Raw genomic sequence first — 72,089 nt, 5'->3', positions numbered from 1 at the left:
TGTATCTCCACCAAGATACTTACTTGGCATGAAGCATCCCAGTACCAGTGTCAACAGGCTGGTGGGAATGGCCAGTTTTCATTGCCAATAAACTAGAGGGAGGATTACAAAATGACATTTGCCAGCACCACCATCCACATGGTAGAACATGCTCCCCAAAAAGGCTGCCACCAGTGTCCTTGTCCCCAGGGTGAGTTCCAGCTGCCTCCTGCCTCTTTGGGAGGATATCCAAGATCAGCAGCTGGGTCTGACCCAGGCTTCTTTCAAATTACTACCTCTTTCCTGTATTCCAGAGAATGTGAGATTCTATGTGAGCCCTTTAAGAGTGGCATCTCTATTTCCCACAGTCCTCTGGTTCTTCCAAAAGCAAGACCCACTGGTCTCAAAGCCTCGTCTGGGGAGTTCAGTGTGGGTCTTGGACCCCTAACTTGTTGGGGAGAACCTCTACAATTGTAATTATTCTCCCATTTCTGGGTCACCCATATGGAGGTATAGATGCTGTCTATACTGTATCTCCACCCTTCCTACCCATCTTGTTGTGTCTCCTTCTTTATATCTTTCATTGTAGGAGTTCTTTTCTGTTAGTCTTCTGGTCTTTCTCATCAATATTTGATCTGTAAATAGTTGTAACTTTGGTGTGCTCATGGAAGGAGGTGAGTTCAGGGTCTTCCTACTCTGCCATCTTAGCAACCAACCAAAGATTTCTTTTCATTTAGTGCTGTGACTGTTCTTTTTGGTCCAATGTGGGAACAATTTCACTATAACAGTTCTCTTAAAATATTAGTTAATTTTTCACTAATGTTATTGGGATTAACTCTATTATGTCAAGGTCACAATAAAAAATCTGTTTAGAATAAATGCTTTACCTTGGGTTTCCTGTGAAGCTGCTATAGAAAAAGCTGTCATTAAGATTTATAGAAATTCAACTATAGAGAAAATCTGCAAGACATAACATTAAACTCTTTAGAAGGCCTTTGTTTATACAGCAGTTTCTATATTCCAGTTCAACCATGCATTTGTTTTTTGTTTTGAGGCCCTTTTTTAAGTTGAGAATTCTTTGTCATTTGGAGAGGTGGAAAACTTATTTTGAATCTAGCAAAGCTTAACTCCTTTACACTTAATAGGTTATTTTAAAATTCTCTCTCAACTTGCATTTTTCACATGTAGCAAGAAGTCATTTGGCACTCTTAATATTTTTCCTGAAAACCCCTTCAGCATGATCATCCAGTTTATTAAGTGTAGTTCCTATTTTTCATGTTACCAAATACAAAGTTTAGTTCATCACTACATGATGAGTCCACTTTCATCCCACTTAAAATAATATTCTCCTTGTTTTTCTTTAGACTCTAACTAAAAAATTCCTTCAGTCCCTTTGTGTTGGCTTTAGTACTTTCTCAAGATTTTTTTTTTAAGTTTAAACAACAGTTTCCTCTAAGAGGCTCTTATAGCTTCTGTCCACCATTCAATCCAATAGCCAATGACAGGTATTTTAGTCTTCTTTCAGCATCATCTCACTTCTGCTACAAAATATATTATTATAAACAAACTACCAAAAGTTGGTGAATTAAAACGGTACTTTTTATTTTGCTCACAAATATGAAATTTGTGCAGGGCTCAGAAAGGATGACTCATCCTTTTTCCACACATCAGATGAGACAACAGAATTGGGGTGCACATACCGTAACTAAAGTTCCCACATGCTGCAACTAAGACCCAGTGCAGCCTAAATAAATAAATAAATAAATAAATAAATAAATAAATAAATAAATATTAAAATGTTTAAAAAATATATATCTTGGGGGGCTTCCCTGGTGGCGCAGTGGTTGAGAATCCGCCTGCCAATGCAGGGGACACGGGTTTGAGCCCTGGTCTGGGAAGGTCCCACATGCCGTGGAACAACTGGGCCCATGAGCCACGACTACTGAGCCTGCGTGTCTGGAGCTTGTGCTCCGCAACAAGAGAGGCCGTGACAGTGAGAGGCCCACGCACCACGATGAAGAGTGGCCCCCACTCCCCACAACTAGAGAAAGCCCTTGCACAGAAATGAAGACCCAACACAGCCAAAAATAAATAACAACAACAACAAAAATATATCTTGGGGATAGAAAAAAATTGAATAACTTCCTTTTGATGTTTTTTTTTTTCTTACTGAAGTACATAGGGAGATAATGTCCTAAGAGCTAGGACAAATATTGAGGTAGGGAGTATGAAGAGAATTCAGGGATTTTAAAGGGCTGATGTGATGAATAGAGAGATCAAGAAATACATAGAAGGTGGAGGGACAGTTTTACTGGGCCAGTGAATGCAGGGAGGTGCATTATCTAATGGTCTTAATGGACATAGCTGTAAAACTTGATGTAGGAGCTTATGACAATTATAATAGCACCAAAAATAATTTAAAATACTAAGAATAAACTTAACAAAGAACTGAAAACTTATACTCTAAAAACTAAAAAACATTTTGAAAGAAATTAGAGAATATCTTCAATAAATGGAAAAACATGCCACATTAATGGATTACAAGACCTAATATTGTTAAGATATCAGTGTTCCCCAAATGGATCTATTTTTCAATTCATCCCCTATCAGAATCCAAGATGGCTTCTTTGTAAAACTTGACAATTCTAAAATTCAGACAGAGCGCAAGGGACCCAGAATGTTCTAAAATTGACTGTGAGGATAATTATACATATTTGTGAATATACTGAAAGTCAATGAATTGCAATCTTTAAATGAGTTAAGTCTCTGTAATATGAATATATCTCAATCAATGTGTTAGTAAAAAAAAATTGCAACATATACAACCAACAAAATATTAGAACAAAGAATAAGAATGTAGTACTAAAAATCATGAAAAAATAACTAATCATTTAACTAAAACTGGACAAAAGATATGAAGAGAAAAACCACAGAATTATCTCAAATGTCTAAGTATATGAAAAAATACCTTACCATAAGTAAATTGTCAGCTCTATTTTTTAATATAAAATATGGAATAATCAACATTTCTCTATTTGCACTACCTTATTTTTTAAGAACTAAAGTAAAAATTCTTACTGGAAAGAGACCTCTGTATATGTAGCTGCTGTGCTGCTGAATACCATAATTTAGGGAGGGGGAGATCAAGATTGCAGAGTAAAAGAATGGGAGGTCACCCTCCCAATGCAAACACGTCAGAAATACTTCTACATGAGGAAAAGTTCTCATGGAAAGCTAACTGGAAACTAGTAGAAGGACTCCTATAAGAACAAGACTATGAGAAAGATACACAGATAATCAGCTAGGACAGGAAGAAAAGTAATGAGTCAGGAGCTGTGCTCCTGGGAGAGGATTAAGAGAAAAGTGAGATCACAAAGGTGGACACTTGCCCTTGGGAGTGAGCAGGTCAAGCCACAGACTGGGCATCTCAGTTCTGGGGTCTTACACATAGGAGACAAAACCCCATGGCTGCTCGGAGAACTGCTGGGACAGATACAAAGGCTGGAGAAGCCTAGACTCCACTCATCAGAAGTGCATGGGTGCTGGCTTTCTCCCAGACAGGGAAGAGAGAGGTCTGCCTTAGTGGCTGCTGAATTACCACACTCCCCAGTCCAAGCTGAGAGAATGTCCCAGTCCTGCTCACTCCACACTTCCCAGCACTAGATTTGGGGCAGCCACAACAGGAGAAAAGATTCAACTGTGGGCCAACAGCAGAAGGTGGTGGTGGGGTTGGTGGTGGTGAGATGAATTGGGAGATTGGGATTGACATATATACACTAATATGTATAAAATAGATAATAAGAACCTGCTGTATAAAAAATAAATTAAATAAAATTCAAAAAAAATAAATAAAAAATAAAAGACCATGGGTTCAAAAAAAAAATTCAACTGTGGGTTGCATATGAGTGGAGCATCAAGCACAAAGAATTATGTGTCCAAGAATGAATCAAGGAGAAACAGACAATTTTGAAAGCTCAATCACTAGAAGTGAAATTGAATCTGTAATAAAGAAAAACTTCAGAACTCAAGAGTCTAAGACAGGAAAGCATTGCATGGGAATTCTACCAATCACATAAAGAAGAATTAATACCTATTCTTCTCAAACTATTCCAGAAAATTGAAGAAATGGAAAACTCCCAAATTCAGTATGTGTAGACACCATTACTCTGATACGAAATCCAGACAAAGACTTACAATAAAAGAATATTACAGGCCAATATATATGATGAATATACATGTAAAAATCCTACATACAATATAAGTAAAATAAATCCAACAAAATCTAAAAAGGATCTTACACATAATCAAGTTAGAATTATTGCATGTTCACAAGGGTGGTTCAACATTTGCAAATCAAGCGAAGTAATATACTGCATTAACAAAAGAAAGAATAAAAATCACATGATCATGTCAATAGATGCAGAAAAAGCACTGGATATAATTCAACATCCATTCATAATAAAAATTCTCATCAAATGGGTATAGAGGGAACATATCTCAACATGATGAAGATCATTTACAACAAACCAACTGCCATAATAATACTCAACAGTGGAAAGCTGAAAACCTTCCTGCTAAATTCAGAAACAAGACAAGGATCCCACTTTCACTGCTTCTATATTGTAGGATTTCATAGCCACAGCAATCAGACAAGAAAAAGAAATAAAATGTATTCAAATTGGAAGGGAGGAGATAAAACTGTCACTACTTTCAGACAACATGAAACTCTATATAGAGAACCCTAAAGTATCCACCCAAAAACTATTAGAAGTAATAAATGAATTAGGCAAGGTTGCAGAATACAAGATTAATATACAGAAATCTGTTACTTATCTATTCACTAATAAGGAAATATCAGAAACAAAAAAATTTTTTAAAATCTCATTTAAAATCATGTCAGGGACTTCCCTGGTGGCGCAGTGGTTAAGAATCCGCCTGCCAGTGCAGGGGGCACAGGTTTGATCTCTGGTCTTGGAAAATCCCACATGCCATGGAACAACTAAGTCCGTGCACCACAACTACTGAGCCTGTGCTCTAGAGCCCATGAGCCACAACTACTGAGCCCACGCACTGCAAATACTGAAGTCTGTGCACTCTAGGACCTGTGTGCCACAACTACTGAGCATACATGCTGCAACTACTGAAGCCCATAAACCTAAACCCCATGCACCACAACAAGAGAAGCCACCACAATGAGAAAGCCAGCACACCACAATGAAAAGTAGCCTCCACTTGTCACAACTAGAGAAAGCCCATGCAGAGCAACAAAGACCCAATGCAGCCAAAAAAAAAAAAGTTAAAAAAAATTTTTTTTAAAAACCACACCAAATTAATTAATTAATTAATTAATTAATTAATTAATTAATTAATTTAAAAAATACCTAGAAATAAAGTTAAGAAATGAGGTAAAATATCAAGACTCTGAAAACTATGAAACATGGGTAAAAGAAATTGAAAATGATTGAAGGTAATGGAAAGATATCCCATGCTGTTGGATTGGAAAAATTAATATTGCTAAAATGGCCATACTACACAAACAAACTACAGATTTACTGCAATCCTTATCAAAATACCCATGACATTTTTCACAGAACAGGAACAACTAATCCTAAAATTTATATGGAACAACAAAAGAACCAAAGTACAAAAGCGACCTCAAGAAAAAATGAACAAAGCTGGAAGTATAACTCTCCCAGATTTCAGACTATAATAAAAAGCTACAGTAATCAAAGCAGCATGATATTAGTACAAAGACATATAAATTAATGGAATAAAATAGAAAACCTCAAAATAAACCCAAGCATCTATGGTCAATAAATCTACAACAAAGGAGGCAAGGATATACAATGGAGAAAGGACAGCTTCTTCAATAAGTGGTACTAGGAAAACTGGACAGCTACATGAAACGAATGAAATTAGAACACTCCCTAACTCCATATACAAAAATAAACTCAAAATGGATTAAGACCTAAATGTAAAGCCAGACACGATAAAACTCTTAGAGGAAAACATAGGCAGAACACTCTATGACATAAATAACAGCAAGATCCTTTTTGACTCACCTCCTAGAGAAATGGAAATAAAAATAAACAAATGGGACCTAATGAAACTTAAAAGCTTTTGCAAAGCAAAGGAAACCATAAAAAAGATGAAAAGACAAACCTCAGAATGGGAGAAAATATTTGCAAATGAAGCAACTGACAAAGGATTAATTTCCAAAATATACAAGCAGCTCATGCATCTCAATATGAAAAAATCAAATAACCCAAACCAAAATGGGCAGAAGACCTAAAGAGACATTTGTCCAAAGAAGAGATACAGATTGCCAACAAACACATGAAAGGATGCTCAACATCACTAATCATTAGAGAAATGCAAAACAAAACTACAATGCGGTATATCCTCACACTGGTCAGAGTGGCCATCATCAAAATATCTATAAACAATAAATGCTGGAGAAGGTGTGGAGAAAAAGGGAATCCTCTTGCACTATGGGTGGGAATGTAAATTGATACAACCACTACGGAGATCACTATGGAGATTCCTTAGAAAACTAAAAATAAACTACCATATGGCTCAGCAATCCCACTACTGGACATATACCCTGAGAAAACCATAACTCAGAAAGAGTCATGTACCACAATATTCATTTCTGTACTATTTACAATAGCCAGGACATGGAAGCAACCTAAGAGTCCATAGACAGATGAATGGATAAAGAAGATATGGCACATATGTTCAATGGAATATTACTCAGCCATAAAAAGAAATGAAATGGAATTACTTGTAGTGAGGAGGATGGACATAGAATCTGTCATACAGAATGAAGTAAGTCAGAAAGAGAAAAACAAATACCGTATGCTAACACATATATATGGAATGTAAAAAAGAAAATGATTCTGAAGGACCTAGGGACAGGACAGGAATAACGACACAAATGTATAGAATGGACTTAAGGATACAGGGTGGGGGAAAGGTAAGCTGGGACAAAGTGCGAGAGTGGCATTGACATATACACACTTTCAAATGTAAAATAGATAGCTAATGGGAAGCAGATGTATAGCACAGGGAGATCAGCTCAGTGCTTTGTGACCACCTAGAGGGTAGGCTAGGGAGGGTGGGAGGGAGATGTAAGAGGGAATGGACATGGAGATACAAGTATACGTACAGCCGATCACTTTGTTATACAGCAGAAACTAACACAATAATGTAAACAATTATACTCCAATAAAGATGTTAAAAAAAAGAATGAATATATGTATATGTATAACTGAATCACTCTTCTGTACACCTGAAACTAACACAACATTGTAATCAACTATACTCCAATAAAATTAAAATATTAAAAAAAAAAAGAAATTATGGCCCATTCAAAGGAAAGCAATGAATTAATAGAAACTCTCCCTGAGGAAGAAGAGGCATTGGACTTATTAGATAAATACATTGATGCAAATGCCCAAAATATGCTCAAAGAGCTAACAGAAACCATGGAAAAAGAACAAAAGAAAACCATCTTAACCTTATAAAGCAATTATACTCCAATAAAGATGTAGAAAAAAATAAAAGAAAACCAGAAAAACTATATATAAACTAAATAAGAATATCAAAAAATATATAGAAATTATAAAAAATAAAATAAAAAGAAAGTCTGGAGTTGAAGAGTACAATCACTGAATGAAAAAATCACTAACTCAGTTTAACATAAAATTTTAGTAGTCAGGAAAAAGAATTAGTAAATTTAAAGATAGGAAAATTGAACTTACCAATCTGGGGAGTAAGAAGAAAAAGAATGAGGAAAAGTGAGCAAAGCCTAAGGGACCTGTGGGCCACCCTCAAGAGGACCAATATATGCATCGTGGAATTTCAGAAAGGGAAAAGAGAAAAACTAGAGGAAAGAATATTTGAAGAAATAAAGGCGGAAACTTTTCCAAATTTGATGAAAGAAACAAATCTTCACTTCTGACAAGCCCAGCGAATTCCAAATAAAATAAATTTTAAAAGATCCACACCAAGACACAGTACAGTTGACCCTTGAACAATGTGGGGGCTAGGGGTGCAGAACCTCTGCCCAAAAATCTGCATATAACTTATTGTTGGCCCATTGTATACACAATCCTCCATATCTACAGTTTTGCATCCACAGATTCAACCAACCACGAATTGTGTGTTACTGTAGTATTTACTATTGAAAAAAACCCAAAACACATATAACTGGACCCGTGAAGTTCAAATCTCTGTTGTTCAAGGTTCAAGTTGCCAAAAGCTAATTTAAAAGAATTTTAAAAACAGCAAGAGAGAAGCAATTCACCTATAAGGAATTTTCAAAACGATTAACAACTGGTTTATCATCAGAAACTATGAAGGCCCAAAGGCAGTGGGATGACATATTTAAAATGCTGAAAGAGGGGAACCTTCAAAATGGTGGGGAGTAAGACAAGGAGATCACCTTCCTCCCCACAAATACATCAAAAATACATCTACATGTGGAACAACTCCTACAGAACACCTACTGAATGCTGGCAGAAGACCTCAGACTTCCCCCAAAGCAAGGAAATCCCCATGTACAAGGGTAGGTCAAAAGAAAAACAGAGACAAAAGAATAGGGACAGGACCTGCACCACTGGGAGGGTGCTGTGAAGGAGGAAAAGCTTCCACATACTAGGAAGCCCCTTCACTGGCAGAGTCGGGGGGTGGATGGGGGGGGAAGCTTTGGAGCCACGGAGGAGAGCACAGCAACAGGGGTGCAGAGGGCAAAGCAGAGAGATTCCCACACAGAGGATTGGTGCTGACCAGAACTCACCAGCCTGAGAGGCTTGTCTGCTCCCCCAGCGGGGCAGGTGAGGGCTGGGAGCTGAGGCTCGGGCTTTGAAGGAAAGATCCCAGGGAGAAGACTGGGGTTGGCTGTGTGTACATGGCCTGAAAGGGGCTAGTGTGCCACAGCTAGCTGGGAGGGACTCCAGGAAAAAGTCTGGACCTTCCTAAGAGGCAAGTGACCCATTGTCTTGGGGTATGTGAGGAGAGGGGATTCCTTCCCTGTCTGTCCACAAAAGGCAGAACACCACTGAAATGAGCTCCAGAGATGGGCACGAGCTGCAGCGATCAGCTCGGACCCCAGAGACGGGCATGAAATGCTAATGCTGCTGCTGCAGCCACCAAGAATCCTGTGTGCAAGCAAAGGTCACTCTCCACACCCACCTGGGAGCCTGTGTAACACACCACTGCCAGGGTCCCATGATCCAGGGACAAGTTCCCTGGGAGAATACATGTTGCACCTCAGGCTGTTGCAATGTCTTGACGGCCTCTGCCACTGTAGGCCTGCCCCGCATTCCAATTATAACTACCATATCCCTCCTTCCCCCAAGGCTGAGTGAGCCAGAGCCCCCTAATCAGCCGCTGCTTTAACTCCGTCCTGTCTGGGCAGGAACAGATGCCTGAAGGTTACCTACGTGCAGAATTGGGGCCAAAACCAAAGCTGAACCCCAGGAGCTTTGCAAACAAAGAAGAGAAAGGGAAATTTCTCCATGCAGCCTCAGAAGCAGCAGATTAAATCCCCACAATCAACTTAATGTACCTTGCATCTGTGGAATACCTTAATAGACAATGAATGAACCCAAAATTGAGGCAGTGGACTTTGAGAACAACTGTAGAATTTGGGTTTGCTGTCTGCAACTGACTTGTTTCTGATTTTTATGTTTATCTTAGTATAGTTTTTAGCACTTGTTATCATTGGTGGATTTGTTTATTGGTTTGGTTGCTCTCTTTTTTTTAATTATTACTTTAAAATTTTTTTATTTTAATAATTTTATATTTTATTTATTATTATTTTTCCTTTCTATTTTTCTCCCTTTTCTTCTGAGCCATGTGGCTGACACAGTCTTGGTGCTCCAGCCGGCTCTCAGGCCTGCACCTCTGATGTGGGAGAGCAGAGTTCAGGACATTAGACCACCAGAGAACTCCCGGCCCCCACGTAATGTCAACCGGCGAGAGCTCTCCCAGAGATATCCGTCTCAATGCTAAGACCCAGCTCCACCCAATGGCCAGCAAGCTCCAGTGTTGGATGCCCCATGCCAAACAACTAGCAAGACAGGAACACAACTCCACCAAGTAGAAGAGAGGGTGCCTAATATCATACTAAGTTCACAGACATCCCAAAACACACCACCGGACGCAGCCCTGCCTACCAGAAAGGTAAGATCCAGCCCGACCCACCAGAACACAGACACCGGTCCCCTCCACCAGAAAGCCTAAACAAGCCACTGAACCAACTCTACTCACTGGGGGCAAACAGCAAAAACAACAGGAACTACAAACCTGCAGCCTGAGAAAAGGAGACCCCCCCAAAAAGTAAGTTAAGCAAAATGAGAAGACAGAGAATATGCAGCAGATTAAGGAGCAAGGTAAAAACCCACCAGACCAAACAAATGAAGAGGAAATATGCAGTCTACCTGAAAAAGAATTCAAAGTAATGATAGTAAAGATGACCCAAAACCTTGGAAATAGAATGTAGAGAATACAAGAAACCTTAACAAGGACCGGAAAGAACTAAAGAGCAAACAATCAATGATGAACAACACAAGAAATGAAATCTAAAATTATCTAGAAGGATTCAATAGCAGAATAACGGAGACAGAAGAATGGACAAGCAACCTGGAAGATAAAATATTGGAAATAACTACCACAGAGCAGAATAAAGAAAAAAGAATGAAAAGAATTGAGGACAGTCTCAGAGAGACTTCTGGGAAAAGACCTACAATAACAAATCCAAAACAATTAAGAAAATGGTAAAAGGAACACACAAATCGATAATTACCTTAAATGTAAATGGGTTAAATGCTCCAACCAAAAGACATAGACTGGCTGAATGGATACAAAACAAGACCTGTATATATGCTGTGTACAAGAGACCCACTTCAGACCTTGGGACAAATACAGACTGAAAGTGAGGGGATGGAAAATGATATTCCATGCAAACGGAAATCAAAAGAAAGCTGGAGTAGCAATTCTCATATCAGATAAAATAGACTTTAAAATAAAGACTATTACAAGAGACAAAAAAGGACACTACATAATGATCAAGGGCTCAATCCAAGAAGAAGATAAAACAATTGTAAATATTTATGCAACCAACACAGGATCACCTCAATACATAAGGCAAAGGCTAAAAGCTGTAAAAGGGGAAATTGACAGTAACACAATAATAGTAGGGGACTTTAACACCCCACTTTCACCAATGGAGAGATCATCCAAAATGAAAATTATTAAGGAACACAAGCTTTAAATGACACACTAAAAGAGATGGACTTAATTGATATTTATAGGACAGTCCATTCAAAAACAACAGAATACACTTTCTTCTCAAGTGCTCATGGAACATTCTACAGGATAGATCATACCTTGGGACACAAGTCAACCCTTGGTTAATTTAAGAAAATTGAAATCATATCAAGTATGTTTTCCGACCACAACGCTATGAGACAAGATATCAATTACAGGAAAGAAACTGTGAAAAATACAAACACATAGAGGCTAAACAATACGTTACTAATTAACGAAGAGATCACAGAAGAAATAAAAGAAGAAATCATAAAATACTTAGAAACAAATGACAATGAAAACACGACCACCGAAAACCTATGGGTTGCAGCAAAAGCAGTTCTAAGAGGGAAGTTCAGAGCAACTAAATACTACCTCAAGAAAAAGAAAAATCTCAAATAAACAATCTAACCTTACACCTAAAGCAACTAAAGAAGAACAAAATAACCCAAAGTTAGCAGAAGGAAAGAAATCTTAAAGATCATATCAGAAATAAATGAAAGAGAAATGAAGGAAACAAGAGCAAAGATCAATAAAACTAAAAGCGGGCTCTTTGAGAAGATAAACAAAAATTATAAACCACTAGCCAGACTCATTAAGAAAAAAAGGGAGAAGACTCAAATCAACAGAATTAGAAATGAAAAAGGAGAAGAAACAACTGACCCTGCAGAAATACAAAGCATCATGAGAGATTACTACAAGCAACTATATGCTATAAAAATAGACAACCTGGAATAAATGGACATATTCTTAGAAAAGCACAGCCTTCCGAGACTGAACCAGGAAGAAATAGAAAATATGAAGAGACCAATCACAAGCACTGAAATTGAAACTGTGATTAAAAATCTTCCAACAAACAAAAGCCCAGGACCAGGTGGTTTCCCAGGCGAATTCTATCATACATTTTCAGAAGAGCTAACACCTATCCTTCTCAAACTCTTCCAAAATATAGCAGAGGGAGGAACACTCCCAAACTCATTCTATGAGGCCACCATCACCCTGATACCAAAACCAGACAAAGTTGTCACAATGAAAGAAAACTACAGACCAATATCACTGATGAACTTAGATGCAAAAATCCTCAACAAAAGACTAGCAAACAGAATCCAACAGCACATTTAAAGGATCACACACCATGATCAAGTGGGGTTTATCCCAGGCATGCAAGGATTCTTCAATATATACAAATCAATCAATGTAATACACCATATTAACAAATTGAAGGATAAAAACCATATGATAATCTCAGTAGATGCAGAAAAAGCTTTCGACAAAATTCAGCACCCATTTATGATAAAAACTCTCCAGAAAGTAGGCACAGAGGGAACTTACCTCAACATAATAAAGGCCATATATGACAAAACCACAGCCAACATCGTTTCCAGTGGTGAAAAACTGAAAGCATTTCCACTAAGATAAGGAACAAGACAAGGATATCCACTCTCACCACTCTTATTCAACATAGTTTTGGAAGTCCTAGCCACAGTAATCAGAGAAGAAAGAGAAATAAAAGGAGTACAAATTGGAAAATAAGTAAAACTGTCACTGTTTGCTGATGACATGATACTATACATAGAAAATCCTAAAGATGCCAACAGAAAACTACTAGAACTAATCAATGAATTTGGTAAGGTTGCAGGATACAAAATTAATGCCTAGAAATCTCTGGCATTCTTATACACCAACAAGAAAAAGTCAGAAAGAGAAATTAAGGAAACACTCCCATTTACCATTGCAACAAAAGAAATAAAATAACTAGGAATAAACCTGCCTAAGGAGGTGAAAGATTTGTACTCAGAAAACTATAAAACACTGATGAAAGAAATCAAAGATCACATAAACAGATGGAGAAATATAGCATGTTCTTGGATTTGTAGAATCAATATTGTGAAAATGACTATACTACCCAGAGCAATCTACAGATTCAGTGCAATCCCTATCAACTTATGAATGACATTCTTCACAGAATTAGAACAAAAATTTTACAATTCATATGGAAACACAAAAGACTCCGAATAGCCAAAGCAATCTTGAGAAAGAAAAACGGAGTTGGAGGAATCAGGCTCCCCAACTTCAAACTATACCACAAAGCTACAGTAATCAAGACAGTATGGTACTGACACAAAAACAGAAATATAGATCAATGGTACAGGTTAGAATGCCCAGAGATAAACCCACACACATATGGGCACCTAATTTATGACAAAGGAGGCAAGAACATACAATGGAGAAAAGACAGCCTCTTCAATAAGTGGTGCTGGGAAAACTGGACAGCTACATTTAAAAGAATGAACTTAGAACATTTCCTAACACCATACGCAAAAATAAACACCGAATGGATTAAAGACTTAAATGTAAGACCAGACACTATAATACTCTTAGAGGAAAACATAGGAAAAACACTCTTTGACATAAACCACAGCAAGATCTTTTTTGACCCACCTCCGAGTAAAAACAAAAATAAACATAAAAACAAAAATAAAAATAAATGGCACTTAATTAAATTTAAAAGGTTTTGCACAGCAAAGGAAACCATAAACAAGAAAGACAACCCTAAGAATGGGAGAAAATATTTGCAAACGAAACAACAAATAAAGGATTTATCTCCAAAATATATAAACAGCTTATGGAGCTCAATATCAAAAAAACGAACAATCCAGTTAAAAAAAGGCCAGAACACCTAAATAGATATTTCACCAAGGAAGACATACAGATGGCCAAGAGGCACATGAAAAGATGCTCAACATCACTAATTATTAGAGGAATGCAGATCAAAACTACAATGAGGTATCACCTCACACCGGTCAGAATGGCCATTTTCAAAAATTCTAGAAACAATAAATGCTGGAAAGGGTGTGGAGAAAAGGGAACCCTCTTGCACTGTTGGTGGGAATGTAAATTGATACAGTCACTATGGAGAACATATGGAGGTTCCTTAAAAAACTAAAAATAGAAAAAAAAAAAAAAAAACAACTAAAAATAGAACTACCATACAACCCAGCAATCCCACTACTGGGCATGTACCCTGAGAAAACCATAATTCAAAAAGAGTCATGTACCACAATGTTCATTGCAGCTCTATTTACAATAGCCAGGACATGGAAGCAACCTAAGTGTCCATCGACAGATGAATGGATAAAGAAGATGTGGCACACATGTACAATGGAATATCACTCAGCCATAAAAAGAAATGAAATGGAATTTTTTGTAGTGAGGTGGATGGACCTAGAATCTGTCATACAGAGTGAAGTAAGTCAGAAAGCGAAAAACAAATACCGTATGCTAACACATATATATGGAATCAAAAAAAAAAAAAGGTACTGATGAACGTAGTTGCAGGGCAGGAATAAAGAGGTAGACATAGAAAACGGACTTGAGGACAAGGGGTGGGAGGGAGAAGCTGGAGCGATGTGAGAGTAGCATCGACATATATACACTACCGAATGTAAAATAGTTGGCTGGTGAGAAGCAGCAGCATAGCACAGGGAGATCAGCTCAGTGCTTTGCAATGACCTAGAGGGGTGGGATAGGGAGAAGAGGAGGGAAGCTCAAGAGGGAGGGGATATGGGGACATTTATATGCATATGGCTGATTCGCTTTGCTGTGCAACAGAAACTAACACTGTATTGTGAAGCAATCATACTCCAATAAGGATCTATTTTTTTTAAAAAAAGGTACATGTATGTACCTTTTCCCTATGACCCAGCAATTCACTTCTACAGAAATAAAAACATATGTCCACAAAAAGAAAAAAAAAAAAAGCCAATAGCACTTTAAATATAAAAGGAAATGTGACAGTGGGGCTGAACAAAAGGCCACATTCTTTTAAAAAAGGAAACTCCTATTATTCTACTTTCCACTTAAAAGCAACTTGACTCAAGTGTGCAGAGATGCAATAGTTTCTGGTTGTACTTTTTCTGATAGAACAGTACAGCAGTGGTCAGTGAACCACAGAAAGCACCCTGACCAGGTTGATAAGGAAGAGAGGTTCTTTCTCCCTGGCATTCGGGTTACATACTTTTTAGGACTATTTGGGCACTTGGAACCTTCAGGGAAGGTGAGCATCTAGAAATATAAATGTTAAAAAAGAAACAAGATGGTTGCCATTAGATTTTGTAGGATAAAAAGCTGTTCCATAAGCCCCTGCCAGCTCTATGGGTCAAAAGTCCAACATTGCATCAAGACATGGTCAGTGGCCAATAAACACTTGTTGAATGAGTAAAAGTAAGAACAAATGAATAAAAACTCTGCAGCAACAAAATAAGTTTAGATTTGGTTAAAATATGAATAACCTTAGCAGAATTGGGAACCATTAATTACCCCAAGCTCAGTGCTCCTGGACAAGATGCTTTCCTTTTGGAGTCTCAATTTCAACTTCTGCAAAATAGGATACTAGTATTCAGCTCACTTCATTTTGCTTTGATTGAGATTATAAATTCTGGAAGCACAGCAATCTTGTCTCTGTGATCTCCACATTCAGCTGGTAGCAACAAATGTTTGACACATGCACAGTTGCCTAAAGAAAAAATGAAGTAATCAAGTAATGAGATATTAGATATAGATCATATTTTGTAACTTTTATATTATTCAGAGATAGGCTATTGGTTGGAAAACAATCAAACACCTGATGAATTTTGTTGAGAAATAGCCCAAAGCCATTGTTTTCACTGAAATAACTGGTTGATTCATTCTAAAATGTCAGTTTAATAGACCTGTGTAGACATAACCACCAAACAGCCACATTATGGGGGTCCATGCATGTTAATATGACCTAAATTCCCACATATCCATCTAGGACTGATGAATTACACATAGCACATGCTGGCTGCATGATAGACAAGAAAACTCATAGTCTCCACCAAGACCCAGACCTGGGTTCACACCCCAGATCTGCCATCTGCTGGGCAGATGACCTTGAGCACTAAGCTAGTTAACCTTCTGAATTTGTATTTCTTCATGTGTAAAATAACAATCTATTTCCTACTTCATAAACTTACTAAGAGGATAATAATAATAATAAAAAATAATGTGTTGTGTCTAATACGAAATGGGAGATAAGAATAGTTTGCTTCCCATTCTGATTGCTTTCACAACTAAGGAATAAGAACCCATTAGAACAATAGGACCAAAAAAAAGAGTTATAACTAAAAGCAACTTCAGGAGATATTTGGGAGAAAGAAAGGAAGGAAGGAAGGAAGGAAGGAAGGAAGGAAGGAAGGAAGGAAGGAAGGAAAGGAAGGAGGGAGGGAGGCAAGGAAGGAAGGAAGGAAGGGAGGAAGGAGGGGGAGGGAGGGAGGATGGGAGGGAGGAAAGAGGGGAAGACGCTTCTCCACATCTCTAATTGCTGACTAGGGAGCAGTTTCCCTCAGACACAGAGACGATCTGTGTTGATCTAACCAACAATTCCCAAGTCTGCCCCACTGTGTTTATAAGGGTTTGAAACAATAGTGCGGGCGGCCTGGAGCCCCTGAAGACACTGCATTATGGCTAAGGAAGTAATTGTGTGTTTTTTTCAGAGAAGCCCCAACTTGTCCAGAAACCAGGAACTTTATCTCAGACCGTGACACTTGCTCTTATTTAGAATTCTTTTCAATATAGATTGTGTCTTCTTTCTGAAGCTACTTAACTGCCTGCATATAAAATCCCTAGGAAATACTTAGGAGCCAACAAGGAGAGAATTACAGCTTTCAGTTTTGGAAAACATCCTGTCCAACAGCAGAGCCTCAGGTATTCACACAGGTAAGGAATCTGCTCCCCTATTTGTAAAGAATCCCAAAGGATGGAGAGCCACAATCTGCCTCAATCAGCTATTTCAGAAATAAACAGCTTTCTCTGCCAGGACATCCTTCCTGTAATCCATCTCATTCTATATTCATTAATCAGGGGGACTTCGTTAAAGTGCTGGTGGGAGAGGAGAACTCAGAACTGTGGTTAGTCACCCTCCACCTTCTTTTCTCCTGTCTGTAAGAAGTTTCTTTAGATGTTTCCACCTAGGTTTTTTAAAAATCCTTTTTTTAAACTTGAATTATAGTTGATTTACAATATTGTGTTATTTTCAGGTGTACAGCAAAGTGGTTCCGTTATGGAACATTCTCTAAGATAGATCCATCCAGGTTTTATTGGAGCAGAGTTTGTAAATCACTTGGTTCGAGGTTAAAGTCAGTCTATTAGCTGGCCTTTCTAAAAGTAATTCCTTGAATTTAGGCTGGCATTTGGTGACGAGTCACACATGAATTTTGGAGCTGTGAGATTTCAGAGAGCAGTCAGAAGGTTGTCAAAACAAAATGACGTGGTGCCACAAGTAGTGGCTTTGGGTCAGACTGGGTTTGAACCCCCCACTCTGGCATCGGCCATCCTCTGAATCTTGGCTTTCTACTCTGTAAAACACAGATAACAATGCCTATGCACAACACATGCATTTAGCACACTGAGCACAATCCCGGCACACAGTAAACTGGTAGGTGGAAATATTAAAACCATGGGTGTCTAGAGACCGCAGTGCTGAGAAATCCCAACATCATGTTAAACTGTGGAACAAAGAGATGCTTACCTCTCCCCTCACCACCGCTATCCTCTGACCTGTCTCAACACCTGTTTCAACAGGTGACCAAACTGCTCATTGTCTCCCTGACGCTGAGTTCAGCTTTTGGCCACAATTACAGAACATTAAACAAAGCAGAGCTGTGGAAATTTTGTCCATAAATCAGGCTAATAGCAAGAGGTCATATAGTGGCAGTTTCTTCCTCATTCAGCCTGAGCCACATCTGTGATAGCCTGATTCCATCCTTGTGTTATAAAGTAAAAACACCTACCAGTGTTTCTGGGTATATCTAACGACCTCAAATACTCATCAGTGAAATTGGCAGTTTGTGCCAACCTGCCCATTGCTTAGGAAACACCTGACCATGTCTGTTTGGATCCTATAAAACTCAGGCTGAGGTTGTTTTGTGGCTCGAAATAGGTGTGAATTTTCACAACTTCAAAAGCATCTCCTTTAGTCAACTGGATGAGCTTTGGTCTATCCCTTTACTTCTGTCATGAGTGGTGGTCTTGTTCATTCACTTAACCACTCAACAGCCTCATTCAGCTGCCACAATATGCACTGCTCATCATTCTGCTCCGTGCAGCATGGAATAGGAATACCTTTACGGAACTTAAGTTTGGGCAGAACTCACCCAGGAAATCAGAGTGACCAAGAGAAAGCTTTCCCAGTCTTGGCACTATGGACATTTTGGGCTAGTTAATTCTCTGTTGGGGGGCTGTCCTGTACACCCCTGTGTTTAGTAGCACCCCTGGCCTCTTCCCACTACACAGCATTAGCACCCCTCCCTTTAGTTGTGACGACCAAAAAATTGTCTTCAGACATTGACAATTGTCCCCTGGGTGGGGGGGGGGGGCAAAATCACCACTGGTTGAGAACATCTGGACTAGAGCAGTGGTTCTCAAACTTTAGCAATCATGAGACCAACTGGAGGACTTGTTAAAACAGACTTCTGAGCTGCCGCCCAGGGTTTCTGATTTGATAGGTCTGGGGTGGGGCCTGAGAATTGGCATTTTAAGCAAGTGGCTGATGCTACTGATCCAAGGACCACATTTTGGTCTAAGGATACGTGGGTGCCAGCATTTGGCATATCTGGCATGTTTGTGAAATCCCTAATTTAGTGGTTTCCAGATTTGTCTGCAGATTAGAACCATCTGATAATCATTTAAACCTTCCAACAATTCAGCCATATCCCAGACCAATTCAATCTCTACTTCTGGGCATGAGGCACAGGAATCAGTATTTTGAAGCTCCCCAGATAATTCCGATGTGCAGACAGATTTGGGAACTACGGCTCTAAATGCCATTACCTTATCTGTAATTTGGGGCTAAGCAATTTATATCTTCCTAGCACATATGTCCCGTAAGTCTCAAAAGCACAGCTAAATCATGAGCACTGGCTTACATGGAATTGTGCAATCCTTGCATCTGTGGATGATAAAATGGGGCAAATTCAGTTACAAAAGCTTTTCAAGCATGGCATTCTGAAATTGAAAGGAGCACTAGGGACAGGGCAGCAGCTCACACTAATCATGGTAAAGGTGGATGGGTTATACTGTAGAAAGATGGGGCTCTAAGGGAAAAACAGGAAACCTTTAGGCATGCCCTATTGAAAGGAGATGGATTTCAGGCTTCAGCTTTCAGGTTCTCCATGAGGACTCTCCAAGGGACCTGCCCTGGTTTCTGAACCTCAGCCTGGAGCCCAGGAAGTAAAATAGTCAACAGGAGACTGAGGCTCCACATGGAGACTGCAGACTGGGAAAATGTGAGGTGAGTAGGGGATGAAATTGGAGATGGAGAGATGGGGAAGTAGTTTAGAACTCTTACCTCAATTTATGCAGCCCCATAATTGACAACGGGCAAATCTACAACTTCCCCTCTGTCAAACTGCAAAATTTAAAATCTCTGACAATCTGGAAGATGTTTTTGTTTGTTTTTTTATACCATACTTCTCCAAAAAGTAAATATCTTAAACTGTAAAAACCAATATTATGCTTTACAAAAAAGAAAAATCAGTCCAACTGCAGAGGAATAAAAAAATCTATCAGTACAGAAAAATCATAAGAGAGAAAATGAAGACTTGGGCTAGATATAGCCAACGACACAAAATGGTCATTCACATTGAGCATTCTTTTTGTGGTTGTTCATTGTAGTAATTCTTTAATGCCTGCTGGGTACCAGTTCAGATCTAAGCAAGCTAGAAGATGCAAGAATAGAAAATCATATCCTCTTCTTCCTGGGAACAGTCTCAAAGAAAAGGAATCACCCTAAATAATGATTCTGAGACACACACACACACACACGCACACACACATTCACTGCATACACTGCAATGCAGATGTGTGTGTGTCAATACTTAAAAACTGCCATGAGAAGAAAAATAAACAGTGTCAGGACAACCAAAAAAAGCATTTTTGGATGCAGGTGCTCATGCACAACTCCAGAGAGCAGATGTTGAATTCAGATGGCTATGCCAGAGGATGGCCATAGAGGTAATAGTGTTTTGTGGATGTGTGTGTTTCTTTCATCTACTCACCATACACATCCTACATTGGCCAAGGGCCACAGGGAACCACATTCTGTGGAGAAATATAAAAGAAGGAAAGGACAGAGTCCCTCATCACAGGAAATTTCCAATCTAGATGGGAGATCCCGTGTGCAGTAGAAAAGCCCACCCCATCACAACATACAGAACCCCCTTCAAGGCTTCTGAGAACAAAACCTGTAGAAAGGAAACCTCCAGGTGGAAGGGACTAGTGGCTCTTTTCAGGTACAAGTGTTGACTGTATGATTATTTTGCAAAACTAATTTTCTTAAGTGAGGAAAGGAAGAGTTCTAACATTTATTGACTACGTATTATGCAAAAGGCACAACCTCAACATTTTTCTTATTCAACATTTGCCATAACCCTGAGAAACGAGCTTCATGACCCATTTTACAGGGAGATAAGCAGAGGCTCAAGGTTATAAAAGTGGTAACAGTCGTGCCATTAATAGCAGCCGACACTTAAACAGCACAGTCCTTCTGCCTGACTGTACCCAAAGAGCACTCTACAGGTATTAACCAATTAATGCTCTCAGCAATGTTTGAGATGAGGAGCCTGAGGCTGAGGAACCTGTCCAAGTCACAGGGCTGGGAAATGGTGGAGCTGAGGCTTGAACCCAAGCTACCTGACCACAGAGACTAATTCCTTAAGCACAATGGTTTAAAACTGGGTAAAACCTGCAACAGACATTCTGCCACATCTGGCTCAAATTATTACAGATTCTATACCTGTGAGCTCTTATTCTTTTTCATTTGCCTTAGAGAAGGGGGAAAGGGAAAGAAAGGTAACTTATGGTGGAGTCCTAGTGCTGAGGTTCTCCACTGGGTACAATTTTTTCCTGTTAGAGGACATTTGGCAATGTCTGCAAACACTTTTGTTTGTCACAACTTGGATTGAATACTTCTGGCATCTAATGGAAGCATCCAAGGTGCTGCTAAATGTCCTGCAATGCACAGGACAGTGTGCCCCCTACCCACAGCAATGATCTATCTTAAAATTTCAATTGGGCCAAGGTTGAGAAAGCCTACTCTAGAACAGTTAGGAGGATTTTGGATCTGGCCTAGAAAATCAAAAATATGTTGACCAAGGCTCACGCTGCTCATGGAAAAAAATGGGAATGTTGGACTACGGTCGTTACAGCTGTAAAATCTACTGGTTCTGAGCCATTTGAGACACCAAACAACACAAGCTGTGCCTATAAGTTTTCCAAAACAGGGACAACATAAGGAAATTCTTTTTGGGGGAATATTTTAAATGTACCCGAGAACTTGTTTTTATGCAGGATATGGTGAGATGAACAGATCAGTGGATGATTGCCATTGAAAAGATAGTTTGTTACTCACAGTTCCCAAGAGGAGGAGGAATGTCATACCACACAAGACCACGCAGGAAAAAACTAGGGTTGGTAAGGAGGCAGAAGGAGGTGGGTGTGGGGGAAAGCATAGGTAAAAGCCTTTAATGTGGTTTTTGGGGGGATAATTGGGTGAGACAGGGTAAGCAGCTGAGGAGGTTTAGGGTTAGTTTGAATAATTTTGGTGGGCTTAGGGCTACAAGGGTGGTCTCTCGTTGTCTGGGACCTGGCCCTGTGGTGATCTGGGGCATAAGGATAGTTTCCTGGACAGCAGGAGCCTGGTAAATGGAGGCAGATGGTTTGTTTTCACATCAAAGTCATTTTCCAGGGCAAGTTGTTTACTATCTCTATTAATTGGCTAACCCTAAGAGGGGCAGTTCTTCCCTGGTCTGCAAGGAGTCAAGACAACAAAGCATCATAAAACAGAGAAAATAGATGCAGTATGTCATATCTTCACTAAAAGCTCATCTTGAATGTTTGGGTTTAACAGTGTTAACTTCTTGTGCTTAGCTTCAGAGACAGGTTTTGGGAGTAGACCCTGCTACACTCTGAGTGTATTTGATTCATCTCTAAGGGATCTGTGTGCCCAGTGTGAGCAGCCTGGAAGAGGTGGAGTTTAAAGCCATGGATAAGAGGGGCCCCATGGCATAGCAGGAAGAGCCAGGACAAGCACTGAGGAGAGGATTTCCCTGTGATCTACTGTGAGACCCAAGGCAAGTCCTGGCTTCAAAGTTCCTTTACACCTTCAACCATGAGATGTGGGCAGTAGGTCTCAACTCAAACCACACATCAGAGTAGCGTGGGAGATTTGAGAAGTACAGGTGCTCAGGGCCCACTCCCAGGGAAGATTCAGGGAAACGGGAAATACATATCTCCATCAATTGTACAGCCCTGCTAGTGATTCTGAAGGACATGCAGATAAAGGCCATAGTCTCTCACATCTCTGACATGCTGTGCCTCTGAAACACTTTGCTGCTCCTCCAGCCCTGTCTCAGTGACCCAGTGGTGTCCACCAGCTCCAACATTCTCCCACGTTCTCAACTCATTATAGAACACTGGGCAATTTATTTCTCTTCAATCTCTCCATTTAAGTCACTTGCTATCAAACTCAAGCCCAGAAATACAAACCAGAATTCCAAGCATTCCCTAGGATTTGGGACCCTGGAACCACCAAAGAGCCTAGAGGCCTCGAAGGCTCATGGAATTTGCCTGGTGGCAACTCTCCGCAGGCTCTCTTACAGCAGAGCAAGTGGTTGGAGTTTTTCCCATGTCTACACCTTTTAAAACTGCCTTAGGGTGACTTCTTTCCCATCATAGCTTAACTTGACATTTATTGAAATTAACTTTACCTGAATAAATGTAATTCAAGAAAGGAGAACTTTAGGTCCCCAGATCCTTCCTAAGGGAAACATTGAACCTGATTTCCCTATTCCTACCATGAAGTCTACAGATTTATACTTACAATGAGGCCCATTCACTACCAAAAATTTTAAAAGCGATCTTCTTACTAAGATAATAAGACTCAGCTCTAGTGAGACTACTTAAACGAGGTGACAGTTATGAAGATGAGGACAACATACTGCCAGAAACCCATGTGAGAGCAATTACTGCATCTGAGAACAAAGAGTGTGTCTGGGACTCCTGAGGGACAAAGTGACAAGGGAAACAAGGCAAGACACAGGTCTGCTAGCTGATAAAACACACCTTGTCAGCCCCAGTCACAGGCTGTCATCTATTTCTAAGAGAAATGCATCACCTGAATCCTCAAGTAAATAAGAATTTTGAACCACATAATTCACATAATGTGTGGATCTAGTCCTCCGATTAAGCATGAGAGTAAATGTTTCATTGAAAAAAATTTTTCCTGTGTGCTTATTTATTTATTTATTGTAAATATTGCTAAGTATGCATATTTTGCAAAACATAAGGTGTTCTAACTTGCTGTGGTTTCTCTTCTAGCTTTTCGAGATAGAAACTTTGATCATTGGTTTTCAGTCTTTCTTCTTTTCTAACATTTGCATTTTGTGTTTTAAGTTCCCCTCTGAGCAGTGCTTTGGCTGCATGCCATGTCTTTTATAGTAGGTTCTCCTTGTGAAATAATGTTAACCCTACAAAAATTTGCAAATATATTAGCAAGAACCCCCACAGCCCCTTAGCCAGCCTCGCCAGTTACTTTCTGCCGTTTTCATCCATCACCTTCTCTCTGACTCGGGTTGGATGCTTCTGCGCCCTTGGTGAGCCAGTTCACTTTTCCTCCCCACAGTGAAGCTCAGCAGGAGGCAGGCAGGGGCTCTTGGAACCACTCCTCCACCACCGGCTTTGTCTTCACCAGCCTTTTTAATGACAGCCGGATGCACTTGTTCCTCTTCAGCATGGTAGTGGTCGTCTACACACTTGCCATGGCCAGCAACGCTGCCATGGTCCTCCTGATCTGGGCAGATGCCCGGCTCCACACGCCCATGTACTTCCTTCTCAGCCAGCTGTCCTTATTGGACATCTTCTTCACCTCAGTCACTGTCCCCAAGATGATAGCAGGCTTCCTCTTTGGATGGATAAGCATCTCGTTTGGAGGCTGTGGGGCACAAATGTTTTTCTTCATGTTCCTGGGGGCCACAGAGTGCATCCTGCTGGCCCTCATGGCCTATGACCGCTATGTGGCCATCTGCAACCCTCTGCGCTACCCGGTGCTCATGAGCCGCCGGACCTGCCTTCTCCTGGTGGCTGCCTCGTGGCTGGGAGGGTCCCTCAACTCCTCCATCCAGACCGCACTGACCCTGCAGTTCCCCTACTGCGGCTCAAGGAAGATCGCGCATTTCTTCTGTGAGGTGCCTTCACTGCTGAGGTTGGCCTGTGCTGACACGGCTATCTATGAGCTGGTGCTCTTTGTGACGGGCGTGGTGGTCCTCCTGGTGCCCATTGCATTCATCACCACCTCCTACGCCCTAATCCTGGCAGCTGTGCTCCAGATGTACTCTGCGGAGGGACGTTGGAAGGCCCTGGCCACCTGCTCCTCCCACTTGGCAGTTGTCAACCTCTTCTATGGGCCCCTTATCTACACCTACATGTTACCTGCATCCTACCACTCTCCTGGTCAGGATGATGTAGTGTCCGTCTTCTATACGGTCTTCACGCCCATGCTGAACCCTGTCATCTACAGCCTCAGGAACAAGGAAGTGACAGGAGCAATGAAGAAGGTCATAGGGAAGTGTGGGGTGAGTAGGACTGCTTAAGACCCAGGAGAGAGGGATCCCCACCTCTAAGATGTGCCTTTGGCTCCAGGAGCCCATAGTAGGATTTCCTTCCGGGATGAGAAGAGGCCCACATCCACATGTGGAAAAGTGAAAGGGACACTCCCCATTCCCTTCCAGCTCCCACACTTCTCTTCAGAAAGATGTCCAAATGATTCATGTCCACCCACCTTTCCCACCTCAACAAACTCCTGTCCGGCTTCTCCATCTATCCCTTGTCCAAAGCAGCAATCACTCATCATCTCTATGTCACTAAATGTCCAAGGACTTCCCATTCTCTCCAAAGGGCTCCCAAAGCCCTTAATCTCTGGCTCTTTCCTCAAATTTCTCATTTCTCCCTCTCCTCCAGCCACAATAACCCCTTTGCTGTTCCTCAGAATTCCTAGGCACAATCTAACCTATGGGTCCTTCAAAGCAGAGTTCTCGATGCATGGGCACTTTCCCCCACATTTTTTGCATGGTTTTCTCCTTCACTTCATTTAGGAACTGCTCAAATATGACCTTTTAGAGATGCCTACACTGGCCACCCTGTCCAAAATAGCATTCCCACCCTATCCCACCATCTTTTTCTAACTTTGTTTGTGCACTCTATGTTTCTTGTTCTCTTTAGAATGTGCAGTTCAGGAGAACAGAGGCTTTGATCTTTAATGCTGTACTTAATGCTGTACTTAATGTGAAGAGTGCCGGGTACACAGAGTCCATCAATAAATACCTGTTGAATGAATGGGTAAACCTAAAGAAGATTTTCTTACCTCATCCCAACAGCGTTGGCACTGTTGCTAGTTCCTCCTTGAAAATCTCTCTTCCCTTGGCAGTGACACCACATTTCTGGATTTCCCCCTGCTTCTGGCCCACTCCTTCCCATAAAGTGATGAGTGCCTCATAACGTGGTGCTTGACCCTTCTCTTCTCAGTGCACACTCTCTCTCTCATCACTCTCGTTCAAGACCATGGCTTCAGTTACCAACTGACACTGAAGTTGGTCACATACTTATAGAACAACCAGATGTCTCCTCCAAGATCTTTACCACCCAATTCCACCATAACACCTTACTGGATGTTTCAAAGGCACCCCAAATTCATCATGCCAAGAAACAAAGGCATGATCTCACTTTCATGTCTGGTAAATGAGTGAATGCCTTACCAGGTCAGTAGGTTTCCATCACCACCCACATTCAATCTCTCACCAAGTCCTATCCATTTGAATGCCAATCCATACCTTTTTACAAGGGGTACTCCTTAAGGTTGCAGCTACCACTACCATAGTCCAAAGATACAGTGGATGATGCAGGAATTTCCAAACATGTCTCCGTGCACCCTTTCTCACCCCACCTCACATACAAAACCACAACTTTTTTTTCAAGATGTAGTCAAAGAGATCTCCGAACACAAATCTAACTACTTGCCACAACTTCACTCCATAACCTCCCCTTAAACCGTTTTAGCAATTGCCGTTGTTCTTACACATGTCACCATCTAACACGTGATATATTTTTACGTACATATATTGCTTACCATCTGTCTTCTCCTACTATAAGGTAAGCTCCATGAGGGCAAATGTTGTCTTTGCACTTGACACATAGTGGGTGTGTATCAAATATTGAAGAATGACTACATGAATTAATGAATGTTCTCAGATAAAACAAATAATCTTTCCCATTGCTTACAAAGCCCTGAAGAGTGCAGTCTTCTTGGCTTCATCTCATGTTTCTTTCTCCTGAATTCTCCTCCTCTGCTCCTTCTTTCCAGGTCATTTCCAGAGCTGTTCCTCTGCCTGGGATGCTGCTTTCTCCTCTGGGCTTAGAATCCTTCCTTCCTTAGCTCAGGTATCATCTCTTCAAGGAATTCTTCTCCAAAATCCCAAACTAAGTCAAGTTCTTTTGCACATGTCCCATTTCCTTCCTAGCCATTAGTTCTTCAATTAAGTCTGTCTCCTCCCAGTACTGTAAGCCTCATGAGAGCAGGGAGACTTCATGACTTCACCACAGTGTCTAGCATTGCACCTGACACATTGTAAAGCCTCAATAAGTATTAGAAAACGAAGAAAGGAAGGAAGAAGGCAGCAGGGAGGCAGGGACGAAGGAAGGAATAATCCCTGATTGCAGTCTTGTACCTCCAAATTAGCCCATACTTTACTATCCTAAGTCTTTGTTTATATCAGGCAACTACCATAAGGGATGTCTCAATCACTTTATATATTTTTAAGACGTCTCTAAAAGTCTTCAGAGGCCAGAAATCTATCCCGAAAGCCCACTCCGCATCCCTTTTACTGCAGCTGGATTAATTAATTGATTCTTAATAAAAATTGAGACCAGCATAGAGAAGTGCGTTCCCACCCAAACACTTTCACCACATTCTCTTCCCAAGAGGTAATTCACTAAAGGGAGAATGAGTATTCCAAAGGATTATGTGGAGGCCAAGATCTCATAATAACATCCCCATCATCTAATTCCAGAACAGGATCCCCTTCACCACCACAGTCTTCTACCCCATACTCTGTAAGCATGACCTTTAACTCCTTAGCAATTGCCCAAACAAAGAAGACAGCCATAATTTGCAATTATTGACGCATCTGACCTCACACTCATGAAATATGTGAGCAAGCTTTGATCATTAACAAGTAAAAAATAATCTGTCTGCTCATCCCTTCCTGTGCTACAGAGAGCAAGCTATATTAAGATATCCAGTTTGGCCTTCTTTATAAATATACCCCAATTTCAACTAAGCAGATACCACCTGGAATATATTTCCCAGTTACCAATGCAGCAAGGTATGTCTATGTACCTAAGCTCTGGCCGGTGTACCATAAGCATAAATGTAGCCATTCAGCAGGGTCCACAGATGTCAGGGCAGAGTCACACTCCTCTCCACCCCACCACCTTTCCCTCCTGGCTGACATGTAGTCATGAGAAATGGAGCTTCAGCAGATATCTTCGAATATGAGGTAGAAGCCAGGAAATGAGAATATCAGAACAACAACAAGGAAGGAAACTGAGTTCCTGAAGTCATGTAGTAAATCAACCACTCTGTTTTCTGCACTTGCAGTGAACCTAATCCTAATTAACAAATTTTCACACCACAGAAGTGACAGGAAGAGAGCAGACCCTTTTCACAGTGTGGCGGGAATCACTGTGTAGCCTCACACTGCTGGAATGCCAGGAAAAAAGCCTCCTGAAAAGTAAGTTAAGCATGCCAGAAAGCACACACCAGAACACAACATGGGGGCTATAAGTGGCTGTGAGAATCTGATCTCCACGTGGAAAAAATGGCAAACTCCAATTAGACCCGGCACTTAAGAAAATACGCATCACAGAATTTCCAATTTATGATGTAAGCTACTAGCTTTTTTCTTTTAGTAGTACCTGAAAACATGAAAATGGGATGAACCTTGAAAATGTTGTGCTAAAATAAAAGACGTCAGACACAAAAACCACGTATTGTAGGGTTTCATTTTATTAAATTCCAGAATAGGCAAATCCACAGAGACAGATAATAGATTAGTGTCTGCTAAAGTCTGGGAGGAGAGGAGAATGTGGTGTGACTGCTTAAGCAATACAGGGTTTCCTTTTGGGGTGATGAAAAAGTTCTGGAACTAGGTAGTAATGATGGTGGCGCAGTATTGTGAATTTACTAATGCCACTTCGCTGAGCACTTTGAAATTGTTGAAATGGCGAATTTTATGTTATGTGTATTTTACCACAATTTAAAAAAGCACTTTGCAATACAATACTTCATTTAATCATGATGACCAGGCTGGTGTCCAGACCGCAAAACCTATAAAATGTCCACTATGTCCAAATGATGATTCCAACATGGAGCGTTCATCATTGGACTAAAGCAGAGGGTCACCACAACCCCGTCCCCATTTATCATCTCCTTCCTGCTCGGACTTTAGGCAGACTCTGCCACTGAGAGGTGACACGTTGGTCTGGAGTTTATAACCTTCCTCAGCTGGCCACCCCCTCCACACCAGTGCCTTGCTAGAATCGGCCTTCTACTCCAGCCATACAGGCCACTGTACCACTTCAAGTACCTCCATCACTGACGGACAATACTTTGCCCTGGCCCTTTTTCTCTCTTTGGACACCTAGCACTCATCTATTATATATCTATCACATAAGAGGGAGCATTCCACCTCCAAGAATCCTCCATCACAAGTCCTATACTATGAAATCCCTAGCACAGATATACCTATAATCTATTTTTCCTAGTATGTTCTATAATCTCTACTCCAAGCACACCAAAGTAGATTATAAAATGGCTAAATCTTATAGTCTATGTATTTATATCCATACCTATATCTATATCTGTATATCTATACCCAGCAGCTCTTGGAATGATAGAATTATAGCATTTTGGAAATCATGCAAAATGATGTTATTGACCTGCTTAAAACCTGCAGAAGTTGCTTCATTTTCAGCAACTGACAAAGGACTAATCTCCAAAATTTACAAGCAGCTCATGCAGCTCAATATCAAAAAAACAAACAACCCAATCCAAAAATGGGCAGAAGACCTAAAGAGACATTTCTCCAAAGAAGATGTACAGATTGCCAACAAACACATGAAAGAATGCTCAACATCATTAATCATTAGAGAAATGCAAATCAAAACTACAGTGAGATATCATCTCACACTGGTCAGAATGGCCATCATCAAAAAATCTACAAACAATAAATGCTGGAGAGGGTGTGGAGAAAAGGGAACCCTCTTGCACTGTTGGTGGGAATGTAAATTGATACAGCCACTATGGAGAACAGTATGGAGGTTCTTTAAAAAACTAAAAATAGAACTACCGTATGACCCAGCAATCCCACTGCTGGGCGTATACCCTGAGAACACCATAATTCAAAAAGAGTCATGTACCAAAATGTTCATTGCAGCTCTATTTACAATAGCCAGGACATGGAAGCAACCGAAGTGTCCATCAACAGATGAATGGATAAAGAAGATGTGGCACATATATACAATGGAATATTACTCAGCCATAAAAGGAAACGAAATTGAGTTATTTGTAGTGAGGTGGATGGACCTAGAGTCTGTCATACAGAGTGAAGTAAGTCAGAAAGAGAAAAACAAATACCATATGCTAACACATATATATGGAATCTAAAAAATAACAAAAAAATGGTCGTGAAGAACCTAGGGGCAAGACAGGAATAAAGACGCAGACCTACTAGAGAATGGATTTGAGGATACGGGGGGGTGGAAGGGTAAGCTGGGACAAAGTGGCGTGGACATATATACACTACTAAGTGTAAAATAGATAGCTAGTGGGAAGCAGCCACATACCACAGGTAGATCAGCTTGGTGCTTTGTGAACACCTAGAAGGGTGGGATAGGGAGGGTTATACAATTATTGTATAATTACAATTATTGTATACAATTATTGCATAACTGATTCACTTTGTTATAAAGCAGAAACTAACACACCATTGTAAAGCAATTGTACTTCAATAAAGATGTTAAAAAAAAAAAAACAACCTGCAGAAGTTCAAAGCAAGGAAAGTTTTCAGGGATAAAGAAGGTCATTACATAATGATAAAGGGGTCAAGTTTCCAAGAAAAAAATAGAAATCCTAAATATATACGTGCCCAACAAGAAAGTATCAATCTATACGAAACAATAATAACGAGAATTTCCCTAAATTATTGTCAGACACCAAACTACAGAACAGGACTATCAAAGAATATCAAGTAAGATAAATGCCATAAACGTTATACCTAGGCATATCATTTTCAAACTACAAAAAATGAAAAATAAAGAAAAAATTTTTTGAAAGAGGCCAAAGGAAAAGCTGCTGTTCCTATAGAGGAGCAAAAATAAGAATTACGTCTAACTTTGCTTCAGAAACAAGGCAAGCAAGAAGGAAATAGAGTGAAATATTTAGTGTTGAGAGGAAAAATACACCAGAATTCTGCACCTTGTGAAATTATCCTTCAAAAGTGGAGAGAACAGCCAAATGCAAAATAATGGAACCAACCATATACAAAAATTAGCTCAAAATGATTAAACACCTGAATCCATAAAACTCCTAGAAGAAAACATAGGCAGTAATCTTCTTGACATTGGTCTTGGTAATGGTTTTTTGGATTTAGCACCAAAAGCAAAGGCAACAAAAGCAAAAATAAACAAGTGGGACTATATCAAACTAAAAAGCCTCTGCACAAAAAAGGAAACCATCAACAAAATGAAAAGGCAACCTAGAGAATGGGAGAAGATATTTGCAAATTAGATATCTAATAAGGAGTTACTATCCAAAATATATAAAGAACTCATATAACTTAATAGCAAAAAAAAAATCCAATATAAAAAATGTGCAGAGGATCTGAACAAACATTTTCTAAAGATATACAGATAGCCAACAGGTACATGAAAATATGCTGAAATCACTAATCATCAGGGAAATGTAAATCAAAACCACAATGACATATCACCTCACACCTCTTAAAGAATGGCTATTATCAAAAAGACAAGAAATAACAAGTGTTAGCAAGGATGTGGAGAAAGGGAACATTTGTGCACTGTTGTTAAAAATGTAAATTGGTGCAGCCACTATGGAAAACAGTATGGAGGTCCCTCGAAAATTAAAAAGTAGAACTAACATATGATCCAGCAACCCCAATTCTGGGTATTTATCTGAAGAAAATGGAAACGAAAATACTAACTTGGAAAGATACATGCACTCCCAGGTTCATTGGAGCATTAATTACAATAGCCAAGATATGAAAATAAGCTAAGTGTCCGTTGATGGATTAATTGATAAAGAAGATGTGATATGTATGTATGTATGTGTGTATATATATATATATATATATATATATATATATAAAATAAAATATTATTCAGCCATAAAAAAGAATGAAGTCTTGCCATGTGACAACATGGATAAGGCAATATGCTAAGTGAGATAAGTCAGACAGAGAAAGACAAATACTGTATGATCTCACTTATATGTGGAATCTTTTATTAAACAATTCATAGATAAAGATAACCGATTGGTTGTTGCCAGAGGCAGGGGTTGGGAGGCGGGCAAAATGGGTGAAGGGAATAAAAAGGTACAAACTTCCAGTTATAAAATAAATAAGTCATGGGGATATAATGTATAGCAATACAAGTACCCATAGGTAGACATACATAGGCAACTATAGTTAATAACTCTGTATTGCTTATTTGAAAATTGCTAAGAGAATGAATCTTAAAAGTTCTCATCACAAGAAAAAGAATTCGGTAACTACGTATGATGGCGGATGTTAACTAGACTTATTGTGGTGATAATTTTGCAGTATATACAAATACAAAATCATTATGTTGTACCCCTAAAACTAATTTAAAGTTGCATATTAATTATACCTCAATTTTTAAAAAATAGGAAAAAAATAATTTTTTAAATTGAGAAAAAATTGAAAAAGAAATAAAGACTTACACAGACAGAAATGAAGGGAATTTGTTGCCAATAGACCTGCCTTGCAAGAAATGTTTAAAGAAGTTCTTCAGAGAGGAGGAAAATTAAATATGTCAGAGACTCAGATCTATATAAACCAAGGAAGAGAATCAGAGCATGAATAGATGAAGGTAAAATTAAAATTTGTGTTTTTCTTGTTCTTAATTGATCTAACAGTTAAGAGTCCAAAATAATATAGCAACAATGTATTTTATTGTGTGTTTTATATATATACATATATTTGTTTATGTATGCTTATATATAAGTGAAATGAATGACAGCAATGAGAAAAGGGATGGGAGAAAGGAATTAGAAATATTCTGTTATTGTAAGGTACATGCACTACCCATGATGCTATAGAGTTGTTTGAATTGGAAATATAATGTATATTTTACATAATAACATTATGTAAGAGTATATTGCAAACTCTAGGGCAACTTCTAAAGAAAGTAAAAAAAAAAACCAGATATAACCTATGTGATAAGAAGGGAGAAAAATGAAATCATATAAAACTTTTGATTAAATCCACAGAAGGCAGAAAAAGAGTGCAAGACAAAAATTAGGAACAAAGAACAAGGGCAAAAAATAGAAAAAACTAACAAATATGTTAGACACTAATACATCTATATTAGTAATCACTTTAATTGTCAATGGTCTAAATGCACCAATTAAAAGATGGAGATTGTCAGAGTATATTAAAAAACAAGACCCAACTATATGTTGTCTACAGGAAACTGACTTTAAATATACATACATATATAAATTAAAAGTAAATAAATGGACAAATATATATGTATGTATGTATGTGAATATATATCTGTGTGTGTATATATATATATAAGATACTAAAAGTAATCAAAGAAAAGAGGAGTGGCTATATTAATTTCAGACAGAGCACACTTAAGAACAAGGAGAGTTATCAGGGGTAAAGAAGGACTTTACATAATGATAAGGGGCCAAGTCTCCAAGCAGACATGACATTCTTCACATGAGTGTATATAAAAACAGAGCATCAAAATTACATAGGGCAAAACGGATAGAAGAACATGGATAAATAGATGAATCCACACTTATAGTTGGAAATTTACACCCGTTATGAGAAATAGGTCTAGCAGGTAGAAAATCAGTAAGGACATATTTGAACTCAACAACACAAACAACCAACTAGATATAATTGACACCTATAGACTACTTTATCCAACAACAGCAGAATGCGCATTCTTCTCAAGCTTACATGGAACAATCACCAAGATAGATTACATTGTTGGCCATTAAATATACCTTAACAAATTTAAAAGAAAAGAAATCATACCATTGTGCTCTCAGACCACAATAAAGTTAAACTATAAATCAAAAACAGAAAGATAACTGAAAAATCCCAAACACATGGAGATTAAAAAACTCACTTCTAATTGTCAAAGGAGAAATCTCAAAAGAAATTTTAAAATATTTTGAAGTAAATGAAAATGTAACACAACTTATCCAAACTTGTGGGATGCAGCAAAAGTAGGACTTAGAGGGAAATTTATAACACTAAGTTCATATATTAGAAAATAAGAAAAATCTAAAATCAGTAATATAAGCTTCCATCTTAGGAAACTAGAAAGAGAAAAGCAAATTAAATCCAAAGTAAGCAGAAGAAATAATGAGACAGATATCTAGATAGAGATCTAGATAGATATAGATATTTAGATAAATATAGCTCTCAGATAGATGATAGATAGATCACTTATCTCTATCTATAGATGACAGATAGATAGATAGATAGATAGATAGATAGATAGATAGATAGATGTCACATTTTTTAAATTAATTCATCCATGGTTGGACACTTAGGTTGTTTCCATACCTTGGCTATTGTGAATAATGCTGGCATGAACATGGGAGTAAAGATATCTCTTTGAAATGCCCATTCCCTTTGGGTAAATACCCAGAATTGGGATTGCTGGTTTATGTGTTACTTCTATTTTCAGTTTTTTGAGGATAATGTTTGTTTATGCAGGTGTGGGTGGTCTTTCCATCTTCTTCATGGTCATGAGAGTCCTCTGGAGAGGGGATTTATAGTAGTTTCAGTCTTCTTCCTGGGAATAGGCCCACTCCCAAAGAGGGAATTGATGGCAGCCTCATTTCTCAGAAATTGCTGCTTTTAGTAAGATAAAGGACACTGTGAGAAGGCACCTTTCTTTGAATCTGTGAATGTCAAATATCTTCAGCTTAAAATAATCTTCATACCAATTTGGGTTCTGAGCAGGTGCCCACATTCCATTGCAAAATGTTCAGACGTAAAGATTCCCCAGTTCTTACCAGCTGGCATTTTCTCATCCTTAGCAGTCAATGTGAAGATCCTGCCCTCAGCAGCTATTCTCACTGTTTCTTCTCCCAAAAGTAGCAGCACTGAGGTTTGAACTGAAAGCCGGTACCCCATCAAAGGTCTGGTCACTCCATTTGAGGCATTTCCTCCTCTCCTGCCTTTCTTTTCCCTTCGTTTGTGAGATCCTACACTCTTCATACCTGGAGAGAGAGCTGCGGGACTGCATCCAATAGTCAGGTGGAGTGGTAAGCTTTATATACTTTTGGATACTCCACCCCTAATCTATTCAAGCCTAGGGACGTCACCCACACCTCCTTGCAGGACCTTTTTCAGCTGTCTTCTCACAGAGACTCTCACTTCCCTTGGTCACTTTGGCAATGTGCTTGCAGACTACCTCCATGCCCTGGGGTATAGGAAAGCACATACCTGGGACAGGAAAGTGGAGGGCTGATGTAGCCAGCTATGTCCCTCCCTTTCTAACTCTCTGGCTGGGGACATAGACAAGGTAGTCTCAGGGAATCCATGCCTGTTCCCTCTGTGACCTTCACCACGTCTTTCCACTTCTCATTCAATTTCCTCATCAATTATTTTATTTTTTATTTATTTGGACTATTTTATTCAAAGCTATAATGAGATTCATGAATTTCAATTTTCTTTTTTTATTGAAGTATAATTGATTTACAATATTATATTAATTTCAGGTGTACAACATAGTGATTCAATATTTTTATATGTTATATTCCGTTTAAAGTTTTTATAAAATATTGGCTATACTCCCCATGCTGTCCAATGTATTCTTGTAGCTTATTGATTTTATACATAGTTCTGTGTCCCTCTTAATCCCCTACCCCTATCTTGCCCTTCCCAGCTTCCTTCTCCCCACTGGTAACCACTAATTTTTTCTCCATATCTATGAGTCTGTTTCTGTTTTGTTAATAACTCCATTTCCTCATCAATGATTTTAGAAAAGTAAACTATCTCCTCCTCCTTCCCAGAATTCTGCATGAATCAAACTAAATAATGAATGTGAAATCAGTTTGATAAGTCAAAGAAATTTCTACCAAGTGGTGAAGAAAGCAGGTTCTAGACCAGTGGTTCTCAACTGGGGGCAATTTTTTCCCACAGGAATATTTGGCACTGTATGCAGATATTTTTTGTTGTAACAACCTGGAGAAGGTTCTACAGGCATCTAATGAGTAGATGGCAAGGAGGTCACTAAGCATCTAACCATGCATAGGACAACCTTCCACAACAAAGATCCCATCCAAAACATCAACAGTGCCACGACTGAGAAACCCCACTCTAGACCCAGATTTCTTGGACTAGATCCCAACTTTGCCAGTGACTAGCTGTGTGACCCCAGGAAACTTACTTAACCTCTCTGTGCCACAAGTTCTTCATCTGTAAAATATGGATATTAATTCTCATCTGTAAAACATCATGTGGATTTACAATGTAAATGTACATTTACAGTGTACGTTTCAGGTGTACAGCAAAGTGAATCAGTTATACATATATCCACTTTCTCGATTCTATCAACTACACTCCAATAAAAAATGTTTTAAAAATCATGTGGATATAAACAAAGACCATTCAAATGAGAACCGGCAAAGTCTATTGGCAGAGACTCAAAGGCAGGCAGAAGAGCAGGAAATATTTCTAGAGGAAAAAAAGGGAAAGCTACAGATATGCTCTGATTTGAACTTGTTGACCTGGGGGAAGCTGGAGGCAGGCTAACGAGAAAGAGGGCAGCCTTTGTGATTTGGCTTTCTCTGATTGGTCCTAAGTTAAAAATGAGAGCAGAGTAAAAATTAAGGAAGATATCAGCTGACTGTTTGGGAACTATTCTACAGAGGTTATAGTTTGCCTTCTAGGACTGAGGTTCTGCAAAATTCTGTTTTACATATAGTTGTCTAGCCATTGTATGTATATCCTGTGTTTCATTATTGTAGATCCTTCTAAAAGTTGTAGGAAAGTTTTTTTTTTTTCTTTGTCTTACAGAGCTGGTTATTTATTTAGTCCAGGGCCCAATCAAGGTTTGCACATTACATTGTTTGTTTGGTTTTTTTAAACATCTTTATTGGAATATAATTGCTTTGCGATGGTGTGTTAGTTGCTGCTGTATAACAAAGTGAATCAGCAATACGTATACATATATCCCCATATCCCCTCCCTCTTGCATCTCCCTCCCACCCTCCCTAGCCCACCCCTCTAGGTGGTCACAAAGCACCGAGCTGATCTCCCGGTGCTATGCGGCTGCTTCCCACTAGCTATCTATTTTACATTTGACAGTGTATATATGTCCATGCCACTCTCTCACTTCGTCCGAGCTGTAGGAAAGATTTTTAAAATACAGTCATCCCTCTGTATCTGTGGAGGGATTAATTCCAGGACCCCCACAGATACCAAAAATCTAGGGATGCTTAGGTCTCTTAACCGTCCCTCAGTATCGGGACGGTTATGGGTCCACATCCACAAATTCAACCAACCATGGATAGTAACAGGACCCAGTGCTGATTGAATCCGTGGATGCATAACCCATGGATTCCGGGGGCTGACTGCATATCATATGCAAAGTTTTTGAACAGTATCTTGCACATGAGTGCTGGATAAATGCTGGATAACTATTGTTATCAGTTACCTCTTGGACCTTAGTTTCTCCATCTACAAAATAGGGTTGGAGAGTATCAGTGTGGGTCCAACCAGGAGACAGAAACCACACAGCTATTTAAACAGGGCAAGTTATAAAGTAACATTAGGTTACTATGATAAAAGAATAACTAAAGATATACGAGGTAACTTCGTGGTATCCAAGGATTGATGGAGAGAACACAAGGAATGACAGATTTGGAAGGGGAAACTTTTCCAAGGCTGGGGCTCAGGCCTCATTGGACAAGGTGTAGCTGCCCACTGGATGGCAGAAAAGTCCACCAGTTTGCCCAGGCCTTAGCTATTCTGCAGTCACTGGAAAAGCAGGTAGCAACTGGGGCACAGGGAAGCTGTTGCTGGTTGACAAGAGTGTTGGCATGCAGACGGTGTTGAGGCCTGGAGCATATGGTGTTTGTGTTGGGAGGATTGTAGGAAGGTGGTCACCAGACTCGGGCCACAAGGTGACTAGGGATCACCAGATGTCCTCCCTTCCACACTGCTGACCCCTTCTTCCTGGAGGGCCCTCCAATATGCTCTACTGAGAGAGGTTACCATCATGCTCACTGTAAAAGGAGAAATGCTTAAAAGAATTCCATCCACCATTACAGAATATATATTAAAGAGTGAATTTAGAGCTGATATATTGATATCTGGCACCCGGGATATTTCATTTTCTTGCCTTTTGCAATAGGGCACCTTTCTTGATTCTGATCTAAGAGGAAAGTGTGCAGTCTCTCTGTCTCACTACTAAGTCTCTCTCTCACCACCAGTAAGTAATAGGGTAGCTATTAATTTCTTTATATTTTTAGATCTTCTTTATCAAGTTGAGGAAATTTCCCTCTACTCCTAGTTTGATGAAAGATTTTATTATGAGTAAGTGTTGGAAATTTTGAAATACTTTATATTGTATCATTGATTTTTATTTGTATCATTGACCATATTATTTTTCTTCTTTAGGTTTTTAATAAGGTAGATTACATTGAGTGACTTTCAAATGTTGAGCCAGACTTTCATACCTGAAATAAATCTCACTTGGTCATGGTATATAATTCTTTTTATATATTTTGGTTTCAATTTGCATCTATGTTTATAAGAGATATTGGTCTATAGTTTTCCATTGATGAAATTTCTTTACCTGAGTTTGGAATTGGCCAAGATAATGCTGTTCCCTCTGCTCTTATTTTCTGGAAAGATTGTGGGGAACTTCTATTATTTCTTAAATCTATGGTGGAAATCAACAGTGAGACCATCTGTGCCACATGCTTTCTTCATTGAAACACTAATAATTGATTCAATTCTTTAATAAACATAAGGCTAATATACAGAATGGTAACTATAGTTTATAATACTGTACTATATATATTTGAAAGTTTCTAAGAGAGTAGACCTTAAAAGTTCTCATCACAAGAAAAAAAATTATAACTATGCGTGATGATGGATATTAACTAGACTTACAGTGGTAATCACTTCACAATATACACAAATATTGAATCATTGTGTTATACACTTGAAACTAATATATGTCAATTATATCTCAATTAAAATTTTTAATGAAAATTTTATAAGAAATTATTGTTAGATTTTTAAGTAAAAGAAAAATAGGGAGTCATTCACTTTTGACAGGTGAGACCCATGTTGCACACACAGACGGGAGAGAGCAGAAAAGAGAAGAGCTGACCTCCCAGGGAAATGTGGGAGTGAGGTGCTCAGGACACACAGAGGGCTGTGCAGGGATAAGGTTCATGAGAGGACAGAGGGTGGATGTGGAGGTGGGCCCTGGAGGGACAGAGAGGAGTGGTGGGTCCCGGGGGGACAGGGGTAGAGGCAGGGTGGGCCCCAGGGGGAACATAGGTGGCAGCCCTTCCCTCAGGCGGCCGCTGTTTCAGCACTGGCCACTGGAGCCCACCCCCACCTCCCTTAAGCAGGGTCTGGGAAAGTTCCCACACTGAGCTTCTGGCTCCCAACCCTGCCAGTGCCACAAGGCTGCACTGAGCAGTGAGGGTCTTAGCTATACCCATGCATTATCTTCTGGGTGGCCTCCGCCTGAGGACTCTGAGTGGGCCAATGTGGGCAGATCATGGGAGTCACCCTGGGGCCTTCACTGCTCAGTGAAGGTGCCACCAAGGCATGAGAAGGGTCCTCGATTTCAGACTCAACTCTCTCTTCCACAGCTACGTCGGACAGAATGCTGGAGACAATGAGCTGGTTGTTGAGCCTCTGGGCCCTGGCCTTCATCCTCACCCTCACCCTCATCCTCACAGGTGACTGCCATTCTGGGCTCTGGAGGGGGAAGGTGGGCATGGAAGGGTCATCTGGTCCTACATGAGTCTGGCACTGGCTCTCAGTGTCACTGGCCAGTCATGTATTCAGAACCTTTCTGGGTTTCTACTCTATTTTCTCGTGTTAGAGTGAGTCTTAGGTAAAGAAGAGGCAGGGTCTCTAGTGCCTGTGACAGGCCAGATTCAGTCATGAATCTTTAGATTCATTTTCTCCCTGACAGGAGTCTAGTGGAACTGTGGAGGACATTGTCTTCCTCTCCACTGAGAGGCACAATGGCAACACTGTCACCCCTGACCACAGCTTTCTCTAAGTGTCAGAGAGTATTATTCATCCCATTTTATAGATGAAGGGATCAAGCAAGGTGCAGAGAGCTAAGAGACCTGTCCAAGGTGGTGGGTGGCAAAGACAAGGCCTGAGGCCATAGGCTTTACCCCTAATGAAAGATGTTTCACCACAGCAGGTGGTTCAGGATCAACGCTGACAACACGGGTAGGTTTCATTCTATGGACCACTCACTCCGTATTTACAGACCTGAAGACAGGAAGGTCCAGTGTTGGAAGTGCAGGTACTAGGACAATCATTGGCAGTTTGTCTTGCTTACTCTGCAGGTTTTTTCATTGTGCCAGCACCTTAGGCTGGGGTTGCTGTGGGCCTGGGCTGCCTCCCAGCCCATCTAGTTAAACTGTTGCAGCTTACTCTTTCTTCCCCCATGCCTCCTAGGTGATCCCTGCCCTGCACCAAAGTGAGAATGGTGTGTAGAGGCCCAAGGTCTACTTGAAGCAGGAACAAACAGGCAAAAGAAGAGTCATTTGAATATGCATTCCCATCTTGGCTTTCAGGAGAATGCAAAGTGCTCTTTCTACACATTGTCCCATCAGAACCATTGGCTGCTTTTTTTCTCCTTCTTTCTTTTTTGGATCTCTAGGGTACAAAAATTACATGACTTACTTAATTTAAGTCACTGCTAGACAGGATCCCTGTTTCATTTTATTCTCTCATCACCCCTCATCCCCCTTCCTTTCTTCTCCATCTGTATTCATCTGCTTTGGTATATGTAATATTGATCCTTCCAATCAACCTTCTGCATAGTAACTTAAATTATCCATGAAAAATATCTAGTATTATTATGTGCATTTTTAATTTATGCCAAAATGCTACTGCTTCTCAGTTTCTTATTCAGTGCTACATCTGGGATCTGTGTATGTTTCTATGTATGGATCTAGTTCATTATTTCTGACTGCAGTAACATTTATCACCCTGACTTGCCCTTTCCCTGGGGAATGGGCACCAAGCCCCCATCCAAGGACACATGTACTGTGTCTCCTGATGGATTTGTGGAAAACAGGCTCTGGGCTGCATGTTCTGGAGTGAGATTTCATGATCAATGTTCCTGCTACCAGGTTGCACCAGTCTGCTTCTACTACATCTCTGCAAGCACTGAGGTCAGAATTCTAAATTACGCTAAGTGATTGTCTGATTGTATGTATCTGCATTTCTCTGCTGATGAATGAGATGTATAGAAGTTTCCTGACCTCCAATGAATGGGACAGTTTGATCTTAGAAGGTTATTTTCCTTTCTTTTTTGCAGACAGTGAATACCAGTTTCCTCTTAGTATAGTTGAGAGAAATGAGACCTTATCGTATTCTAAGACAGTGCTTCACTGAGTGGCAATGAGGACAGATTCAGGCTTTTTTTCTCTCCATTCCATGTGGATGTGAATCAAACATCCATTGGGAACCAAAGATAAATGATACAGGCTGAGTTCTGGCTCAGAGCAAGATGCACAGGAGGCTTTTGGTCACTATTGGAGCAGGAACTGTGGACAACTCTTCTTGTAGTAGAGTTGGGAATTTTTCAAAGTAGCAAGTCTACTTTGCTCCGATCTTTAGGCCACATTACTCCACGTGAGAATTTTAAATATTTGTAGTCATCAGATATACAGATTACAGACCTGCCTCCATCAAATTATCACAAAACCCCTCTGTCGGGGCTTTAAAAGTTGGTTGGTTTTTTTTAGTTATGATAAAAATTACCCTTTTAACCACTTTTAAGTGCACAATTTGTATTAAGTGAAGTAAGTCTGACAGAGAAAGACAAATATCATGTGATATCACATATGTGGAGTCTTTAAAAAGTGATACAAATGAACTTATTTACAAAACAGTAATAGACTCACAGACATAGAAAACAAACTTATGGTTACCAAAGGGGAAATTGGGGGAGGGATAAATAAGGAGTTTGAGATTAACATATACACACTACTATATATAAAATAGGTAAACAAAAAGGACCTACTGTATAATGCAGGGAACTATACTCAATATCTTGCAATAACCTATAATGGTAAAGAATCTGAAGGGCTTCCCTGGTGGCGCAGTGGTTGAGAATCTGCCTGTCAATGCAGGGGACACGGGTTCGAGCCCTGGTCTGGGAAGATCCCACATGCCGCGGAGCAACTGGGCCCGTGAGCCACAATTACTGAGCCTGCGCGACTGGAACCTGTGCTCTGCAATAAGAGAGGCTGCGATAGTGGGAGGCCCGTGCACCGCGATGAAGAGTGGCCCCCGCTTGCCACAACTAGAGAAAGCCCTCGCACAGAAACGAAGACCCAACACAGCAGTAACTTAATTAATTAATTAATTTTTTTAAAAAAGCTACATCTAACATCTAAAAAAAAAAAATCTGAAAAAGAATATATATATTGTAACTGAATCACTTTGCTGTACACTCGAAACTAGCACGATATTGTAAATTAACTATATTTCAATTTTTAAAAAGTGTATAATTCAGTGGAATTAAGTACATTCACAATGTTGCACAACTATCACCGCTATGTAATTCCAGAAACTTTTCATCATCCCAAACAGAAACTCTATACCCATTAAGCAGTGCTCCTGACTCCCCACTTCCCTCAGTCCCTGGAAATCACCATTCTACTGTCTGTCTCTATGAATTTGACTATTCTAGAGAGTTTACATAAGTGGAGTCATACAATATTTGTCCTTTTGTGTGGTTTATTTCACTTAGCTTGATGTTTCAAGGTTCATCCGTGTTGTAGCATGTATCAAAATTTTATTCCTTTTTAAGGATAAATAATATCCCATTGTGTGTATTTACCACATTTTGTTTATTTCATCTGTTGACGGATATTTAGGTTGTTTCCACCTTTTGGCTATTGTGAATACTGATGCAGTGCACATTTGCATATACATATCTGTTTGAGTCCCTGCCTTCAGTACTTTTGGGTACATATGCAGAAGTGGAATTGCTAAATCTTATGGTAATTCTATGCTAACTTTAGAGAAACTGTCAGACTGTTTTCCACAGGGGCTGCATCATTTTACGTTCCCATGAGCCATGCACAGGGTTCCAATTTTTCACATCCTTGACTCTGCTTGTTCTCTTTTTCTTTCTTCCTTCTTTCTTTCCTTCCTTCCTTCCTTCCTTCCTTCCTTCCTTTCTTTCTTTCATTCTTTCATTAATTCATTCTTTCTTTCTTTCTTTCTTTCTCTTTCTTTCCTTCCTTCCTTCCTTCCTTCCTTCCTTTCTTTCTTTCTTTCTTTCTTTCTTTCTTTCTTTCTTTCTTTCTTTCTTTCTTTCTTTCTTTCTTTTCTTTCCTGTAATAAAGATATAATGGATCTAATGGATGTAAAGTGGTATCTCACTGTGACTTTGATTTGCACTTCCCCAATAGCTGGTGACTTTGAGCATCTTTTCATGTGCTTATTCACCATTTGTAGATCTTTGGAGAAATATCTATTTGGGCCCTTTGTCCATTTTTTAATCAGGTTGCTTTTTGTTATAGCTGTTGTGTTGTGGAGTTATAGGAGTTCTTTTTATATTCTATATATTAATCCCTTATCAGATATATGATTGGCAAATATTTTCTCCCAGTCCGTGAGTTACCTTTTCACTCTTTTGTAGTGTCCTTTGAGGCACAAGGGTGTTTAATTTTGAAGTCATTATAACTATTTTTTCTCTTGTTGCCTGTGCTTTGATATCATATCCAAGAAATCATTGCCGAATCCAATGTCATGAAGATTTCTCCCTGTGTTTTATTCTAAGAGGTTTACAGTTTTAGCTCTTATATTTTAGGTCTTTGATCCATGCTGAGATAATTTTCACATACAGTCTAAGGAAAGGGTCCAACTTCATTTTTTGCACGTGGATATCCAGTTTTTCCAATACCATTTGTAGAAAAGACTGTCCTTTTACCATTGAATGGGTTTTGGTATCCTTGTCAAAAATCAATTGATGATGTACCCAAGGGTATATTTCTGGGGCTCTCTATTCTATTCCATTGTTCTATATGTCTCTCTTTATGCAAGTACCAAACTGTTTTGATCACTATAGCTTTCTAGTAATTTTTGAAATCTGAAGTGTGAGATCTTCAACTTTGTTTTTTAATCAAGATTATTTTGGCTATTTGGGGTCCTTTTGGGTTTTATATGAATTTTTGGATGAGTTTTTATATTTCTGCAAAAGATGTCATTGGGATTTTGATAAGAATTTTGTTGATTTAAATGTTTTTTATCTATAGGAACAAATGCTCCATAATTATCCCTAGGCATCTAAGAACTTTGTCCCATTCTCCCTGTTTGCACCAACCTTGTTAAAGATTGTGATCAGGGAAAGTTTATAATACCAGGGGATCCCACATGTAGAAGCCAGCTTCATCCTTTCATTTACAGGATGAGGCCCAGAAAAGTCATTGGCTTTCCAGTACTATTTATTGAGTAGGTGGCAAAATTTAGATTAAAATCTTTATCTCTTGAGGTTCAGTCCTGAGATGTTTCATCATGCTAGGATGTTACTTCAAACCTATATATCTTAAATTCTCCAATGTTTTTTTTTTTTTTTAATTTCCAAAGCACTCAGACATAGGTTTTTTCCTCCTCTACTGAAGAAAGCTTTTCATTTCCAATCCATGGGTTGTATTTAACAGGGAGATTGTAAACTGGGATATGGTAGTGTTTGGATTTGGCTTGTGTTATCAGTGAGGTGAGGAGATGGGTGGTGTGCCTGACAGAATTGTGGTTATCATACAAAGAAGACCAGACAGAGGAGCAGCCTGAGGTATAAGATAAGACTTGGTGAGTATAGGGCAGCTGCTTCCTGGTGACCTTTCACATATCCATGTGGGCAGTATATGTACCTAAGTTGAGTCTCAGCAGAACACCTCGTGATCCTCCTAGAACAGGAGAGTGTGGGAAGTTTCTTATTACTTTCTGAGTTCTGGTCTGAAGCTTGCTGTTTCACTCTCTATAGGGTACAGCTGAAGGCTGTAAAACTGCTACGCTGCATCCAGGCATGGGCCTCTCAGCAGCAGAATATCCATGTTGCAGTCATCAGGCTCCTTTTGTTGCCTTCTCACCGTTGGAAGTGCCACAGGGAGCCAACACCTTTAGCTGATCATTCTGCTGTTTACATAGGTCATAAACTGAATGTAAAAAGGGCTTGTTTCTTTACTGGCTAAATCTTCCAGACCTGGTTTTTCCCTGTCCTTGAGAGTTAGGAGTCATGAATCCACAAACATTCACCCATTATTCAGCAAATCTCAGAAAGCTAAACGTGAGAGTTCTTCTTACTCAATAGAAGGGGCAGTTTTCAACCTGAAAAAAAAAAAAAAAAGACCCTTCAAGGAGGTCCAAGAAGAATTGAGATTGATTTCAGCAGGGGTTCTAGAGCCACCTGGAGTTTTTAGGGAACTCCAAATCTTTTATACATATGACCTCTCTCTGGCTTAGAAGCATTGTCTGCTCTGTCCCGGCAGGTTTTGAGTATACTTTCATAGAAGACTCCACGATAGTGAGGGAGACTTGTTAGGTAGGAAACTGTCAGAAATGTTTTTGTTTCTCTCTGTCTCTGCAGACAGGGCTGTGTTGAATCTTACTTACAGAGATATGCTTTTAAAGAGGATTGTGAGGAACCTGTGACATGCAGGGTTATCCTTTTGCAGTGGTGGGAAAGGGCTGCAGGCCAGCCTCACATTCATAGGGTATCACAGAACCATCCATCCTAGGCTGAACATCTTATAAGTGTTTCATCACAAAGAGAAGTTTCTTTCAAACTTTTTTTTTTAACATCTTTATTGGAGTATAATTGCTTTACAAGGGTGTGTTAGTTTCTGCTTTATAACAAAGTGAATCAGTTATGCATATACATATGTTCCCATATCTCTTCCCTCTTGCGTCTCCCTCCCTCCCACCCTCCCTATCCCACCCCTCTAGGTGGTCACAAAGCACCGAGCTGATCTCCCTGTGCTATGCGGCTGCTTCCCACTAGCTATCTATTTTACGTTTGGTAGTGTATATATGTCCATGCCACTCTCTCACTTTGTCCCAGCTTACCCTTCCCCCTCCAGTATCTTCAAGTCCATTCTCTAGTAGGTCTGGGTCTTTATTCCCATCTTGCCTATAGGTTCTTCATGACCTTTTTTTTTTTTTTTAGATTCCATATATGTGTGTTAGCATACAGTGTTTGTTTTTCTCTTTCTGACCTACTTCACTCTGAATGATAGTCTCTAGGTCCATCCACCTCACTACAAATAACTCAGTTTCGTTCCTTTTTATGGCTGAGTAATATGCCATTGTATATATGTGCCACATCTTCTTTATCCATTCATCTGTTGATGGACACTTAGGTTGCTTCCATGTCCTGGCCATTGTAAATAGAGCTGCAATGAACATTTTGGTACATGACTCTTTTTGAATTATGGTTTTCTCAGGGTATATGCCCAGTAGTGGGATAGGTGGGTCGTATGGTAGTTCTATTTTTAGTTTTTTAAGGAACCTCCATACTGTTCTCCATAGTGGCTGTATCAATTTACATTCCTACCAACGGTGCAAGAGGGTTCCCTTTTCTCCACACCCTCTCCAGCATTTATTGTTTGTAGATTTTTTGATGATGGCCATTCTGACCGGTGTGAGATGATATCTCATTGTAGTTTTGATTTGCATTTCTCTAATGATTAATGATGTTGAGCATTCTTTCATGTGTTTGTTGGCAATCTGTATATCTTCTTTGGAGAAATGTCTATTTAGGTCTTCTGCCCATTTTTGGATTGGGTTGTTTGTTTTCTTGATATTGAGCTGCATGAGCTGCTTGTAAATTTTGGAGATTAATCCTTTGTCAGTTGCTTCATATGCAAATATTTTCTCCCACTCTGAGGGTTGTCTTTTGGTCTTGTTTATGGTTTCCTTTGCTGTGCAAAAGCTTTTAAGTTTCATTAGGTCCCATTTGTTTATTTTTGTTTTTATTTCCATTTCTCTAGGAGGTGGGTCAAAAAGCCCTTTTTCTATTCCAATCTCCCCCCACTGCCATGAACCACATCAGAGTGTCTTCAATAAATATGCTTTTGTTTGTATGAATTCCAATAAAATGCTTATTTTTGTGTTGTATATTTGTATGAATTTTTAACTTACATGCCACAAGATGGTTTTCTCATCTGTTTCTTATTTTTTCTCTCATTGAAATGTTTTTTAAATCCATGCATATTATTAGGTATCCATCTAGTCCATGGCATGCATCCATCATATTTTCCGTATCAAATCCCCATTGATTAGAGAACCAGATTGCTGTTGACCCTTGAACAACATGGGTTTGAACTGCATGGAACTGAATTTGCAGATGTTTTTCAGTAAATACATACTACCGTACTACACAGTCTGCAGTTGGTTGAATCTGCAGAGGTGAAACCACAGAAACCTAGGGTCGACTGTAAATCCATACACAGATTTTCAACTACATGGGAGTTGGTGCCCATAACCCCCACGTTGTTCAAAGGTCAACTGTATTTCAACTCCCCCCTACTCCCCACACTAAAAAACAGTGCTGCACTGAACATATGTTCCTTTATAGACATAGAGGAGAATTTAACAGATGAGAATTCTATAGCAGGTATATACCAGGGGTAGAATTGTTAGGCAAAGGTATGTGTTTTTTTAATCTGACTACTACTACTATATGCTCTTTAGAAGTTCTGCAGCAGTCTACAATCCCATCTTGAGGAACCCTATACTTTCACATCCCATCTCTATTGCCTTATCCCGTGTTCTAACTTTTGGCAATCTAAAAGGCATAATTTTTTGTAATTTTTCTCTGGCCCCATTCTGCTTCCAAAATAAAAATATTCAGCATAAGTAAAAAGCACTGCGGTACAGCAATAAACATTGTATATATGGCTTACATTAACATAGGGAAGACTATTCAAGTGGCAATGACAATAGAGAGTGATAGATATTATGAGTATAAATATAGAATTTTATAACATAAGCATTTATTGTTATGTTTTTTTCATGACTGACTAATTATTCCTGTATCTTTACAATTTGGGAAAATGTTGTTTTATTACTTTGAGTCATTTTTATGTCCTTTATTCATGTTTTAAAGGTTTTTTTTTTTTAATTTAAAAATGTGGTTGAATACATTGGAGTATTGACATATGAATAGCCAGACAACTCAATGAAACATAACAGAAAATCTAGAAATCAGGTCAATTATATTTGTAAATTAGTATATAGTGAAAGCAATTGCCTCAAAACAGTGGGACCAAGATAGACATTTTAATAAGTAGTATTGAGAAAGCTACATGTCATACTTTTTAAAAAGAAAAAAATGGGTCTATTTCACAAACCATATAGCAGGTAAATTCCAAATGGACCAGAAATTTAAATGTTAAAAGAAATTGAACCATAGAGGTACTAAAAGAAACATGGGTAAAAGAATCTGAAAAAGAATGGATATATGTATATGCATAACTGAACCACTTTGCTGTACACCTGAACTAACACAACATTGTAAATCAACTATACCCCAATATAAAATAAAAATTAAATTAAAAAAAAAGAAACGTGGGTGAATTACTGTATAACCTAGAAGTAGCAAAACCTTTCCTAAGATTAAAAATAAATATTATTACATAAACATCAAAACCTTTTGAATAATAAACACATAGACTGTAAGCTAAGAAAATGTGAAAAGTGATAAATTGGAAAAAATATATAGCAGACTAATAATTAGCATCCCTAATATATAAAAATCTTCTAAAACTAAAGAAGAAAAATAACTCTATAGAAAAAAAGTTACGCTGGAGAAATGAACAGTTCACAGAAAAAGAAATGTAAATGACTCTTAATAATATGAAAAGATGCCCAACCTTTCTCATAATGAGAAAAATGAACATTATAACTCTCTGAGATACCATTTCCTACTTCAGATTGGCAAAAATCTACCACACAGGTACAGCACATTCTGATTCATTGCTGGTAGAAACGTAGCTTTTACCTCTGGACCTAGCAATCTCACTTCTAGGAATCTATCCTAAAGTTACAGTGGGAAAACTATGAAAAGGTGTGTACACAATACAATTATATTATTACTATCAGTTAATTGTACACTATATACAATTATATATAGTAATTATATAATAATTAATATTAATAATATTACAATTATAGCAATATTTGTAATAATAGAAGACTAGAGACAACCCAAAATGTCCATAATTAGGACACTAGTTGAGTAAATTATGTAACACCCACATAATGGAATACTGCCTAAAAAGGAACAAGGAATATCTCTATATACTACTATGGAGTGTTCTCTCCAGAATGTATTATTTGGGGAAGAAAGAAAAGTGGAGAAAAGTGGATATTTATGATTCCATTTATCTAAGAAAAGGATACTATTTTTTAAATCAATAAATGAAGGGGTAAACTGTAGTTTTTTCCCAAAATTGCTACTTAGGGGGGAGGAGAGAAATAATGTGAAAAGAGGGGGAGACAGGGATAGAAGCTAAACATCTTGATCAATACCTTGTTTTGTAAATTCAACTTTGGAAATGCAAAAATATTTTACATAAATTTCAAACAAAAATAATTTTAAAAATATAATTCCTAATATTAAAAGGAAAATGAAGCAAAGGAATCTAACTCTGCATCTAATAGGCAACATAATCATCACAGAGAAAAACTATTCCAAGTGACTTTATTTTATTTTTTATACTTTTTTTGAAGTACAGTTGAATATAATGTTATACTAGTTTCAGGTGTACAACATAGTGATTTGATATTTTTATGGATTATACTCCAATTAAAGTTATTATAAAATATTGGTTATGTTCCCTGTGCTGTACATTACATCATTGTATCTTATTTATTTTATACCTAGTAGTTTGCACCTCTTACAAAGGGACTTTAAAATTTGACTTTATATACCCTAAGGACACAAACACACACACACACACACACACACACATGCACATACACACTACAAAAAAAGTTAAAAACCATTGTCAAGAATGATATTGTTATTGATAATGTTGTTACTGTTACTCTGAAACTGTGCAGTGTTTGCAGGATAAAACAAATGAGTGATTATGTTGGGGTCTTCTGGGAACCAGGATTTGCAGAGTAGAAAAAGGAAATAAATATGTAAGATCTAAGAGGTGAATTAAAAACATATATTCCTAAATTTGAATTGGAAGTATGAATTCATGATGCACTTAATCTTTTAAAAAGTTTAATGTCTCCCAGCTCTGTCCACTCAAAAGGCCTTGAAACAATTACCAGCCCAGGTTCAGTGCCCAGATGGTTGTCTCCAAATATTATTTTCCTCTGAAAGGAACCAATGCTCCTTGGAGAATTGGTTGATAACAAATCTGGGACAGGAAGGTACCAGATAATTTTGGAACATTTTGTCATACCAGAACATAAGGACGTTACTAGGGTTGTGTCAGAAGGATTTAGGGGCCAATCTGAAGTCTCCCGTTGGTAAAAGATGAGACCAGTGAGTATCAACATGAATAATACAATGGATTAAATAAAACACATCAAACATATTTAATTGATGAGTTCATAAAGATATTTGAACAAAACTAAGGAACTGACTCATTAATTTGAAAATTAAGAAATAAAATGAAGAAAAGGAATCAGGCATTTACCTGTATTTCCTATATGAAGTTTACCTCTAGGTAACCACCCAAGTAGCTAATGGAGGGAACTTTCACTTCATAAGGGATTCTAGCTAGTAAATGAAGAAGAAGGGATAAAATATACACCTAATGAGTTAATGGATTTAGGCAATGATTTTAAGTGGCAGCTTACAGTACCAAGGAGAGGCAACCACATATTGTGTCCCTCTAGATGGAACAACATAATAGTATCAATGAAGGAGACTTCCAAAATTGAAGGAAAAAAAGCCTGAATTTGATCAAATCATGAATTTAGAGGAACGTTAAACAACATCATTGAGCTGTGGGAACATCTATGAAAAAACCTCTTTTCTCAGCAAACACAGTTGTGGGGAAAAAAATAGAAAGAGAGAGAGGAACCTATAAATTAAAAGAGATTTAAGCACTGTATCAACCAATTTCAATGTGTACATCTGATGTGAATCCTGACTCATACAAACTTTCATGAAGTAAAAGCACTTTTATAAGACAGCTGGGAAATATGAAACCTGACTGGATACTTAATATTAAGGAATTGTTAATTTTTTACATATGATAATGGTATTGTGGTTGTCTTTTTTCTAAGTTCTTATTTAGAGATATAAATAGAAATATTTACAAATTAAATTGTATACTATTGGATTTGTCTCAAAATAATGTCAATGTGTGGAGGTATTGATAAAACAAGATTCGTCATATGTTGATAACTGCTAAAGCTGGGTGACTGATAGATACATGGGAGTTCTTTATACAATTCAATCCATTTTGTACATATTCAGTTTTTCCATAATAAAAATTATTAAATGGTTAAGTTAAATATAAGATGTTTTATTGCTATTGTACATTTTCCATTATAGCTTCCACTGGTAATTACTGGTATGTAAAAAATGATTTTTGTAAATTTATCTAGGGTCTGCAAACCTGGTAGAATACTCTTATTAGTTCTAACAGTTTCTTGGTTGATTCTGACAGGTTTTTTTTAGTAAATGATCACATTTGAAAAAAATGAGTTTTATCTATTCCCTTAACATGTGAACCTCTCATTTTTCTTTCTTTAAGTCATTTGCCTGGAACTTCATAGTGTTAAACAGTCCCAATGTTAGTAGGGAACTTTATCTTGTTCTTGATTTTAAAGTTTCCCCATTAAGTATATAGCATTCATTGTATAAGTTTTTACTGAGTTAAGGAAGTTCCCATTTATTCCAAGATTGTGAAGATTTTGTAATCATAAATAGATGCTAAACATTATCAAATATTTTTCTGCACAATTAAAATATTATATTTTTCTCCTATTTTATATTAGTGTCATGAATTACATTTACAGAGTTTTTCTGATGTCAAACTATCCTTACATTCCTTGGCAAAACAAAGGTGATCATGATTTATCAGTTTTAATGGACTGTTGCATTCAGTTAGCTACTATTTGTTTGAGGACTTCTGCAGCTATGCATAAGTGAAATGAGCCTATAATTTTCTTTCCTTTCTGCCTTATCTGATTTTGGAATCAGGATTACGATAGCCTTATCAAATTTGGTGGACAGGTTTTGTTCTTTTTCTCTTTTCTGAAACAACTTGAATACGATTAAAATTAACTCTTCTTTGGAAATTTGCTTGGATTCACCCATAAAGCCCTCTGGGGTTGGAATTTTTGAAATGAAAGTCTGCGGTTAGTTACCATTTTGACTTTTAAATCTTTTCTTGAACCAATTTTGGCATTTTATAGTTTCCTTAGGAATTTATCCACTTCATGTAAGATATGAAATTTATTAACATATTGTTACTCATAATACCCTCATATTTTAATCTCTGGTTTACCTTTCTATAGTTATTTCCCATTTTACATTCTGTGTATTGCTTATTTGCATCACCTCTTTTATTCCTTGATCAGTCTTGCTAATCAAAATTTTAAAGTGTTAACCTTTTCGAAGAACAAGACCTTAGTTTTACTTATTTACTATATTTTTTGTTCTCTATCTGATTTCTGCCTTCATAGGTTTTATTTCCTTCCTTTTTTTTTTTTTAGTGTTTATCAATCTCTCTTAAACTTTTTGAGTTGGTAGCGGAACTTATTTCATTTTTTTTCGTGATTTCCTTACATGGATTTAGTAATATGTTATCTATTTCCATACATGGGAATTTTTAAAATCTAGCTTTGTTAACTTTTAATTTTAGTGGGAAATATAGCCTGAATAATATAGATCACCCTCTGTTTGTTGATTATATATTTCTGTTGATGCTTGATAGTTCATGATTATTAACTGTTCATGTCTTGGATATGTCTGCTTATTTTTTCCTGCTTGACCCAGCTGTTTCTAAGATTAAAATCTTCAACAAGAGTTGTCAGTGTATTCTGGGAATTCCCTGGTGGTCCAGTGGTTAGGGCTCCCGGGTTTGATCCCTGGTTGGGGAACTAAGATCCCACATGCTGTGTGGTGCAGCCAGAAAAAAAAAAAAAAAAGACTTGTCAGTGCATTCATTTCCTCCTGCAGTTCCATCTGTTGTTGCTTGATATATTGTGATACTGAATTAGTAGTTTTATGATGTTAGTGTGCAGTGTCCTTCTTTGTTCGTTATATTTTTGCCTTACATTTTATTTTGATAGATACTAAGATTGATGATCTATTCTGGTCATTATGTGTCAGATGGTATATGCTGTCCACTTTGTTGTCTCTCTCTTAGTTATCAGGTGTCTATTTCTTTTAACCTGCGTACTTATGTTACCCCAGGAGTATGAGCTGCTTTGTCTGGTACCGTGCAGGAGGAAAGGACCAAAGACTGGCTCTAGTCTTTGTCAGTCTCCACAAGTTCAAAGACAGATCAGAGGGGAGCCAATAAACCCCAAAGCACCATACAAGTCACTGTTGATTGTTCTGGTTGACTCACCAGCAACTCTTCTGGTCCAGGTTTACCTTTAAACCCCTTAGAAAGCAACAGCACTGGGAGAAGTCCACCTCCCTAGATATACTCTACTATCCCTGTGATGTTGGAGGAGAAGAGAGTCAAGGAGCCCATGCATTGCCCTGTATTTGCCTGTTTTCATCAGGACTCTAGTACTAAGTTGTTGACACCAGTGACCAGGCTGTTATGACTGGTTTCTGTGGGCAAGGGAAAAGCAATGATTGTGACAAAGTAACACATGATAGAGGCAAGAGTAAGCTTTCACCTGATGCCTCTCCCAGAAGCCTCTTAATGAAACTAGTATTTCTGACATATTCAGTCCCACATACTTTCAAAATAAAAGTCAATAGGTAGCTCTTTCATTAGTCCTTTATTCCCTGGGCTCTCCAAGGCATTCCATCTTTCTGTGACCCATCATCTGGGGAATTCCCTCTCATACTCAACAATTGATCTCGACTCTAACTCAAAATGTGAATTCATCTGCTTTCAATACCCCATTTATATGGTCATATCCATCTATATTCTTATTTCCCTTAACCTCATAGGAAGATTTATCTCTCTTCTTGTTTGGGGAAAAGAGGAAAGCTCAATTTAGTTTAACATATATTTATGAAATGCCTGCCAAATGCCAAAATACATGGTCTATGGGATCCTTGTGGATATTACAATCTATTTTACAGTCTATCCGGATAAAGGAATTTAAACAAGAAGTTTAAATTCTGTCATGGGGGTTAGAAGAGGAGAAGCACAGCATGTAAAATGAAGAATGTAATATTCTCTCTTCTTCCCTCCTACTCCTTCTTTGCTGTATCTAAAAGAATGGGTTATGATTTATGCATTATGTTTAACTTCCAAGGAGGACATATTAGCCACTCTGACCTTGCTCACAGGGTATGAAGATTTCAAACTTTACATTTTGAGCACTGGAGAATATGGACCTTTTAATCTTTCAATCTCTTCTTTCCGCAAGGCTACAGTGAAAAGATTTCTGAGGCTGCTCCCAATTCTTAGCATAATTTTCCTTCACAAAACTATTTTGTCCTCCTCTTAATGTAGCTTAGCCTGGTTTGTGAGGCCTGGGATCTCTTGGAATTGGCATGGACACAAACATTATCTTCATACCTCCTCTCCATGGCTTGAAATACTTGGCTCTTTCATCTACTCTGACGTCCCACTTCTCTCATTTTCCCCCTCCCTCACTGGCTGCTCCATTTTAGTCTCTTTTCCTGGAATGACAGAGACATTGGAACTCACTCTCTTGCATAGCTGTGAAAAGCTAAAACTTGACACTTGGTGCTGCCTTATCTGATTTCAGTGAAACACACATATACAGTTGAAAGGGAAAACTTTTCTGTTTTCTCCCTACTCACTGAATGCTTTTGACACAAAACGTGTGATTTTTTTTCCCACACTAAGCAATTCTCCCATTCTTTGAAGACACCAACTTGGTGTCCTATAATTCAAGTCATTTTTGACACTATCTACCTGGAGTTACTGTCAGGTCCCACAAGTTAAAGGGCTCAGTACCTCAAGACTGCCTCTAATGTCACAAGCCAATCAAAAGTCCAAGTTGTCCCTGTACTACAGATCATTACAATTTTGAAGTAGGCAACTATTAAACTGGTGAATCAATAACTATTAAAGTGAAGCAAAAACGTAGAGACTTCCAAAGTGATTTAAATGTAGAATCCTAGATATTTAAAATGAGCTTTCCCCAAATCTTTTATGTCTTTCCCATGTCTAAAAAATACAAATGAAAAGATAGTCCCAAAACAAAACAAAAAAAAAGGACATAAGTTAGAAACAGCCAGATAGAAGAGATGCACAGGACAAGGTATGTGGGAAGGCACGTGGAGCTTCCATGCCCTCTCCAGCACCTCCACATGTTTACCAACCAGGAAGTTCTCCAAACCCCTTTGATTAGGATTGTTATGGAGGCTTTATTACATAGGCATAATTGGTCATTAATGATTAGGTCCATTTCCAGCCCCTCTCCCCTTCCAGAAGGGCTGGAGATTGAAAAAAAAAAAAGATTCCCTTCCCCAAGGTTTTGGCTCCTGCAGGATCTCACTGGGGCCACTGCACTGCCACAGTGGTGTTCTTTGGGTGCACAAAAGAACAAACAAAGGGAGAATTTCTACATTCTCTGAGTGTTAGGAGTCCCCACCTGTTCTTTGAGCCTGAACTAAAGAGCTTCTCCTGGTGCTCTTTTTTACTGTATCTTGGTGCCCAATGCCAGGAGATACCAGAGGAAGAAAATGGTAAACTCATCATCAGTTCAGTGTTAGTTTAAATTCTGGTCTTCTTTCCCAAACCACCTGCTATTATTTATTTCTCAAGTCTTCAAATAGCTGCTCTATGCATTCTATCCAGGTCTCAGAGCTGGACTAAATATAATATGAAGTCCATCTTCCGGTAGTGTGTGTTCACTGATATCTCTGCTCATTTTGTTTTTATTGTTTTCATTTTTAAGCTGGATTCCCTAGGGGTCATCCCTGTGTCTACTTAGCTTAGTGTTCAGCCATAGATTGGTCAGAGGTTGTGTCCAACACCTTGAGCAGGTAAGGTTTCCACTCTCCGCCAGTGAATCTGAGTGTGGACAGGGAACACACCCAAACTTCAGGCTATTTTCAAATCAGTCCCAGCATTGACTTTCACGTGTGCAGACACCATCAGCCACGTGTTTGTGGGTGGCCTGGAATCCCTCTGGTGCCTGCTGTGTATGCACACAGCCTCCAGTGAACCCAGGATGTGTGGAGAAATTTTCAGGGCCCCTGTGGCTACCTCACCTCCCAGATCTCTGTGTTAAATCTGCCAGGTCACCAGCCAGTCCATTGTTTGCCCCAAACAGCTCCAGAAGCTCCCTGTTTGTTGGCCACCAAGATCACACTTACCCTGACTACACTCCAAATCAAGTGAGTCCCCCCTGGCAGAGGCAGTAAAACTTAATGTTTTCATGGGGGTAGGGAGAGCAGCACACAGAAGAGGATGGCAACAACCCCAGCTACAAAGACCCAGTCTTCACAGACATAGAAAACAAACTTATGGTTCCCAAAAGGGAAAAGGGGGGGGGGGTGGGATAAATTAGGAATTTGAGATTAACAGATACACACTACTATATATAAAATAGACAAACAACAAGGACCTACTCTACAGCACAGGGAACTATATTCAATATTTTATAATAACGTATAATGGAAAATAATCTGAAAAAGATTATGTATATATATATATATGCATAACTGAATCCCTTTGCTGTACACCTGAAACATTGTAAATCAACTATACTTCAATTAAAAAAACAAAAACAAAAAACACCCAGACTCAGCATTCTTATCCAGAGTTCAGGAGTTTTCACCAGTAGACACTTATCAATTTGTCATGTGCCTTTGATTGAATTACAGGGCGTGGAAATGTGTGTGTGTGTGCACGTGCTTTACTTCATCCAGCTCTCATAGAAGCTTTTTGGAGAGAGGATTTGTCAGCCTTTCCATTCCATTATGCCAGAAGCCAGAACTTCTGGTAGCTACAAAGAATTTTTTAAATGGTCTCCAGGATTTCAGACCTTATTCCTGGAACCTGTGAATATGACCAAACAGCACTCCTCTGATTATGATGTTAAGCACAATTGACCTTAAGATAAGTTTATCAAAAAAAAAAAAAAAAAGTTCTGCAGAACCTAGGGGCAGGACAGGAATAAAGACGCAGATGTAGAGAATGGACTTGAGGACATGGGGAGGGGGAAGGGGAAGCTGGGATGAAGTGAGAGAGTGGCATGGACTTATATATACTACCAAATGTAAAATAGATAACTGGTGGGAAGCAGCCGCATAGCACAGGGAGATCAGCTGCATAGCACAGGGAGATCAGCTAGTGCTTTGTGACCACCTAGAGGGGTGGGATAGGGAGGGTGGGAGGGAGGGAGACGCAAGAGGGAGGAGATATGGGGATATAGGTATAAGTATAGCTGATACACTTTGTTATAAAGCAGAAACTAACACACCATTGTAAAGCAATTATACTCCAATAAAGATTAAAGAAATAAATAAAATAAAAATAATAAAAAATATTTTTAAAAGATAAAAGTTTATCAGAGTAAGCCTAATCTATCACACTAACCCTTTTAAAAGCAGAGTTTTCTTTGGTGGCAGAAGACAAAGTCAGAGATTAGAACCTTGAGAGGGCTGGACACACCGTTGCTAGCTTTTGAGGTGGGGAAGGATGTAATGAGAAATGGGGCAGCCTCTAGATGGGAGGGCAGCCAGCCAATGACCAGGAAATGGGGGCTTCTGTTCTATAACACAGGAACTGAATTCTGCCAACAGCCTTGGAAATGGATTCTTCCTCTGATACTCCAAGTAAGAGCCTAGCTGGCCAGCACCTTGATCTCAGCCTTGGGAGACCCTAAACAGAGAACTCAGCTGAGCCCAGACAGAATCCATTTGCAGAATCTAACAAATCTATGTTGCTTTACAGCACTATGTTGTGATAACTCTTTATGCAGCAATAGAAAACCAATACAGGGACTTCCCTGGTGGTCCAGTGGTTAAGACTTCGCCTTCCAATGCAGGGGGTGCGGGTTTGATCCCTGGTCTGGGAGCTAAGATCCCATATGCCTCGTGGCCAGAAAAACCAAAACGTAAAACAGAAGCAATATTGTTAACAAATTTAATACAAACTTTAAAAATGGTCCACATCAAAAAATCTTAAAAAAAAAAAAAAGAAAACCAATACATAACTCATAAAAAACAGTTTTCATTACTCATCATACCCACATGGGGTCTTGATCCCCTCTCCAGTACCTTCCTTGACAAGTACAGCCAGAATACCTTACCCAGACTGGTAACAGTAGTCATAAAATCTGATTAAAGTCAGAAGTGTCCTGCCAGGATCTTATCAAAGTTGTACTTTGTTTATAAACTTATCTCTAAAATTATCTTTTGAAGCTTAAAGATAATTATTACAATTATTTTTATTATAAACTCCTCCTTGCTGACCTCCTAGGGGTGGAGAGGAATTACAACAAACATGGTAAGACACAGATTAGGCCAAAAGGTTGGGCAATGAGAAAAGTTAAGAAAACCTATTCAACCAAGACAGGAGCTTGCTCAGCAAGGACGTGGAAGCCAAGAGCTCAGCTGATCCTGGGAGAGCCCCTTGTTTCAGTCTTCTGGACAAAGGAATCTATCCTGACCTGAGGCTGGCCACTGGCCAGATCCCAGCGATAAACCCCAAGGAAGATGCTTCACTCCCAATGTTGCTTCCCTGCTGCTCTGAATGGGACTCTGCCTCATAATAACTGGTTCTTCTTTACTAAATTTGTAGTCATGAACCCTGCTGAGAGCAACTTTTAGAAGGACAGGCATTTGTTCACACTAAGTGGGTAGTCTGTTAGCCACTTGCCCCAAACTGAGGTCAGCCTGTTTCCTAAGAGATTCACACAGCGATTTTATCATAGATGCTCGCTCTAATCTTCTCAGCCTTGTGGGAAGATCCTCCCCAAACAGTGTTAGGTCATTGTCAGCCCTTATTTGCCTTTCCTCTGCCTCAGATTCTCCAGAGAGGAGCTAGCCATGGGTGAATGTCCTGGTGCTCAGGCAGGAGCTTGCCATTGTGCCCACATGAGTCATTCAGGCTAAGCAATTATATATTAGCAGAGGAGTGAACAGCAGTGTGTCCTGGAAACCCTTCTTCTAACTTGCTTTTAGTAATCTGAGCGATACTAATGTCAGCTGATTATTTGAAGAAAGAAGAACTTCAGAATAACTATTTTAAAACCAAATACCAAAGGTGTCACTTTGAGTAAATATTTCTCAACTTTCAATTGTACTATAACTACATTTCCCATACAAACTTAACTTTTAACTTTTGAGATTTTGTTGTTTTATTATTTAATTAAAGCCAACCTAAAAGTTTTGGAATAAAAATGAAAAATTTTAGCTTAATTTGACTTAATGCACGGAAGTAATATGAAGAAATCCTATCTTCATTTACCATCCCTTTTCCTCTACTCCACATCCAGCCCATTAGATAATCTGTTGAATCCATTTTCAAAATATATCTAGAATCCTACCATTTTTACCATCCCCACTGCCAGCATCTTGATGCAAGCCTGCCTCATCTCTCACCTGTAGAATTACAGTAGCTTTAACTGGTCTGGGTTCCCTAGAGCCTGCTCTACTCTGCAGCCAGAGTGATGATGTCATATAACATCCCTCCTGTGTTCAAATTCCTCCAGCATTACCCCGCCTCACTCGGAGCAAAAGCCAAAGTCTGTATAATCTGGACCTGCTGTTCTTTCTCCTGATGCTCACTTTCTTGCTCACCTTCGTGCTCACTACACTGCAGCCCCAACTTGTCTTCTCACCCTGATTGAAGAGCCCCGCTCCCATCAAGGCCTTTGCACTAGCTGTTTCCTCTTCCTGGATCCCTCTTCTCCCACATAATCACGGGCCTTTACTCAAAAGTAACCTTCTCGGGCTTCCCTGGTGGCGCAGTGGTTGAGAATCTGCCTGCTAATGCAGGGGACACGGGTTCGAGCCCTGGTCTGGGAAGATCCCACATGCCACGGAGCAATGAAGCCCATGAGCCACAACTGCTGAGCCTGCGCATCTGGAGCCTGTGCTCCACAACAAGAGAGGCCGCGATGGTGAGAGGCCCGCGCACCGCGATGAGGATTGGCCCCCGCTTGCCGCAACTGGAGAAAGCCCTCGCACAGAAACGAAGACCCAACACAGCCAAAAATAAAAATTAAAAAAAAAAAAAGTAACCTTCTCAGTGAAGCCTTCCTGGTCACCCTACTGACAATGCTTACTCCTTCCCCCACCAGCTGTTCATAGTCTCATCCCTACTTTGTGATTTTTTTCTGACCTAACATACCACACTTTATATCTGTCAAATTACCACCCACATAAGCTCCAAGTAGAACATAACCTTCGTGAAGGCAGGGAATTTTGTTCCCTACCCTATCCTGAAGCTCTAGCACATGCTTGTCACATAGCATGTGCTGAAAAATATCAGTTAGATTGATGGACGAATGCATGCAAGGATGGATGGTTGGAAATGGAAACAAAACAGCTTAACTTGTAGTAACACCAAGCACCGCCACAAGATGGAGACCTTCCTTAATAAAAGTTTATCCGCACTTTTCCCTTCTGTTTCTATTTGCTTTTTTTCCCCTCTGTATTTGCATAGGTGCCTCTTTTACCTGCAGACTTGCCTGGGTTTCTCTCTAGCTGTTTGTGTGTGTCCGCGTTCATGTGCATCCTCTCTTCTCTTTTGGATTTTGTGTCTTTTCTTGTATATTTGTATACTTTTTCTCTGTATGCATAGTCTCCAGTTGCAGGATGGGGGAAACAACTTAGAACTGAAACAGGCACCTCATTTTTGGAGAGACCTTCAAGATGGCGGAAGAGTAAGACGTGGTGATCACCTTCCTCCCCACAAATACATCAGAAATACATCTACATGTGGAACAACTCCTACAGAACACTTACTGATCGCTGGCAGAAGACCTCAGACTTCCCAAAAGGCAAGAAACTCCCCACGTACCTGGGTAGGGCAAAAGAAAAAAGAAAAAACAGAAACAAAAGAATAGGGACAGGACCTGCCCCTCTGGGAGGGAGCTGTGAAGGAGGAAAGGTTTCCACACACTAAGAATCCCGTTCACTGGTGGAGATGGGGGTTGGGCTGGGGGAAGCTTCAGAGCCGTGGAGGAGAGCGCAACCACAGGGGTGCAGAGGGCAAAGCGGAGAGATTCCCGCACAGAGGATCGGTGCCAACCAGCACTCACCAGCCCGAGAGGCTTGTCTGCTCACCCGCCGGGGCGGGCGGGGGCTGGGAGCTGAGGCTCCAGCTTCGGAGGTCAGGTCCCAGGGAGAGGACTGAGGTTGGCTGCACGAACTCAGCCTGAAGGGGGCTAGTGTGCCACAGCTAGCTGGGGTGGAGTCTGGGGAAAAGTCTGGACCTGCCTAAGAGGCAAGAGACCATTGTTTTGGGGTGTGCGAGGAGAGGTGTCCATCGACAGATGAATGGATAAAGAAGATGTGGCACATATATACAGTGGAATATTACTCAACCATAAAAAGAAACGAAATTGAGTTATTTGTAGTGAGGTGGATGGACCTAGGGTCTGTCATACAGAGTGAAGTAAGTCAGAAAGAGAAAAACAAATACCATATGCTAACACATACATATGGAATCTAAAAAAAAAAAAAAAAATTGGCCATGAAGAACCTAGGGGCAAGACAGGAACAAAGACACAGACCTACTAGAGAATGGACTTGAGGATACGGTGAGGGGGAAGGGTAAGCTGAGACAAAGTGAGAGAGTGGCATGGACATATATACACTACCAAACGTAAAATAGGTAGCTACTGGGAAGCAGCCGTATAGCACAGGGAGATCAGCTCGGTGCTTTGTGACCACCTAGAGGGGTGGGATAGGGAGGGTGGGAGGGAGGGAGACGCAAGAGGGAAGAGATATGGGGACATATGTATATGTATAACTGATTCACTTTGTTATAAAGCAGAAACTAACACACCATTGTAAAGCAATTATCCTCCAATAAAGATGTTAAAAAATAATAATTAAAAAAATAACAATAGAAACCATTAAACAAAAGAATCCGCCTGCCAACGCAGGGGACACGGGTTCGAGCCCTGATCCGGGAAGATCCCACGTGCCACGGAGCAACTAAGCCCGTGCGCCACAACTACTGAGCCTGTGCTCTAGAGCCCATGAGCCACAGCTACTGAAGCCCGTGTGCCTAGAGACCGTGCTCTGCAACAAGAGAAGCCACCACAATGAGAAGCCCGTGCACCACAACTAGAGAAAGCCCACGCGCAGCAACAAAGCCCCAACACAGCCAAAAATAAATAAGTAAAATAAAAAATTAATTTAAAAAAAAAGCATTGGTTGGGGGGCAATGGGGAATTAAGGATTAAGAGTAAAAATTGAGACTGTCAGGAAAGAGGTGTGTTCTGGGTGTGTGTGAAGGTTTGGACTGAGTGACATAGGTCAGATCACAGTGATTCTTATAGATGTCATCTCATACCTCCTCTGAAATGTGCTACTTTGGGTGAAGAAAGAACCCCTTAGAAGAATGAATAGGATTTTTTTTCCCTAAAGTACAAGTAATTACCCACACACTTAAGTATCAGCCCTTTAATTCTGCAATGTCTGGGGAATGTTGGGGAGGGGAGCCGTCCAAGGACTCCAACTTTTTCAGGTTTGTAGGAAAATGGCTTGGCAAGGCCTGAAAAATCAAAGCAAAACTTTGAGTAGAAAGAGACCAGTCAGGATTGATGAGGTGATGGACGTCACCTGGGGTCTCCCATTGGTTTCTACACAATATGTATGGAGTTTTATGTTACTCAATAAACTTATATTCTTCAAGTTGCAGGCAGTTTCAGTAGCACAACCCATGGCAAAAACTGCAAGAAAAGGACCAACTGCCAAGAGAAAGATCCAGGAGTTAGTCTTCTCTCTCATCCTTCTCACCTCCTCACCTACATCCTATTCTATCTGCCTTCCTTGACGAAGAAAAGGGTGCTCAGAGTGCCCCGGAGTCTGTGATTTCTGTCCTCTGTGAGAGAAGCAACAACCACAGCTCTAGCTCTGTTCAGGGACCAAGACTTGTTTCCCTCTGACCCCAACATCTTCCCAGTTTAGGAAGGACCCCTGCAGTCTCAGACACATGGCTAAGACTGGAGCCCTTGTGTCCTGACTAGGGGAGAGATAGTTGATCTAGGGAAGAAGGCTGGAGGTCACAACTCATGTATTCAGCTAAAATGTCCCTGTGGTGCCTGCTTTCTTCCTTACCGTTGCCTCCTTGAGGAAACCAGAGGGAAGAAATACAGATCCCCCTTGGGATCAGATTCCTTCTCCCCAGGGCTATGAATTTAATGCGATGCCAGCATTGTAGAACCTAATTGCATGTCTATGCTTTCCATGGCAAGTTGGAGTAGAGAGACTGTCCCATTATCAAAGCCCCAGCCCTCCCTTGTGTCCTTTGTGACATCCCATTTTCATCACTCATCTCCAATTCATCTGATAGCCCTAGGTCCTTCTTCAAAATCTTCTCAAAAAAAGAAAAGGCATAACTTGCCTCCATTCCCACCACATTCTCTCTCCCATCATTTAATCATCTCCTAAAATACCACTAATTTCATGAAACCTTTTACAAGTTGATCAGAAAAGAACTGATGGTGCCCCTTCTAGCTGTACAGTCCAATACTATGGTTATTCTCCCAATTCTTATCTGAATGGCGCATTTGCTCTTTATCACAAATATATACTTTTATCCTACTCAGGAAAATTACACATCTCTCTACAGATTTCAGAATGACACCATGTAAAAATTAAGTGTTTGATTATGGTTGTTTGGTAATAGCAATAATGGTAGTGATGATGAAAAGCCAGAACTGAAGTGTCACCCTCTTCATTGCCAAAGAGTCAAGGCCCAATTCCAGGAGGTCGTGATATGACATGTTCCCAAGTCTCAGACTCTGCTAATGGGAAGCAGTTGTGCTATCCTCTCCTCTCCTGACAGATGGCTTCCTCCAAACCCTGAAGGGATAACCAGCACTTGCCCCTGTACTAGCCCTTGCTGTCTATGGTTTTTATTCTCTAGGATGGCCCCCAATGTTTTCCATTTCCTGGTATTCACATCCTTGTGTAGTTTCCTCCATTGTTGTATCAGGGTTAGTCTGTGCAACCAACAAGATACAGCAGAATGATAATGTCACTTCTGAGATTAGATTATTCAAAAACTGCACTTTTGCCCTCCCTCTCTCCCCTTCTTCCTCCTTTTCCTCCTTCTCTTCCTCCTCCTCCGCATCCCCCTCCTTTTCCTTCTTCTTTTCCTTTTTCAAATGACTGTTTTGTTTTAGGCTGTCAAGTTTTGGAGTAATTTGTTACACGGCAATAGATAGTTAATACAATATAACATTTAAGAAGATGAACATCAAAACACCTGGCAAAATATCTGTACCTTGGCCAATAACGTTGAGACATTTTGTCTCTGACCAGTACAGGTGAGTAAAACTGGTTCACAGGAAATGTCATCCACATTGAAGCATGCAGGACATTTAATGCCATTGGGGTTTAGGGATTTCTGAGGCACTGAATGAAGAGAAAATTTTCATCTTAAAGAATAAGTTTTAAAAAGAGCTGAAAACATTAGTCCCTCTCCTTGAGCCATGGTTATTCAAGGATTCCTCCCCCCCCAAAATCAAAATTATTTACAACTAGGATGGCATGGAGGGTGCAGGGGAGGTAGGTATTAAGTGGGAAGATGTAGCAAAAAGGATCTTCTAGTAATTTGATGTTACCTGTTCTTCTCTGCCTTGGCCGGAGAAAAGTACTCAGATAATGGAGAGAAGATAAGCTATGGTCTAAAAAGTACTCTTAAGGGAGTGAGGAATTAAACAGGTGAGGAAAGACAACTTTTCAGCTGGAATGGGAAAGTAAGTAATTTAACCTCTAATCACACTTAGAGTAAATCCCCAAGACCAGTTCCAGCCACCTAACTGTCATTCAGTCTCCTGTGCAGGAGAAGGGCTTGTATCCATCCCTTCACAGGGAAGAAAGGCAATCAGTGAGCAAAATCACTGGGCAGCTCAGAAGCAGAGAGACATGTCACAGGAAGGTACTTGGAAAGCAGAGACTTAAGGCAATGAATTGGGAACAGGGCTGGGAAGGGAGAGAGAGTAGAGACGTGTTGGCACTCACCTTGTAATTCCCCTTGGTTACACAGTTCATCTTGGCGGCACTGACGCTTGTACCCAAATGTTTGATTATCCCCCAGTGATGCTGAGAAGACCAGTGGGACACACGAACTTGAAGAACAGCCTTTCTCCTCGAAAAATTGTAAGAGCTGCCCTGCAAAGAACCAATCCCAGAGGGAATTTCCCCTCTGAGCCATAGAGAGAGTGATCCCAAATGGGCAGCAAGTATTAAAGAATTCTGTGCCTCCAGTCACTTTGTTTTCAGTCTTTTCACTTCTTCAAAAGAGTCTTTCTGCATTGGTCCATGGAATGAAACGGAGGGATGGTTTGTTAGTGTAACCGAAGAGCACCCTGTGGGGCCTTCCTGGGACAAACCCCTCCCCCATATCCTCTGCTGTAGCTCCTCTTGGAAGTGCCCAGATAATAGTATCTCATACATATTTCCTGAGTTTTTCAGATGCTAAAAACCATCACCAAGTGGAAGAAATTAATTACTTGATGATCATGAGCACGTAGCCCCCAGACTTTCTGGCGCCTAAGGATGGATGACATTAACCACCCTATTACCTCAACATCAACCAATCAGAGAATTGTGCATGAGATGATCACATACCTCACGGATACCCCTCCCTCACTGTGCCTTTAAAAATGTTTTGCTGAAACCTTAGAGTTCAAAGTTTTTTGAGCACAAGCCACCATTCCTCTTGCATAGCCCTGCAATAAATTTCCTCTGCTCCAAACTCTAACATTTCAGTTTTTTTGACCTCACTGTGTGTCGGGCACATGAACCTGCACATGGTAACATTAGCGTTTGTTAGAATGGGAGTGTCATATCTCAGTGAGGTTCATGATGAACCAGGATGGCCTATCCTTTTTCCTGGAGCCTCCCTCCCTGCCACCTCATACCCACCCCACACTTCCAGCCCCATCCTGGTAGGGCATGACATAAGGAAGCAAGGTAAAATAGAAGACGCACAGGAGTAGCAAAGAAAAACAAACCTGACTCCATATTGGATCTATTCCTTTAGCTCTAACCTTTGTGCTCTGTTTCCTGTGTTCGGTCATGCTGGCTCTGCACCTTTTGTAAAACAATGTCGCCTATAGCCTGAAATATATATGATAGCCCATTCTCAAGTCCTCCCAGCTTGACCTTTAAAGATATAAACACTTTTCCATTCACCTAGAGATAAAAAGTTGCAGAACAGAAAACAACATTTGTCTTGTTGGAGGTTTACAGGAGCATGTCACGAGACCTACATGGACAGCTGCAGGAACAAAGGATCATCATATCCCCTCCAGAGTCTGGCCGGCACCAAGAAATTTGCAACTACCAGCTACACCCCCTCCCCTTTTAGTATAAAAGAAGCCTGGGGGCTTCCCTGGTGGCGCAGTGGTTGAGAATCTGCCTGCCAATGCAGGGGACACAGGTTCGAGCCCTGGTCTGGGAAGATCCCACATGCCGCGGAGCAACTAGGCCCGTGAGCCACAACTACTGAGCCTGCGCGTCTGGAGCCTGTGCTCCGCAGCAAGAAAGGCCGCGATAGTGAGAGGCCCGCGCACCGCGATGAAGAGTGGCCCCCGCTTGCCGCAGCTAGAGAAAGCCCTCGCACAGAAACGAAGACCCAACACAGCCAAAAATAAATATAAAAATAAATTTAAAAAAAAAAAGGACCTAAAGAAGAAATACATGGCAAATATCTTTAATAAATAAATAAATAAATAATCTAACTTGGGTAAGATGGTTTTGGGGAACACTAGTCCCCATCTTCTGCTGGCTTTCCAAATAAAATCACCATTCCTTGCCCAACACCTAGTCTCCCGATTTATCAGCCTGTCATGTGGCGAGCAGTAGGTTTGAACTCTGTTACACAGGGAAGTGAGGAGCTCCATCAAGCTGGGGAACACAGCAACCTCCCTCACTCTAAACACCTTCCTTGTCTGTCCCACATGCCTAGCAGCATGGGCAGGGGCCTGGCACAGCATACCTGATGCCTTCAATTCTTGCTTGTAGCTGAAGCAGCTTTGAGACGTTTCACAAGTTGTCTGTGGGTCAGTAGTACATGTATAAATAGAGCAGTTTACACATTGGTAACTCTCTATGAAAAAGAAATTAAAATTGTTCAGAAAGTAATTCAGGAATGAAAACTGTCAAGAATCGTAGTTGATGTTTCCAATAGCCAAACATTCCTGAGAGTCAAAGTGCCATGAAACCTGTTCCCTGTGGGGCTGGATACCTGCCTTCCTCCACTCAGTCCACAGTTCCTCCCCAGGGCCACATAAGGCCCCACTCATACTGACCCACCACCCTCTGGACAGGCTCAGGCCCTCTCAGCTGCCCATGGCCTGGCATGCTAATGAGGGTCTCCATCTCTGAAGTGTTCATCACTGCACTTGGAGCTGAACCTGGTCTCTCTTAAGTGGGCATTCCTCTCCTGTATTGCCACCTTACCCTTCCAGTCTTTGAGAGAAAGGGGCCATTTGTTTATTCTTACCTACAGAGCTGAAAACCAAGGTGGTGAGGACACAGGTGGTGAGGAGGATCTTCGGGGTTGAAGATAGAGGCATGGTTGCACTGCAGAAGGCCCAAGTGAGAGCAGAAGGGTCAGGGCTATGGGGTCCAGGTCTCTTGTCAGACAACCCAAGCACTATACAGGGTTGCCCATGTATTCATTCATTTGTTTCACAAGTGAGAATTTGTCAAGCCCTCGCTTTATGCCAGATATGCCTCTTTTGGGGGATGTAAAGGTGAAAAGGATGCTATCTCTGTCATCAAGAGGCCCACAGGAGAAGGGCCTTCCTTCCTTAAGAAGAATTCACATGAGGGATTTCTTTCTTGGATGGATATGGAAGGTGTTGGAGCTCCCTCCATAGCTGAAATAGGATTATTTGGCCAAGAAGCAGAAACCACTCTAAGGTCTGAGCCTGTCGTACTCTGAGACAAATAGCCCCTTAGCCAAGGACCCCGATTTCTCAACTCCAAAGTCACCTTCCCCCAAAGAGCCAGTTCCCGCTGCATCTGTTACTCACCATCCCTCAAGACACATAGGTTCTCTAACAAAATGACAGAGCCAGGATTCGCTAGATGAATTCTGATATTCTTTCTAACCTTGTGTCATCAATGCTCCTTTCCAAAAGCCCATTTTGAATTTTGCCAACTTAGGAAGGAAATTCAGCTTCCATGTCTTGTGGAAATCGTGAGCCACAAGCCCCACTTACCTTCAGACTCGTCCTCTGAGAAAAAGTCTGAAACATCACAGTGTAAGGACCAAGGACTAGTTGGGGCCCCCCCACCTTTTCCTTCCTGAAGGCAGGTTTTCAGGAAATGACAAAACCTATTTCACACTCTGAATTCCAGGTCTCATCTTCCATAATTATCATAAGCTGACCCAAATAGTCTTAGAGACAAACATATATATATGAAACCTGTTCACGAACCACCTCTAACCTCATTCTGGTTGACCAGATGCCCAGAAACCCCCAAAGGCTTGGACTCTGGAGCTGTGAGGTGCAACACAGGGTCTTCCCATGCTTGGATAGGAAGAAGGATTGCATCTTTTTTCACTATCCTTTAACTGAAATTTAGCCTTTCCTTCCATAAATGGAGTCCACAAACCACAGCAAAACCACCCACCCTTAGAAATTTCTGAGGTTTTCCTATCACATGACATCTGCAGACATAAAGTATTCTTTGCCTTCATCAGCTACTTCCAGATTATGTCCTTATCAGTCCCCTGCTGGAGCCTGGTGTCTGATACATTAATAAAGAAGCATATTGGCTACTATTCCATACATTAATAGAGTTTTATAACTGTATTTCAATGTACAGTTGACTCTTGAACAGCAGGGGTTTGAACTGCACAGGTCCACCTATATGAGGATTTTTTTCAATAGTACTTGCTACATGATCAGCAGTTGATTGAATCCATGGATACGGAAGAGTGGATACGGAAGAACTAAGGATAGGGAGGAATCGCATATAGAGATGACCAACTATAAATTGTAGGCAAATTTTTGCACAGAGAGGCAGCACCCTAACCCTTATGTTGTTCAAGGGTCAACTGTAATTATAATCCTATGTGGTTATATATGGAATCTAAAAAAAAACAAAACAAAATGGTTCTGAAGAACCTAGGGGGCAGGGCAGGAATAAAGACGCAGATGTAGAGAATGGACTTGAGGACATGGGGAAGGGGAAGGGGAAGTTGGGACGAAGTAAGAGAGTGACATGGACTTATATACACTACCAAATGTAAACTAGATAGCTAGTGGGAAGCAGCCGCATAGCACAGGGAGATCATCTCAGTGCTTTGTGACCACCTAGAGGGGTGGGATAGTGAGGGTGGGAGGCAGACGCAAGAGGGAGGAGATATGGGGATGTATGTATATGTGTAGCTGATTCACTTTGTTATAAAGCGGAAACTAACACACCATTGCAAAGCAATTATACTCCAATAAAGATGTTAAAAAAAATATAATAATAATCCTATGTGGTTTAATTGTTTTCATGAGAAGGGGTCCGTAGCTTCCACCAGGCTGCCTGGGCCCCCTGTCACAGACGGTTGCCACCCCACTTCTGGAAATAGCAAAAGCACCGCCTGCTTCCCAAAGCAGAGCTCTGCCCTAATGCCCAAGAAGAAGGTGTGGCTCAAGCTGTACGTTTTATGATTCTCTTATTTCCTCTGCCCATCAAACTTTTCCCTTTCTCCTAATGCTACTTGCTTATGAATTCCTGACCAACTGAGGTGCAGGAGACAAGGATGATTTCTGGCAGAGAAAGTGTGAGGCTGGGAGACCAAACTTATAGTGTGGTCTGGGATTAGAAGTTCACCAGTTAAATCCAACTACCTGCTGTCATTCAATGATGCTGGCCACCCACTCGGCCTGGCTCACAGTGTGGCCTGGAACTTGAAGCACAGGCCAGGCTCAGGAAAGCAGAGATGGTTGGGTGAAATGAGCCAGTTTTGTCGTCACTGATGGAGAACCTTGGCCCCATCACTCAACTCCAGGGAGGACAGAGCAAGGCCTGGGACCACCTGACTCTGTGCCAATGTCCTGCTTCTCAGGGTGAGTTCTCAGCAAATCCTTCAGGGCTGTGGTTACTGGGGAGGGTGCCAGAGGCCCACCTAGGGCACACCAATTCCTGGGGGGAACTCCTAAAGCATGGGAGTGTCCAGGTGTTCACTATCTTTGAGTTGTGGCCCCCACTCACCCTTGGTTTCAGAATCATCCCGCCAACCTCCTTGCAGAGATCCCACTCTCTCAAGTCAGCTGTGCTCATTCTTGTTACCAGAAATAATGTTATGTACCATGTCCCAGATAAAAACGATGTGATGCAGAATTATCCTCCTCCTATCAGCTCAGCTCCTGGGCACAGTTCTGAGAGGGACCCACTCCCTTTTCTCCCTGCCATGTGCTGGGCTAAGCATACACACGTGGGAGCCACTCACCCACCTCTTTGGCCCTGCGTTTCCCCCTCTGGAAAGTGGGGATAAGACTGAACCCCACTTCTTAGGTTAGTTTGGTGTGAGGGTGACATGAGTCCACTGTACTGAGAGCAGCTGTTGACACCAGCATCAACTAGTATCTCCCTGTTTGTTCTCTTTACTCTCACAGATCAGTCAGCATTTCTTATGGAGCATTTGCTTCCTGACTGGGTCCCTGGACTGTTCCAGGGGTCAAAGTCTCCAAACCAGACCAGTTGGATGCAGGGCTACAGGGTGGTCTCTCTTACAAGGCCAGTGAAGAGAAGGTGGCAACCCCTTTATCCAGACATGCTGTGGGAGCCTCAGGCTGGAGGGGAGACCCTGGCCCACAGTGAACCCCAAGAAACCCCTTCCTGGGATAAAGTCTTTCTTCTCTTGAGAGATTTCTGCTGGTCAGAGGAACCGGGCGCCTGAGCCACAAGTCCTCAGTGGTCTGAGTCAGAGGGACAGAGGGAGTACTGTGGCCCATCTCAAGAGGCACCTGACTTGTCAGGATGTCAGAGCTGAGACCGACAAGGGCTGGGTGGTAAAGTGCTGATGCTTATTCGGAGTTTATAGTGGAAGCCTGGATTCCCCACAAGGCTGAGCACGAAGGAAGGGAACAGGGGCAGTGACTATGTCCCATTCCAAATAAAAACTAGACCCTGAAGGAGGGCTGGAGGAGAGGTGGAGGGAGGAGCAGAGCATGGGGACCAGCCCAGTCAGTGACTGACCAAGAGGAGTTGACCCTCTATTTTCACTTGGGCTGGATTCTACCCTTTGGGTTCAGTGAGGGGCTAGCACCAGACCCTGGTTAAGCCTTCAAGATTTGAGACAGAAATGCCCAGGGCAGGTGGAGACAGAAGCTTCAGAGGAATGGGGCTTCTGACAATACAAGGTGCAGGCAGAGTGAGTGGGCATTGTTCTGGGAGGAAGACAGGTTCAGCAGGAAGCAAACATCCTGTCCACCTTCCTGGTTTCTAGCTCTGCATTGCTCAAGGATGCTCGGTGTGTCCAGAGGCTTGGGACACTGGGTGTCAACTCACTTTGTTCTTTCTTGGTATTGTCTTGCTGTGTGGTGTCTTTGCTCCAGTGTGTGACCCTCTGTGAAGAATTACCCCGGACCCAGCCCTAAGCCCCTTGCTGACCACCGTGTGCCGTCAGGCAGCATGGAGGTGGTGTGGTCACAGTGATGAAAGACAAATGGCCATTGCCCCCAGAGCTTGAGCCTCAGGGCAAATGGCACTCAGGTTTGACCCATCACCTCACGCATGAGAAGCCATTGTCATAGTCAAGTGAGATGTAAATACAGTCTCAACCCTCAGATGCCTCCTCACCAGCCTGCCCTTCTTCCCATTACTGCCCTTGCTCTCATTCTTTATTCTCTGGC

General features: G+C 40.2%; 1 protein-coding gene across 1 annotated transcript; it reads left to right on the top strand.

Annotated features, from left to right (window-relative positions):
- The first annotated feature begins 24,026 nt into the window (after positions 1–24,026).
- Positions 24,027–24,959, top strand: LOC137758690 (olfactory receptor 2T27-like). Its single transcript, XM_068534689.1, has one exon. It carries the CDS (start codon positions 24,081–24,083, stop codon positions 24,957–24,959), a length of 879 nt encoding a protein of 292 aa, XP_068390790.1. The 5' UTR covers positions 24,027–24,080.
- The last annotated feature ends 47,130 nt before the right edge of the window (positions 24,960–72,089 follow it).

The sequence above is a fragment of the Eschrichtius robustus genome, chromosome 2 (assembly GCF_028021215.1).
Source record: "Eschrichtius robustus isolate mEscRob2 chromosome 2, mEscRob2.pri, whole genome shotgun sequence".
NCBI classification, from domain to species: domain Eukaryota; kingdom Metazoa; phylum Chordata; class Mammalia; order Artiodactyla; family Eschrichtiidae; genus Eschrichtius; species Eschrichtius robustus.
The sequence above is the reverse complement of the archived record's forward strand: the minus strand, read 5'-3'. Positions and strand labels throughout refer to the sequence as shown.

Coding starts and splice junctions, on each gene's coding strand:
- LOC137758690 (XM_068534689.1), top strand. CDS start 24,081: ATGCACTTGTTCCTCTTCAGCATGGTAGTGGTCGTCTACACACTTGCC.